Raw genomic sequence first — 72,089 nt, forward strand, 5'->3', positions numbered from 1 at the left:
GAAACTCCAAGATGTGACCATGGTTGTTGAAATTATCCATTGTTTCTCCAAGTATTTAAAGTTGTTGCAACTATCCACTATTGATGCAACTCCTCAATGTTGTTGCAACCCCTCATTGTTGTTGCAACTCTTCACTGTTATGCAACTCCTCATTGTTGTTGCCTTAGTGTTGTTGTAACCCCTCATTGTTGATGAAACTCTTCACTGTTATGCAACTCCTCATTGTTGTTGCAAATCTAGGGTTCATTTTTCACTATTGTGACTCATGTTATTCTTAACATCATTTTTGCAACTTGTGCTACCCCTATGTTGTGATTGTTGTAACTCTTTGTTTTTCTCGTTGTTGCAGCCTTGGTAATAGTGTTACAAATATGTGTCTATTATTCTAATGTGATATTCAACTATTGAACATGTTTTTTATAGAAAAATTCACAATGTTACATAGAAAATCCATCATGACTAGTAAGCCATTTGAAATCACAAGCCCACCCACATTTCTGGAGGCTTACTATGCTTGTAGCAATGAGGAGAAGAACCTCTTATGTGAGCTCTATCAACATAGTGTCTTGTTATTTCATGATTCTATTTGGAACCCCAATCGCTTTGTGGGGGATGTAAAGTTGAGAGCATTTATGTCTTAAATTAATAACCATGTTGATTGGGTAGAAACCCATATAATTACACAACATAGTTATTCTAGTAATTTTTAGGTTAGGGGGAATTAGTGCATATCTTTACAAGTCATTAACATTCATAAGAATTGGGCTTGCTCTACCTAACAGGCAGATTTTAAAGGTAAGAATAGACAAGTAACCATCACACATTGTAGGGCACATTTTTAGAGAATTTTTGTCTTTCCATATTAATAGTGGCATACAAGATTCAAGGACAACACAAGTAATACTCAACGTAGGATTTTGATATTAGTTGAAACTCCGCATAAGTGTCGCATTTCCTTGTAGGTGTTGTAAATCTCTCTACTTAGGCAAGGTTCAATGGTTGAAACTCCAAGATGTGACCACGGTTGTTGCAATTCTCCATTGTTTCTCCAAGTTTTTAAATTTGTTGCAACTATCCACTATTGTTGCAACTCTGCAATGTTGTTGCAATCCCTCATTGTTGTTGCAACTCTTCACTTTTATGAAACTCCTCATTGTTGTTGCCCCACTGTTGTTGAAACTCCTCATTGTTGATGCAACTATTCACTGTTATGAAACTCCTCATTGTTGTTTCAACTCTAGGGTGCATTTTTCACTATTGTGACTCATGCTATTCATAACATCATTTTTGCAACTTGTGCTAACCCTATGGTGTGATTGTTTCAACTCTTTGTTTTTCTCATTGTTGCAGCCTTGGTAATAGTGTTACAAATCTGTGTCTATTATGCTAATGTGATATTCAACTATTGAACTATTAATTTTGGACCATTCAGATGGGTTAAAAAACATTTTATAATGTAGGAAAATGATAAAAACAAGTGGATGGCCAAGAAAATGATCTAATTTATCCACCACCTATTGCACAGCTAAATTGAGTCAGTATATGTATGTTTTTACCATTTTCTAAAGAAATAAATATAATAAGATGAACAACCTAGTTTTCATGGATGTCCATCCACCTGTTTGGTTTATTTTAGATAGAAGCTATTTAGTATAAAAACCCCTATTATCCTTGATTTGTAGAGAACCTGTAAGCTTGAAATTAGTAGCTTGTAATCAGAACTAAGGATTTTGTTTCTACAATTCAATTTCTCTAGTTTGAGTAATGGTGTGTTGAGAAATTGCATTTTATTTATTTTCTAACCATTCCCTCTTCTAAGGATGTATGGCCCATCCTTAGTTAGGTACGATCTATATCCATAACGTGGTTGTAGTTCTAATTTCTATTCAATATTAATTTTTGTATGTACTTTATTTTTCATATTGTTGCAAATCTAATTGTTAATTGTTGCTGCTTTGATAAATTACTATTGTTTGCAACTTCGATAAATTACATTGTTGTAACTCTAAACTATAGGTGTGCTACTATAACTTAGGCATTAATGTTATATTTATTCACTCACTAATTGATTTCTTGAAGGAATTGTATCATCGCATGATTTATGGTTTTTTTCTGCAGCTCCCATAGTTGTAACTTTGTTGTAGTGTTAACGTTACTATATTTCTAGAATCTTAACAGTTCTATTTTGTTGTTGTAATTTTTTTTTTATTGTTAACATTATTTTGATTCCATAATATTAACATTTATGTTTTCTTTTTGGATTAGTTATTTTATGCACTTGGATTACAATTTCAATTTCTTTATAAGAATTGTGAGTTAATGGTTTGTAATTGAATGCATTTATGTTGCACATGAAATTACATATTAATTGCAAAAATAAAGATTATTCCCATCACTTGTGCAAGTCTCCTTTAGATGCTAGTGTGATATACTTTTCCTGCAAGAGTGATTTACTTTCTTGCAACATAGATCAGACAGTGTGCTTTACATTCATACAAGTGTGGATTGGATTGAAGGTGTGGCTTAGATTACTTGGCAAATTGTAAAAGCATCAGTATATATTGAACTATGATAATCATTTACTTACTAAAACTTCAAGAAACATACATGATTGTACTAGCATATACAATGCACAATGATTCACAAGTTCCCCTATGAACTCTAGGTTCACAATTAAATGAACAATCTTTTGGTTTTCTCTCCAAACAATTGAAAAGGTAATTAAAAGCCATTGTTACCTTCCACGATACCAATGTATGTATGTGAGTATGCATGCATGCATTGTTATCATGGAAGGACTAGTCTATTCCTGGTTTACACATTGGTGGATAGTATGGAGAAATACATTCAAGAGAAAGGTTCATAACTCATTGAGGATGGTTGTCATGTCCTAGATGATGAGCCTCATAAATGGGTAATTATATGGGCTCATTTTACCTCCTAACCTAGTCAAATCAACCATTCTCTTAGCTTATTGTATGATTTTCTGATTATATTTATGCTTATAGGGTGAGTTGAGTTAGTTATTATGCCATGTGTTCTAACATGTATTTAATGCAGATTATTGATGGATTTCGAGGTCAAAGTCAAGGATCTAGTCATCAAATGCAACAATAACTCAAAGTAGACAGAGGAGAGGACTTATAGGAGGGAATCCCCCTCATTTATTGCTCCTCACTTCGAATTCCCCTTCATTCAGCTCAAAGTACAAGCAGCCGAATCATGCACTAGAAGGCAGCTGAGCAAGTGGAAGATGATTGATAGTTATCTCGTGTTTTGGGAGCCAAGCCTCCTTTATTTTAAGGAAGCTGCTGGTAGCTTCAGATGTATAAGTAGAGAGGCCTATGGCCTCACTAGGGTTGACTTTTTTTCTTGCGTAAACTCTGCTCAAATTTCGAGCTTACTATTTTATGACAATTTTATGTAATCTTGCTTTTTTTTGATAATGAAGATGGAATCCTTTTTGAGCTAGCACTGAGTTACCTCAAAGGGCTGAAGCTCTTGGGTTAGGGCCCAATCCAAGTAGCCAAGCTTCTCTTTACTTGTATTATTATGCTTTAATTCAGTTTGTATATTAGCTTCCTGTTAGATGTATTTCTCTTATGGTTAAGAATAGGTTGCTTTTGATGATTTAGTAGCTTGCTTCCATTTGTGCTTTCTGTAGCAGGTTAAGTAGTGATCAAAGAAGATTCAAAAGGCTAGCAACAGTGCCTTGGCCTCTCTTCCTCCCTCTGGGACCATGATTTGAGGCAAAGACTCTCTTGCTGCCCCAAAAACACAGATTTTCCTAATTCCTAGGACTTCTAGTGTTTGCAGCTCTCTAGTAGGTTGATAGTCCAGTTTTTCTTTGCTTTAGATCTTCTTTTTCATGTTCACTTCTTTATTTACAATATTATTTTTGCATGCTTTCCTTTCTTATAGCATTTCCCAGCATTTCCTTCTATACATCATAGTTTAGGCCATTTTAATGCAAAACTTTGTTTTTCCTAGGATGCACTCATTTCATTGGTTGCTTGATTTTCTTGGTTGATTGTCAGTTTCTATACAGCAGATCTCTTCTAGCAGTAGGCTAGTTTACCAGCAATCACACCCTCCATTTGATCCATGCCCTATAGGTCTCCCAAACCTCACCTCAATTTTTCCCTAGTTTCCTTCATTTTTCATAAAACTTCTTCCTCTCTCCTTGCGCAAACCCAATCATCTTTCTCTCTCCTGGTGATTCATGGTAGACCTTAGGAACCCTAACACCTCATTCCAACCTTCATCTACCTTTTCCACCCACTCTCACACCCTCAAAACAATGAAAATTTCTCTCGGCCTCCTCCTATAGGCCTCCTGTAGTTTCCCTGTTTTCCTCCTGTAGTTTTCCTGTGTCCTCCTGTAGTTTTTCCTGTAGGCTTTTTTTTGAAGGCCGAATGTGGGAAAAGCCTCTAGAAGGCCACCTAAGACCTCCTAGGACCCATCCACACCATCCTAAATCCTCCCAAGCTCCAAAACCACCCTCTAACGCCACCTGTTCGCTGCCACACTCACACACAATAAATTAGATGCAAGATAAATTCACATAAAAACACATAAAAATCCAAAAATATGTTTTTTGCTTATTTACTTCCAGAAATAGCATGGTTAGATGTTGTTTACTTCCTTGAGTAGGTAATGGAATTTCTTTCATGGTTTTCATAGTGTTTTTGGCAAAAGTAGAATTAGCTTGTTAGTTAGGGTTTACTAGGTTTTGCTTTACATTCCAGTCTTTCTCCTTTCTATATTCAGAATAGCATTTGTAGAGTAATATTTCTTTCCTTTCATCACACATAGAGCTTCTTCTGAAATCTATAGAAGTTTGCTTAAGCTCCTAGTGATCTCACGTCGGTTGACCAAGTGACAACTTGTAGTGAGAACTAGTACTTGTGCATATAGCACCAACGCTTCCAAGTTTGTTACGAATTATCGAGTTGATAAAAGTAAAGTTGGTAGCCCAAGAGTTGCATAATTCTTGTTGCAATACTGGTGCTCACCACTTTTTGGCGCCGTTGCCGGGGAAGCGTCAGAGTATTCTCTGATTACTGCTTTCTTCTATTTCTTATTGCAACATTCTGCTAATAGTTTATTTCGGCAAAAGTAGACTAGTCATTTCTTTTCTTTCAGTTCTACATTTGCTTGCTTTCCTTTTCAATTCTACAAATTTCCATTTAGCAAGTTGATTTCAGCTAGTTGCAATTTGTTTTGTTCAATCAGAATTTCGGTTTCTGCAGGTACTTTTAGTGTGGGGAATAGGAAACAAAAAACCAACCAAAAATATTTCCTTTCATGCCTCGTAGGAGTAGAGATAACTTAGGAAATTTTTTTCCCAACACCCCCACTACTTCACACAGCCAACCTTATCTCTTCTTTAGTGCCTGCAATCAAGAAGAACCCTTAGATGAACATCCAGACATATTTGAAGAACCTATAGGGGGAGAAGAAGAAGAAAACATTCCTCTGGAGACAAAAGCAATCAAAGCAGCGACAGAGGAAAAAGTAGCTGAGTTTTTGAGGGAAAACATATTCTACAAGTTCGGGTATCCAAGAGAGTATGTCATAGACCAAGGCATTCAGTTCACTTACAACCTGATTGAAGACCTGCTCACACATCATAAGATCAAGCACAGGACTTCCACCCCTTACCATCCACAAGCCAATGGGCAAGTGGAGCTCACTAACAGAGCATTGGAAGGGATCCTAACCAAGGCAGTGAGTAGCAACATAAAAGACTGGGCGGATAGATTAGTTGAGGCCACTTGCGCCTACAACACAACATGGAAGACCACCACCGGGTTCACACCCTATGAATTGGTCTATATGGGAAGAAGGCTTTGTTGTCAATAGAGTTTGAATTCAATACCCTAAGGATGGCAGCTCAGCTGGACCTAGACCTTAGCCATGCACAGAAGGAGAGATTACTTCAGCTCAATGGATTGGATGAATACAGATTGCAAGCCCTTCTCCATACAGAGGTAGTTCAGCTTCAGAGAAAGATATGGCATGATAGAAATACCAAGGAAAAGCAATTCCAAGAGGGAGATTGGGCACTACTCTATGATTCAAGATACAAGGATTTCAAAGGAAAGCTGAGGACAAGATGGTTAGGGCCCTACACTATGGAGAAATCCAATGACAATGGTTCAATTCTGATCAGAACCATTGATGATGAATTCATCCCCATGCTTGTCAATGGACATCAGTTGAAAGTCTACAAGAAACCCCTCTCCAAGTGAGAGTTTATTGAAGATTTGAATAAAACAGTGATGGTAGTGGAGCATGTCTTAGCTTCCACTTCACCCACTCACTGAAGAAAAAAGAGAAAAAATAAGGACGCAAGTGAAAACCTCCATGAGGTGCTTGAGTCCCATCATTGGGTTGAAAACCTCTTCTGAGGTGGCCCATTGATGTTAAAAAAAGGGGGAAAAGAATAAGATCCCTGGTTGAAAACCTCCCTTGGAGGCGCCCAGGGTAGGCAATTAAGGTGAAAACCTCTCTGAGGCGCCCTAGTTGTTTTCACAAAAAGAGAGAGAGAGAGAGAGAAAGAAAAAATGAATTTTTATTGCATTGCAGGTTTGTAGGAGGACTACAGGGAGCAGAAGAAGGTGCCAAGGGGACCCTGACATTCATACTAGCATCCATCTCATCTTCTCCACACCTTCCTCCATCATTTTTGGCATCTCTTTCACCCCATTGTACCTCTTCTTCCAAAACTATGTTTTCTACAGGAGGCTCTATTTTTCTACAGGAGGCTCCTATAGGAATTACAGAGAACCAATAGTGTCTACAAGAGGTAGTTTGAGGGAAAAGAAAAGCTTCATGAGGAACCTATAATCCCTCTTACCATCTTCAAACCTCCTTGCCATCATTTCCAAGCCTGCATCACACTCCAAGCATCATTATTATTTTTTTTCCTTTCCAAGAAAAAACACAGAAAAACAGTTTTTCAGTTTTGAAAAAAAAAACAAAAATAAAAGGAGGAAAAGGCACCATTAACTTTACCTGAAGCTTACCTACTATCCCTCCATCATTCATCTCCACCTCTGGCATCATTCTTGAGCTCCAAGCACAGGGAAATAGCTGAAGTTTCAAGGGGAGAAGCAGCTACAAGAGCTCCTGTAGGAATTCCTGTAGTAGCTGATCCCATAGAAGTCCAGCACCAGCAGCAAGGGACAGCATATCTGAAGGTTGAAAAGGCACATGCAGCTCAGCTCCAGCAAAAGAAGAACCTGCAAAAACACACAACAACACATCAACAAGCAGAGACAACATGCATGAAGGAAAATGAAGGCATGCAGCAGAGAAAGCCACAACACCTCGCAGTTGATGGCAGCAAATACACTCGGATTACACGTAAGTGGCTAAGTCACTCCTATATCTACGTTTGTGTAATTAGGAATCATACAAAGGCAATGAGATGGTTGAAATCAAAAGAGGGAAAGGAGGCCAGTTAACTTGGCCACCTTCATTTAGTTGACTCCACTTAACCGAGATATCACCCACACGTGCACACAGTCAACTCAAGCAAAATATGCGAAGGACAGGTAGTGGGAGGAAGAGTTAACTCTGATGTAGTAATGAGGGGATGATTACAAAGGGGGTCATGATGACCAAGCAGGTGGGGACCAACGATACTAATCTGGGCAACGTACACCTTGCCAGCTCAACACTCATAACAAAAAACAACCATAAAAGGTAATGAGCACTCCTCCCCGCGCATTCTCACCACCTTTTCTTCAGTTTCTCCTCATAACTCAGCCACACAGCAATCTTCTTATGCCCCCATAGGCTCGTATCCACCATACTCCATCGATTTCCTCCATATTTTTGCTCTCGGCATCTTCTACAGGAGTCCTACATGTTTTCTACAGGAGCACCTATAGGAAATCTATAGGAGGGACAATGGGCTTCTACAGGAGGGGCAGTGAGTCATTTTCAAGGGAAGAAACGTGATTTTTGGCAGGAATTTCAGTCTGAAGAGGTAGGGTTCACGAATTCCCTCTATTGAATATCAAAATGTGAAAGAGTTGGTCTCAAATTGAAGATAAAATGAGTCTTTAAGAGGGTAGAAATACATATAAAAAAATTGTTTAAAAAAAAAAAAAAAAAAAACACAGTCCCCTCTGTTTTTCTATTTCACTCAAAATTCTTTGTCTCCACCTCCATATTTGGTTTTTCAAAAGAAGTAAAAGTAGTATGATAGGGGGGTTTACGAGAAAAGAGCCCACTAACTCCACTAGACTCCATGCACATCCTCAAGTGGTGGAAATATAACAATGTCAAGCTGGATGAATTTCTTTGAGAAGTTTAGAGGGTTTGATGATGAAATTGCCCATGAATTTGCTCTCTCTCTGGTCCCTCACACAAGAACTCGTGCTACTATAACCATTAGAGGCCTCTCCATTGAAATAAATCCTGAATTCATCAGTAGGGTCACTACCCTTCCTCTTGGGCTACCTTGGAGTAAAGATGAGAAAATAATTGACCAGGCTGCAAAGAGGAAATTTTTCCAAGATAATGAAACCCCTATTGAAGACAAAAATGGAATTAGGAGGGATAGTGTACCATATCCCTGGGATGAGGTTAGCTACCAAGTGATCAAATACATTTCTTGTGAGGGGAAGCACAACATTGTTTATGGATATCATTTCAGAATCCTCCAAGAATTGAGATATGGCATGGATACCCCAGCACATCAAAAGCTCAGTATTCCTTACTTTCTCCTTGAGTTCCTCATTGACTCCAGCACCAAGGTACAAGAAGGAAATTCATAGTAGCTAACTCACCATGGCCTAATCAAGATCCTAGTAGAAGAAGCCCTCCATACCCTTACAATCCCTATAGCATGGGAAGTTTTCAGAAATATGACAGCTGAGGATGACATCAAGGCATTAACCTATGATGTCAGTCCTGTTGTCAGTGAGGAGGGAGAACAACAAGGAGGAGAAGATGAAGCCAGTGGTGACATAGCAGAGCAAGAGAGGAAGGAGGAAAGAAAAGAAATAGAGGAGGGGAGAGTTGAAGAGACAGAACAGGAGGTAGAAAAAGAGACAGAGTAGGAGGAGGAAAAAGAAATAGAAGAGGGAGAAAAGGAGGCAGAGAGGGCAGAGCAAAGAGAAGAGTCCCCTGAAACTTTGGAAAGAGAAGCAACAACTGCCCTCACTGCCCTTAGTACACCAATCAAGCAGAAGAAAAAGAGGAAAAGAAAAACCTCCATGTATTTCAGGGCAAGGAAGAGTACTAGAATTAAAACAAGCAAACCTCAGCCCTCATCAAAGACTCCCATTAACATTGAAGATTCACCATCTGCCAAGGTGAAAGAATCTCCTTCCAAGACACCCATAACCTATGAAAGGAGGACTACAAGATCTTCTACATGGAAGGGAAAGGTAATTCTACAGGACCCCAAACCAGACCTACAGGAGGCTAAAACAGTCCTATAGGAGACACTGTTTAAACTACAGGAGACACAAAAACTTGAGGAAAAGATAGGTGGACAACCAGAGGTGAAAGAGGAAACACAAGAGCTACAACAACCTGACTCCCAGCCTAATCTTGACTCCTATTATAGACTACTTGAGGGAGGCAAGATAATCCCACAGAAATTTGCAATTCCACTGTTTTTCGAATTGGAAAAAGAGAGGGTGAGAACGCATAGGTGGATGCAAATAGCCAAGTCCAAAGGAGTTGAGGATATTGGCCACATGGAAGACAAACTCAGGGAAATGGGCAGGGAATTGAGTGCTCTCAGAGACAGAGAAGCCATTACAAGAAGCCACCTTGAGAATGAGAATCAATTACTGAGGAGGCAGCTGCAGGAGAAAGAGACTCATTTGGCGTACATGGCCAACTTATCCATAGAAGCATTACAATGCATAACACCAGCCAAATCTTATGGCCTCTATCTGAAGGATCAATGGCTTCAATTCCAAATAAAAACTTTGGCACGAAGAGGCATAATGCCTTGCCAAGACTACAAGTAGTTCATGGATTTGTGTGACCAAAGCACCTCTGAGGAAAAAACAAAGATGGCAGAGTTCTATCTACACAACATGGCCCTCACATACCTAAATATGTGGGACCCCAATCCCAAGCTAGGGGATCTCTAATTAATGGCCATGGCATCATGGATGAACCATGAAGAATTGAGGGCAGTAGAAATGAAAAGATTGTTAATAAAAGAGCAGAATGAACCATTGATGATAAGAGTTGAGCCATCAGATCCTATGGCACTCATCAACACACACAACTTGCTTGCCAATGACCCTCAGATTGCCCCTAAATATCTAGCCAATCAGGAACAAGCCATTGCACACTTTGAAGATATGCTTAGGCTACTTGGGGATGACTATGTGCATGCATACATGAGAAGATGGAATACCCTACCCCACAGCTTGTAGATCAGAGAATACCATTCCCCCATGAGGATGAAGGAGGCATTGAAAAGAGTGCCAATGTACAAGCGCTCCATGCAAAGGTTGAATGTCAACTAGATTGGCCTCAAATTGAGTCCACTCATATTTGGCATGTTGGAAGGCAGAAGAGAAGAAGAAGAGAATGAGTAGTGGAAGGACATAGACAGAAAGGAATGATTTTATGGAGAACATAAGCAGACAACATCAGAAGCCTGGAATGCTAGGGAGGCCACTAGGGCCATGAAAGACCAAGAGATTGACTAGGTTGCTCAGAGGATGAGCAACACCTTCAGTAGGGGGGTGATGATGAGCCTCATAAATGGGTAATTATATGGGCTCATTTTACCTCCTAACCTAGTCAAATCAACAATTCTCTTAGCTTATTGTATGATTTTATGATTATATTTATGCTTATAGGGTGAGTTGAGTTAGTTATTATGCCATGTTGTCTAACATGTATTTAATGCAGATTATTGATGGATTTCAAGGTCAAAGTCAAGGATCTAGTGGTCAAACTACAACAATAACTCGAAGTAGACAAAGGAGAGGACTTATAGGAGGGAATACCCCTCATTTATTTCTCCTCACTTTGAATTCCCCTTCATTCATCTCGAAGTACAAGCAGTCGAATCATGCACTAGAAGGCAGCCGAGCAAGTGGAAGATGATTGATAGTTATATCGAGTTTTGGGAGCCAAGCCTCCCTGATTTTAAGGAAGCTATTGGTAGCTTCAGATGTATAAGTAGAGAGGCCTAGGGCCTCACTAGGGTCGACTTTTTTGCTTGGGTAAACTCTGCTCAAATTTCGAGCTTACTATTTTATGACAGTTTTATGTAATCTTGCTATTTTTTGATAATGAAGATGGAATCCTTTTTGAGCTAGTAGTTACCGCAGAGGGCTGAAGCTCTTTGGTTAGGGCCCAATCCAAGAATCCAAGCTTCTCTTTACTTGTATTTGTATGCTTTACTTCAGTTCGTTGTTAGATGTATTTCTCTTATGGTTAAGAATAGGTTGCTTTTGATGATTTAGTAGCTTGCTTCCATTTTTGCTTTCTGTAGTAGGTTAAGCAGTGACCAGAGAAGATTCAAAAGGCTAGAAACAGTGCCTTGGCCTCTCTTCCTTCATCTGGGACCATGATTTGAGGCAAAGACTCTCTTGCTGCCCCAAAAACATGGATTTTCTTGATTCCTAGGACTTCTAGTGTTTGCAGCTCTCTAGTAGGTTGATAGTCCAGTTTTCCTTTGCTTATATCTTCTTTATCATGTTCACTTCCTGATTTGCAATAGTATTTTTGAATGCTTTCCTTTCTTACAGCATTTCCCAGCATTTCCTTCTATACATCATAGTTTAGGCCCTTTTAATGCAAAACTCTATTTTTCCTAGGATGCACTCATTTCATTGGTTTCTTGATTTTCTTGGTTGATTATCAGTTTCTATGCAGCATACCTCTTCCAGCAGTAGGCCAGCTTACCAGCAATCGCACCCTCCATCTAATCCATGCCTTATAGGTCTCCCAAACCTCACCTCAATTCTGCCCTAGTTTCCTTCATTTTTCATAGAACTTCTTCCTCTCTCCTTGAGAAAACCCAATTATCTTTCTCTCTCCTAGTGATTCATGGTAGACCTTAGGTGCCCTAACACCTCATTCCAACCTTCATCCACCTTTTCCACCCACTCTCACACCCTCAAAACAACGAAAATTGCTCTTGGCCTCCTCCTGTAGGCCTCCTATAGTTTCCTTGTTTTCCTCCTGTAGTTTTCCTGTGTCCTCCTGTAGTTTTTCCTGTAGGATTTCTTTTGAAGACCGAGTGTGGGAAAAGCCTCTAGAAGTCCACCTAAGACCTCCTAGGACTCATTCACACCATCCTACATCCTCCCAAGCTCCAAAACCAGCCTCTAACACCACCTGTTCGATGCCACACTCACACACAATAAATTAGATGCAAGATAAATTCACATAAAAACACATAAAAATCCAAAAATATGTTTTTTGCTTATTTACTTCCAGAAATAGCATGGTTAGATGTTGTTTACTTCCTTGAGTAGGTAATGGCATTTCTTTCATGGTTTTCATAGTGTTTTTGGCAAAAGTATAATTAGCTTGTTAATTAGGGTTTACTAGGTTTTGCTTTACATTCCAGTCTTTCTCCTTTCTACAGTCAGAATAACATATGTAGAGTAATCTTTCTTTCCTTTCATCACACATAGAGCTTCTTCTGAAATCTATAGAAGTTGGCTTAAGCTCCTAGTGATCTCGCGTCGGTTGACCAAGTGACAACCTGCAGTGAGAACTAGTACTTGTGCATATAACACTGACGCTTCCAAGTTTGTTACAAACTACCGGGTTGATAAAAGTAAAGTTGGTAGTCTAGGAGTTGCAACATTCTTTTTGCAATACTAGCGCTCACCACTAGAGCTTAGTAAACATTGGGAAAAGGAAAAACATTATAAAACTAAACTCAAATTTCACTCAAGTAAAAAGGAAAAAGTTGAAGGTGTTCTAACTTTCTTGTATCACATTCTTGACATGTGTAAATTCACTTGTAGGTCCAATTTCACCCTTGCATGAGAAGGGGAAAGGATAAGAGCCAAAACATGAGAAGATGTTACATTGGGAAAGAATATATAAGGAGTTTCTTGCCTTACATAAGGGGTTGTATGACTCTTGACAAAATGTTATGGGAATGTCTCATTGTTATGTGAGAAAGTGTGATTTGAAATTTTATACTCGGTAGAGCATATTATTAGTTATTATAATCTAGTTTTTGTGGAATAAGGGTTAGGAGTATACTTAACCAACTATGATTACTTATGCTCATATTATTCCTATCTCCTTGTGCCATTCTTTTGGGCCTGTTACAAGATGGCATTTTAAAGTGTGGTTCAATCACTAGGGTTTGGGTGTAATAGTAATATCCCTACACACTATAACCTCATGAGGTTGGGAGTGCTACAAGTTGAGGATCATCTTCACCACACTAAAACTAATTAGCTAATAATGTAATGTGTAATATTTCTTGTAAATTGTGTAGGTTATTTTTTGAGGGTGCCACTACTAAGTATGTTACATAACCAACCATGAGTATGCATGCAATGCTTGAATGGTAGCAAGATCCCTACACCCATAACAAATTATTATGGGAATAAGTTATTTATAGATATTTATTATATGCCCTTACCTCCCTTACCTCCCTTACCTCATAAGCTAAGATCCCTACTCAAGGGGTAACAATTGTGAAGGTATTTGCATGGGTTGCAAGGAAATCGACCCTTAGTGCGATCCATGGGGGATTCACTCAATGAACCTCTGACATATTACATGAGTTTGTGGCATACTAAACAATACCCTTAATTTGAGTACATATTAGAAAATACCTCTAAAAATCAAATTATTTAACCCCCTACCAATATGAACCCAATACTCCTTCCTAATTTAAAAAGCCCTTACTTTCACTAGATATTGTAGGTACCTATTTTTTCATTAACATTTTTTATACCCCTTTAAATTTTTTCAATAATTTTCAGCTTCATTTTTTATACCTTTCAATATAAAAACCATTTACCCCCTATTATATGCTCAATATATTATGTCATTTTTTCATCATTATATATCCCCCAATATGAATGCCCATGGTATAGTATTGTTGCCCTAGTGAATCCCTTGTGGTGTGATCCCTCAACCCCCAACATCCCCCAACCATTGGTAGATGATTGGTTAGTGGGAGTTGGAGCACCATTGGATTAGCTCTTGGAATCTAATTAGCTTAGAGTTACAAGTATTTTTCTTGTATGATTTATTTATGCATTGATGATTATCTTGATTTCATGGTGTATTTGTGTATGATTTATGGATTCATGGCATGCTCTCTTATATTGTATTCTTGGTGGATTTATTTATATATACTATGATGATTTTAGATTTGGTTACATTGTTGTATGCAATTATAAAAATAAAAAATGGTTAAGATGGTACCCTAATGAGTTTTCATATATCATTGAAGATGAAGAACCAATAATAACATCAAATCCTTACCAATTTCCTAATGTGAAAGAAAAAATGATCGTACCACTACCTACCAGCGTATAAAAGGTGTTTTCAGGCCATTGAGACCCCCTTCTTTTTTGTAGTTTTAGATGAATGGATGCAACATATTCTAACAATTGTATCTATAATAGGATAGTCTTACTTTCATATAACCTAATGACTAATTTAAAGGCCTCCACGGGATCATTAACACCACTATTATTAAAACCCTCTTGGATTATTGGACACCTAATCCTCAATGGGTTAGTGTGGAAGCTGAATGGACAAAAGGAGACCAAGAGACCTTGAGATGTGAAACCCAACGGTCACATAATGTACTATAAATGTATATCTCTTGTTAATAAAAATTGTACTCTCATGATTTATCATTCATATTGTTCTTGCTCCCATGTGTGTTTAACATGGTATCAGAGCGGGCGATTGCTGGTCCTGCTCCAATTTGAGCCACTTGTTTTGTGGTCTCTATATATATGTCAGTTCTGCGTTACCTGACCTCTGACTCTGTCTTATTCCCCTCAGACCTGAGATAACTTGCCTCTGCCAGCGCTGCACATCTGTCCATATCATATTAACGCTGTCCCATAACAGTTGAATGCGTTTGAATATTAATGCTGTGCGTTGAACTGGCCTGACATGCTGATAATTTAACGCTGGTATGAGCATTGTCTTAATGCTACTGTATATTAAATCATAGCACTTTCTTTTCCAGTTTTAGCGCTGAGGCTGACACGTCACCATCGATGAAGGTCCAGCTCCTGGTATGCGTTGTTGAATGGTATGCGTATGATTCAAGTTTGAATGTGTTATGAAGTTGAATGCGTTTTGGTATCAATGTTTGGTTATGTTCGAAGTTTGAATGCATATTTCATTGATTATGGCTGAATCATTTGAACGCATCATTATTCTCCTGCTCTGACGCTTCCACTGGCCTGAACGCTGCTCCTGTAGCTGCTCCACCTGCATACAAAACGCTGCTCTCTGCATACAAAACGCTCCTCTCTGTCTATTATTCACCTGTGATTCTCTATTATTCTCTGCTATTATTCTATGCATAACTGACCTCTCTAAGATCTCTGGTCTCTCTGCCTGATATTGGTGTAGGTTTGTCACTAAGATTCATAATATGCATGACGATTATGTAATCCTGCACTCAGGATTCACCTTAAGACAAGAAAATCTGGAGATTCATATTTGTTGATCTAATTCATAAGGGAGGGCCGACCTATCTTAAGGCTGACCTATATTTTGTTAGTGGAAGCATGCAGACATAAACCTGGAAGAAGAGATATTCAGGATCTATCAAGAATGGATTAGTGCACCTACGCTGAGGGAGAATAAAAGGGTTTTCAGATCATATGCTGTTATGAACCATTGTCAGACAGACGATCCTTTGTAGTTCCAGCGCATGTTTGAAAAGGGAATTTTGAGTAACACATCGATATTTGAGCAAGTTTTGATCTGGGAGGTGATATGACTGCTTAAAAACAGATTTGTGATCATGTTTCCAAACATCTTTAGTCCCTCAATGAAAATCTGTAACAACGCTTGCATTCACTTGGTATATGCATTGTTCAAATTTTATATGTCATGTGCTTGACATGGTATCTATGTTGAATGCGTTTGAATAATAACATTTGAATCGCTTCAAATCATAGATGTTCAAAGCTTGAAGCCGTTGAAGCCATATAAACCTACATCAATTTTGGATGCCTTGAATTGTGCACTAGAATTGTTTCATTATGTTGCGAGTTGTTTTTAAATGGTGGTGCATTGAATTGAAGAATACCTCAATACTAGTGTTGAATGGCCTGAATGACTTGCATATGCGTTGGTGATTTTTTAATGGTCGTATTGAAATACATGAATAATAAAAATTATGTGGTATATGAATGGTGACTGAAGTAGTAAGAGTGTTGAGAAGAGTCCATGCGTTTCGTGTTGAGAATATATGAATGGTGACGAGCACATTCCAAAGATTCTTGCAGAAAATGATCTTGAATGTGATGATTTGAGATCCATTTGTTTTTCCGATTCGGGAACTTGTTGCTGATGCAGCAACCCTTGATAAGTCGGCTGCCGATGCTGAGTTTCTTCTGAGTTTATGAAAGTTACTAAAATCTCCCGCTTCCTTTGATTTTGTTTCAACACTGCTGTTCTGTCTCCAAAGTAAACCTGATTCTTTGGGCTTGGAGTCCTCTCTTGAAGGAAGGATTGATAAATTTCCCAATAATTCAATCACACGATCCAGTGCAGATGTAGACATGGATTTTGAAAGAGTGTCTACACCTCCTCCATATTTGCTTTGCACCTTTTAATGAAAAGTCTGTAATATCCAGCAACAACGATTTAGCCTCAAAATAGTGTGCTAATGCCTTTGCAAGCATTTGTAGGTATGGTTCTGCAGGCCCTGACAACAAAATCACACGACTAGCTGGAGACAAGTTTCTTGTGTGTTTGGAAATTTCAGCTTGATTAAAATGAAGATAAGAAGCATTAGTCAATAGCACCCTTGTTTGATCACTAAGATAATATGGGAATTCATTGAAAGTAACATTACTGTCTTTGCTTTGAACGACCTGCTTGGCGAGCTCTTGTTGAATACATTCAGCCCAATTGACAGGCGGCACAACACTACCACCCCACTTATTCAATGTCTGCCCAAATCCAAGCCCAAGCTTCTGTTGGATTGTGGTACTAGACAGTGTATGCTCTGCATTTTTTAGAAGACTTCTTGGTATTATATGAAAAATAATATACATTGCAGGCCGATATATTATTAAAATCAAATGTTTTAAAAGCATCTTCAAATCAAGTTCTATCAGTTTGTGTTTGAGTTGTCCTTTGTGGGCAGATTTTATCACTGTCAAAGAGTCAAATCTCCTTAATAATTGGCTGCATATACATCTAAAGCAGGGGCGAGTATTCTCTAATCAACTGGAGGTTTTCCTGAAACTGTGCATAGTTGGAAGGCTATTGAAAGGTCATGGTAAAATACTATGGTATATATGACTAGCACTATACAGTTTGCTAAGTATTTGGACATGTAAGGAGGTCTATCACTGCTGTTTTAGCATACTAGAGATTCATTCCAATGCCCATGACACGGTGTTATAATTATTGAATTTTTGATAGCCATCATTTCTGATTTGAAAGTGAAGGAGTACTTGAAGGATCCAAGCAAGTTTGCAGTTGCTGCTGCCCCAATTGTGGCATTGTATTTAAAACCCATATAGTTTCTGTCTACATATATATGCATTGATTCCCTGATTCATTTGCTGCACATTTGTACAAGATATTGCTGTGTATTGTAAGTGGATATTACTTTTCTGCATTAAGTAATAATTGTGATCAATTTTTAAGGTGTAAATCTGACATTGAAGAAAAATGGCCAGAATTAGTGAAGTATTAGAGTTCATGAAAACTCTTATACAATCTACTGTTGATGACACATTACAAATCAGCATAGGATCTCTCTCAGAAATTCAGACATGTCTACAAAATGCAAAGGAAAAGATTGATTTTTTGCAGCTTGAATCTCAGCTACAGCAAGAAGAATTAAAACAGAGGAATCATCATTCTGAACCTGTTTCTGTTCAGAACAATGAAACAGACTCCCATAAACAGCAAGTCAATAATGTTACAGTTCATTCAGATAAAGCAACAGTTGTACATGCAGATGCAGAAACTCAGTCTTCACTTCCCAAGCCCATCATCAGACCTTGGAACAACTTGTCCACAACAAGCACATAACTGGTCTTGGATATGACAAGGACTTGTCATTTCATATTCCAGACTACGCCAAGCCCATTCAGTTTCAGAGTGCTGGATTCATTCATGACAGTTCACCTGCTCCTCATGACAGTTCACCTCCAGCTGTTCCAGACTCTGCCTCTCTTCCACAACAACAACAACAACAGATCGTGAAATGCCAACACTGTGACCGAGTTGGCCATTTGAAAGATCATTGTTTTGATCTTCATCCATGTAAGCACTGTCATAAAACCAGTCATTCTTCACACAGATGCTTTAGAAACAAACGTCCTGCAAGAACAAAGATTCATCTTGGATGGATCGCTTCTTGGCAATGGGCATCAACAGCCAAGAAGATATTCCAAACACATGTCAGAACTTGTTCCAGAATATTGAACAGTCTTGTAGTTGAGTTTTCTCCATCCTCTCACCTTGTATCTGCCAGGGGGGGAAATGATGGTCATCTACAAGCTTCAAAGCCACATCAAGCGAGCCTGAGCCACAACCTGCCACACCAGTTTCAGAGTTGTAGCCAGAGACAAAGATGCCCGTGAATAGGCCTTCGGTTGGCAATCTGGGACACTTCCTATAGTAGAAGACTTCAGCTTCTTGCCAGTTTCGGAAGAATTCCAGAAACAAAAATTGAGAACACTTCCTCTAGCAGAAGACTCTAGCTTCTTTCCAGTTTCGGAAGGGTTCCAGGAATTGCATTATGCATATCAGAGTTGTTGGTCACCCTTAAACCATCACAGGTTGAGACTTCCATTTTCAGGTTGAAGTTCTCCCTTTTATGAGGGGTGAGACCTCCCTTTATTGGTTGAAGGTTTCCCTCTTCAAAACAATAGGAGCACTTCCTCTAGCAGAAGACTTCAGCTTCTTGCCAGTTTTGGAAGAGTTCCGGGAACTGCACTAAGCGTTCCAGTGTTGGTGGTCATCCTTAAACCACCACCCTTTATACCAACATTTCAGAGAGCACATTCAGCCTTGTGCTGCCATGCATTTTTGCACATTTTGTATTACAGCTCTCTTCTTGGACTCATACATAACCCTTCAGATTAAGGGGGGGAATGTTGGACACCTAATCCTCAATGGGTTAGTGTGGAAGCCGAATGGACAAAAGGAGTCCAAGAGACCTTGGGATGTGAAACCCAATGGTCACATATTGTACTATAAATGTATATCTCTTGTTAATAAAAATTGTACTCTCATGATTTATCATTCATATTGTTCTTGCTCCCATGTGTGTTTAACAGGCCATTGAGACCCCCTTCTTTTTTGTAGTTTTAGCTGAATGGATGCAACATATTCTAACAATTGTATCTATAATAGGATAGTCTTACTTTCATATGACCTAATGACTAATTTAAAGGCCTCCACGGGATCATTAACACCACTATTATTAAAACCCTCTTGGATAAAGGCCACCCTAGTAGTTTTCTCGATGTCAAGCATTTCATCAAACACTTTGTATTCAAGAATTTCAATAAGCACTAAGTTTTCATCATTGTAACAAGTGAAGAGCACTAGGTGTGTATCCTTATCACAAAGAAGAGATCATATTTAAATTGTGTACAAGAAGCAATGACCATATTAAGCCTCCTCACTAACTCCTAGGCCTCAATAATATTTGATGTATTACATTCACTAATCTAGTTCTTACTCCACAAATGGGAAACGAAAATTGGAAGAGGAGAGGGGGAAACCCAATAAAATATATCCCACTTCAGATCTAGCTAATTCATCATTATTTTGTCTATCAAAAAGATAAAATACCTAATAAAGCACTCTAACATACTCAACTCCAAACACCATATGTCCCCTATGCACCCATCAAAGCATCCAGTGTAGATAGAAAAATCAAATCTCTCAAGGTTCATGTAATGACATGTAAACACAATTACATTACATTAAATCGATGAAATGTCAAAATCAGATAATTTACAATTTTTATTTCTTACTCCTAATTTACCAAACTATTGAAAAGAGAATCCAAAAACCTTTAATAATATCCCCTTGTCCAAATAGTATAAATAATTCTTCCATGAGTTTGATTTTAAATTCCTCACAATTCACATTAATCGCTTCAATGAATATAATGATAAGTGTGAGGAATGTGCACTAATGTGTTGCTATCATAGTTCATCATTCTCAAAACCTTTAAATCTTTAAGCAATTAAATTGCTTTAGTTATTCATAAACAAAACACAAATACAAATAAAAAAATTGAGATTATATGAATAATATAATTTTATTTCTTTTTTATATCCATTTATTTTATTAATTAATTTTTCAAGTGAATGAATTAGAATTAAATTTTGTTAATGTATGATACAATTATCTAATAGATGTATTTTATTAATCAAAATTCATTCTTTTTAATGTATGAAATAGTTCTTTAATAAAAACATTAAATGATCAAACTACTCATAATCAATAAAACTTGATTCTTTTTAGTAGATATACAAAAGTTAATTAATCATTAAAATTTGTATAAAACTATATTTATATAAAATATAGAAATTTTAAACAAAAGTAAATTTTATAATTAAAAATTATAAAATAGAGTTAGTCTCTTTTATTTATATATAAAATTCAAAATTTATAAAAAAACTATATATTTTATATTTTGTTTTCTTTCTTTTACTAATAAATTTTATAATATTCCTTTTAAATACTTTTCTACAAATACTCATTATTAAATACTTGTTATTAACTTAAATAATTCTAAATTTTATATATTTTAAAAATATTTTTGTAATATTAATATTTTTTAATATGGAAAAATAATTAATTAAAGATGTTTTAATCACAAAAAAAAGTTTCAAGTAGATTATAGTATTTATATAAAAAAATAATTAATTAAAAGATGTCTTAATCACAAAAAGAAATTTCAAGTAGATCATAATACTATAAGATAAACTAACAACAATCATCAACCTCTTTAAAATTTTTATCATTAATCGAACATTTTTTTTTAATTTAACTAAAACACCAAATAAAATATTATTCAGATGTCCATATCTTCTTAACCTCATTCATTAGCATTAAAAAAAAAAGAAAACCACAGAAAACAATCTCCAGTACATCATAATACTATAAGATAAACTAACAAAAATCATCAATCTCTTTAAAATCTCTCTCATCTATAAAACAATTTTTTTTTTAATTTAACTAAAACACCATAAATATTCAGGATGTCCATATCTTCTTAAACTCATTCATTCGCATTTAAAATAAAGAAAATATTCAAAAAGTGTGATACTTGTTCTAATAAGATAAACAACACAAAAAAGTAGAATAAACTTTCTAACACAGTTTTTAATAAAAATACATTTTTAATTAAAAAATAATATATGAAATGCTCATCTCATTTATTATTATTCATATATATAGAATAGATAATATATGAAATATTCATCTCATTTATTATTATTCTTTTATATATATATATAGATATAGATATAGCTATTCTATATGATTATTATTATTCTCTTATATATATGATTAAGAAGAAGGAATAGAATCCTTTGTACTTAACTTTAATTTTTACAAATAATATAAAATGATTGAGAAAACTTTAATTCTCACACATAATATGAAATGTTAATAATTTAATAATATTAACCATATAGATTAACAAAAAAGATATCATTTTTTTAACATATTTTTAATTCGATCAAAATATTAAATAAAATATTGATAAATTCTCTCTTTTCAACTTTTTTTTATTAATATTTTAAAAAATTAATATATTATAATATTTATGTTAATAAAGTTAGCAATTAAATTAATAATAATATTAATTTTTTCCAACTTTATTATTTTATAGATATTATTCTAGATATCATTTTTGGGATTCAACTGCGTTAAGTAAGTCATTCAAACGTATGACCATTTCCATGAGAGGTAGTCGTAACTGACTAATTTCTCATGATTTTTGAATAGTTCACTTAGCACTCATTGCATCGGGTGATGCTCACAGGGGTGAAGAAGTGGGATTGAAACTAGTGAAATGTGGAGAACGAATCACATAGCATCAATCATCACTTCCGGGGCTTGCACCCGGTAACCAGGACTTCCCAGAAGGTCACCTATCCCAAAAGCCAGCCTCTTCCGAACCTCATTCATTAGCACTTAAAATTGCGCGCTCGACACACTTCTCGTGTATCCCCGAAGCACCGGAAACACCTTAGGGTGTGGCGTGGAGATTCAGCAGTAGGAATATCGTACAATCAAAAGGACAGAACCAGGTTCGAAACTTAATTCAGAAGTAACAATGGATAAATTCCTATCAGGATTGTCCACTTGATATGTCTCTCTGCCCACTTTAATTGTTTTCCAGAGTTATTAATGAAATTTCACTTCTTATTATTTAAACTAAATTTTAAATATATAAATAAATGTTTATTTTAAAATTTTTGAAAAAATGGTATGGAGTATGTTTTAAAATTATTTTTTTTAATTAAGGGTTTGTGTTTTCTAAATATAATGTAATATGTTAATGGTCTAAGATCAGGGCCACTAGCAGGTTATTCCATGTGGCATGGTTTTTCTTGAATAAGAGTGATGAGTAAGCTTGCATTGGTGGATATTAGCAAGTGATCGTTGTGCCCACAAACCAACTAAGTTATGATAGGTTTCCCACTATCTAACAAACGCTGATTTCTTTTTTAAACATTGAAATCATATCATTCAAACATATATCTTAAGGGTCATTTCAGGTGGCATGATTTTTCTTAAATAAGAGTGATTAGTCATGTTATATTGGCCAATAACTAGTAATAGTTGTGAATAACTAGTAATAACTTTTTGGAAAGTTTTCCCTTTTATTTCCTACAATGCCGCAAGGATTTATTGAAATCATAAATTTAACGGGATTCTATCTAGAAATCAGTTAGAAACTCCAAAAAATCTCACTTAAAGACTACTCCTTAATAGTTGTCTTCACTGCTTTGACAACTAAATTATGGTAGTTTCCCACTGGAATATATATATATATATATATATATATATATATATATATATATATATATATATATATATACTTTCAATAAATTCTTATTTTCCTATTTAATTTTAAGTAAATTTGATATAAAATACACTTTCAATAAATTCCTATTTTCCTATTTAATTTCAAGTAAATTTGATATTAAATATATTCTAGCGAAAAAAGTACTATATACCTACCAAATAACTTTTATAATTTGGTGTAAGTCTTATTATTACAATCTTGTGGTGGTTGTGCCGTGTGTTAAGAGAACCAAACATATTAAATATCCAGTCAAAATGAAATCCCAAATAATAACTTCAACTAGTAATAACTAGTAATAACTTTTTGGAAAGTTTTCTCTTTTATTTCCTACAATGCCGCAAGGATTTATTGAAATCATAAATTTAATGGGATTCTATCTAGAAATCAGTTAGAAACTCCATAAAATCTCACTTAAAGACTACTCCTTAATAGTTGTCTTCACTGCTTTGACAACTAAATTATGGTAGTTTCCCACTGGAATATATATATATATATATATATATATATATATATATATATATATATATATATATATATATATATATATATATATATATATATATATATACTTTCAATAAATTCTTATTTTCCTATTTAATTTTAAGTAAATTTGATATAAAATACACTTTCAATAAATTCTTATTTTCCTATTTAATTTAAAGTAAATTTGATACTAAATATATTCTAGCGAAAAAAGTACTATATACCTACCAAATAACTTTTATAATTTGGTGTAAGTCTTATTATTACAATCTTGTGGTGGTTGTGCCGTGTGTTAAGAGAACCAAACATATTAAATATCCAGTCAAAATGAAATCCCAAATAATAACTTCAACATATTAAATGTCGCTCCTCAAACCACAAGTCAAATTTGGTAGATCACAGACAACTTGATAAACCAAAAAAAAAGCTGGGGTAACCTACTAAACTGATTTGCTGATCAGAAACAATATTCTTGTCACGGCGGGTCGTAAGGCTGCTAAGTCGATGCAATATAAATTTCCGTGAAGGCACGTTCGATTGTTCGATTTATATGCCGATCATTATGGGTAACGAATAACTGTAATAATTTGACGTGCCGATTGGAAACTTTATTCTGCTTTTGGTGGGCTTCTTCTTTAAATTCATGACTAATTGCAGTTTTAACATCGTCACAGATATCATCAGACAGCAGCATAGAAGCAGCAGAGAATTGCCATGGCAGCTGACCAGTCTGCAACTACGGCCAAGCCTAAGGCTGCTAATTCCATCACCATAAAACTGATGGTCAGTAAGAGAAGTGGCAAGATAATGTACGCAGAAGCAGGGAAGGATTTTGTTGATCTGCTATTCAGTTTTCTCGTACTGCCAACTGGGGCCATTGCCAAGCAGGCGCTGGTGTCCAAGGATAATAAGGAGAAGGATGACACAAAAGTTTGCTGCATCACAAATCTTTATAAGAGCGTGGAGAGTCTCTCTCCGTCGTTCATGAAAGGTGACAAAGCGGTTTTGTTAGACCCAAAGGTTTTCTCCGCAACCTACACCAGTGACACATTGAACATTAAATCTTCTACTCCAGCTCCAGCTTCCAAGTATTATGTGTGCCCCTCTACAACGAATTACGGCGGTACACACGGTCTCAGCACCCAAAGTGGGACTGTAAACTGTTCCTCCTGCGGCAATAGGATAAGCCGTGAAGTGAAGTTGGAGGACAACCCACTCGCAGCCACCAAAGATTCAGTACGTCCTACGGGATATGTGAAGAAGACTGTCCACTTTTTCATCACAGACGACTTAAGTGTAATTCCATCTGGTTCCACTGCCACAATAGTTCAGTTGTGGAATAAACTCGATGTGAAGGAGCCGACGGAACTGGAAGAGCAGAATGTCACAGTTGGCCCCAACGAGGTATTCAATTTTGTTATAGCACCTTTTCTCACTCATGGCACTCACAGATTGGTATTAGGTACCTTAAAACAAATAACCATTTTTGTGTTAATATTTGGGTACAGGTGACAGGCCTGCTAAAAGCTGCCATGGTTCACAACACAGCTCTAAATGCAGTCTTCAAAGCAGAGCGTAAAGTAAGTATATATCCCGTTAAATATTAAAAGCATCATGTAATAAATTAATTAATTAATAATTTATTATTATTATTTTTTAATCTTATAATTAATTATTAGTTATGTAGGGTCATGTAAATCTAATAATTAATTTACTAATTTTCTATTTTATTTACTAACATAGATTTATTTTAACTTTAGATCTATCAAGTTTTAAGAGGAATCAAGTCTATTTTCATAATAACTGAGATTTGTATTTCAAGATATTTGATCCCTCTCGATAGATCCTCGTAAAGATGGATATAAGCTTGTATTTATATTAATTTTTTAATATTAATATTAGATGTTTTTTTACATAGCATGATAACAAAATTATAGACATAAGCTTGTATTGATATTAATCTTCTAATGTTAATATTAGATTTTTCTTACATAGTTTTATAACAAAATTAATATTTTCAAATATTACAACTTTGACGTGGAAACATTTATGTCATTAAATATTTTTATACATCTATATTATATGGTTTTTCCTTTTAAAGATTTATTTTATAAATATTTAATAAAAAGAAATTAAAAGATTTTGGAGAAAGATTTTAAACTTTTTGTATTCAATTTTATTGTAGATTTTTTTATTTATATAGTTATTTTCATTTTTATTTTAAATAAGCATTAAATTTTATTATTTTAATAATTTTATTAAAAATACAAAGTACTTACACAACACCAACACCAACATACAAAACTGCAAAATACACCTCTAAACACAATTATCTATTAAAAATCACTTTAACCCATTACTAATTTACTACCATCATGTATTAAAAATCACTTTAACCCATTATTAATTTACTACCATCATGTCTATTATTAGTACACAGTCTTGTGATTTAAATTGAAAATCATCGCCAATTTATTTTTCTGCACTGTAACTGACTTTGGTTGCCTTTCCTTTGTATGAAGTCTTCGACTACCACGGACATGGGGACAACTGGAATATCGCTGCAGGAACTTGTAAAATTGCTGAATGAAGCCCAGAAGAATCGTAGCAGCGACAAGTGACCGATCAAAAATATATATATATATATATATATATATATTTATATATTTATATTTATATATAAATAAGCTTTGAAGAATGTTGGGTCAGTACCGATAGGAAGAAGTAGAATATATGTTGGCGACCAGTTTCTCTGGTGTTGTTTGCCATACGCTAGTATGAATTAAATAAATGAATCGATACTCTCTTGTCTACGATTCATAACCACTTTATATATCTCAGTATCACTGTACTCTTCTGAAAATTTAGGTGCATGTGATGCTCATATTACCTCGTAACACTGATGCCATAAAAATCGCAGTCATCTAGCAATGGCTTCTTAATTACATAGTTACCCAATTCGAATTTCATATAAAAAGTTTTGTAGATATTGTTTTGGATAATATACGGTAAACATTTTTTTCCATCTTTGCTTTATTTTTTCTGAATAATTAAAAACTTTCGCTATAAAATTCTCTCAAAAAAATCTACACTCATTTCTTCTTCTTAAAAATTATGTTATTTTTAAATTTAAATTTAAAATAATTTCAAAATGTTATTTTTAAATTTAAATCTAAAATAATTTCAAAATTTATTTATGTAAAATCTTTTCCTACTACATAAATGCACATATAGGAAATTGATATTTTATAAAAAGGAAAAATTGATATATAGGAAATTGATATTTTATAAAAAGAAAATTGATATATAGGAAATTGATATTTTATAAAAAGAAAAATTGATACATATAGAAAATTGATAATTTATAGAAAGAAAAATCAATAATTTTTATTAAAAATCAAGTCATTTTCATAAATTCTCTTCTTTTCTTCTTTCTGGTTGTTGTTTTTGTTTTTTTTTTTAGATATTTTGGCAAAAATAGAATTGAAAAAAAAAAATTCCAATTTCAGAATTATTTCTATTTCTTTTTCTTCTGCTTGCACCCAAGATTACGCTTCACCCATTTGGGTTATCTAAAAAAAATAAATGAGAAAGATAATAAGATTTAGTATTAGTATCAATGTTAATAACTCTGCATTATGACTTGCTTTTAAAATTGGGATCAATCATAACATAGCTCATCCAAACATCCAAAAAAGAATAGACTAGAAAGATTAAGATTTAGTATGAGCATCAATGCTAGTAACTCTACTTTAATATTTGCCTTTAAAATTGAGATGAATCATAACATGCATTTTCTCCGGGGAATATAAATTTTTTTATTATTCATATATCCACGAGTCTAATTTATATAATTTAAATAACCTCAAGGTCCAGTAAAGATGAATTTTTTCTCTTTTTTCTTTTTGCGTGTCCCTAGCTTATCCATCTGTGTTATTTTTATGCTGATTGTAAATTTGAAAGATATAATCTAACTAAAAAAATAAAATATTGTTTTTCTTAAAAATAAAATGATATTATTTTGAACGAGATTATCATTTTTTGTTATTTAAATTTAAACAAAATTAATAAAAAATATTTAAAAAAATCATTTTATTTATAAATTAAACTATGTTATTTCAAAATTTTATTAAACCTAATAACTTTAAACCACCCAAAGAAAATCATTTTATTTTCCACGCAGAGGGTTAGGCTTCGGCTCTCTGTTGAGATGCCTCTCAGGTGAATGACTTTGTCTGTTCATGCCTTCCCTCTGTGTCACGTTTATTTCTGGATCTTAGTTACTTTGCCATGGAGTCTGAGGGCCTTCCTCTGTTCCGTAGATCATCCATCGTTGATGTTCTTGCTTTCGGGTGCTGTTGGTGGGTTATTATCGCTCGGTCAGGTATGTGTTTCCGCTCCCTTAGCTAGCTACAGTTCTCTGCAATTCGTCTTCCTCTTTCCCTTTTTCCTTTAATTTTTAAGCTTAATACTTAATTTTTGTTGCTTTGCCTCTCTAGGTTTCGCCAGGGCTTTTCATGCTCATTTGTTGAAGCTTTTGGAGCCCTTGCCCAATCTACCGGACCCCACAATCTATAAGCAAGGAATCATCGGGTATGCATGAGCAGTTACGGAGGGATTTAGGTTAATTCTGGAAAAGGGTTTTTAGATTTATCCTCTGTTAAATGAATTCAGACTGTGTAATTTCAATAGCAGTTACTTGGACTGTGTAAATATTTAAGGGCCCAGAGCCAGATTTTTGTAACTAAGAGGTTGTGGCCCGCATTGTTTATGTTCTAGCTTGTAATTTCCTGCTTTTACTTATAAAGTGTTTAATGTAAGATTTGGGGGTTAGGCATTGTAAGTTTAATGACATATGAAGAAACCCTCGATTTGGAGGTTCTGGGTTGTGCTTGTGTTTTCGGATATAAACTTGATTGTTCATCAATTTTCATATATATATATATATAGTTATTTCCTTTCTGAATATTGACTACAACTATGCTTGTATGCTCAAGGTTTTCCTTTGCTTGGGATTCGTAACCGTATTCCACTATTGTTTTGGAATTCTAGAATTCTCTAACGACAATTTCGGTTTAGGACTTTTACTATGGCGTTTTTTTTTGTTGACTTGCAACATCCTAGCATCCAGTGTTATACATTGATATTTCTATACAAAGTTATTCACGTCTGTTCGATTTATGCACCGTGGATTGTTAAAGTAGAATTTCCATGCACCTTAGTTTACTTAGTTTAATGAGTATAATGTTCTGTAGAATGTTATTTCAGCTTTGCCCTATTATAGGGTGATTTAAATTCTTAATGTCTTCGAGCCTACCTGTTTCTTTTCTACAGGCTACCTTTCGAAGTTTACTCACGGTCTTTATTTTTCCCTACTGAGGTTTTTAAGATTCTTGTTCAGAAACAGAAAACAACTACTCACATCTTACCCAATCTTCAGGGTTACACATGGTCTATACTTATCTTCTAAGTTTATGAAATAACAGAAGTAACTATTCGCATTCATCCTATCTACAGGGTCACACACAGTCTTCTCTTTATCCACTGGGTCTATGAAATAACAACAAATAACAGTTTGCATTTACCCTATCTACAGGGTCACACACAGTCTTCTCTTTATCCACTGAGTCTATGAAATAACATCAAATAACTATTTGCATTTACCCTATATACAGGCTCACACACAGTCTTTTCTTTATCTACTGAGTCTATGAATAACAAAGATAATTTTACTTGAAACAAGGCCAAATGTTGGCTTGTATGGGCCTGACCCAGGTTTAGAGGTGATTTAGCTAAGCAAATCTCGGTACTACTGGCCCTTTCGGCAACAGTCCGCGGAACACGAACTGAGATCTCACCCGAAGTAGTATGGGAGGGTGCTAGAACCAGGTTTCTGCACCTTGGGGATGTCTGATGAGGTTCTGATAGTCCACGGTTTGACCTTACACGCACGTCGCTACGCGCATCTATTAGTCCCTCACAACCTGTGATGCTACCTTCGCGTAGCCCTACTCGGGGCATGATCCGTGTTAAACCCAAGTTCCTTACTATTTAATATGTTATTACCCGATTGCTTAACTTATCTGTGTAAGACTAATGATAATTAATAGTATATCCAGCAATCATATAAGTGCGCGCAATAAACAAAACAGTATAAATGTAAAAAATGCAATACACAAGCGGATGCATCGAATTTGGAATCAAATTCTTTTTATTATTCTTTGTTCAAGGTTACAGACTCGACACCGCCCTACACATTCAGCTGCAGGGGTCTGCGCACTCAGCTGCGGACTCTACTAGTCCTCTACGCACTCAGCTGTAGGGGTCTGCGCACTCAGCTGCGGACTCTACTAGGCCTCTACACACTCAGCTGCAGAGCCTCTTCCTACTACTACGACCCAATACACTTAGACTCTTCCTCTATGCTCGAACCATTCGTATTCCTCCATATCTTATTCCTTAACTATCTTTACAACTTAGAGCCTCACTCTATTTATACAATGCCATAGTCCGCGGACCATAGGTAGGCTGACATGACATCACAAAACTTAGAGCGGATAACCCTATGACTCAACCTATACTTCGCACTCTGCGCCCGCAATTCGCAGAGTCTTACAATACTTTTGACCAAAACCTGGGATTTGAGCCCTAAAACATGTTGTGGGAGGATCCGATGCCCAACAAGCCCCCAACACAAACATCGTGACTCGCCCTCGAGTCACTCTGTCGACACAGAGATCTTGGCATGGAGTCCCTCCAACTGGTCTCGCACTGCTCGGAGGTCCGCTACACATTGCTCTGCGGTTTGCTGGACCTGCTACATGTGCTCTTTCGATGCTTCTTTGTGAGGATCAAATCCCTGCCTTAGTGCGTAGAGATCCTGCATCCGTGCGAGCTTGCCATCGATATCTGCCGTAATGGTGAAGGCCTCCTCTATCCATGGCTGGATGCGCACTTTGAGAAGTGCCTCTTTCTGTCTTTCGGCATCCACCTGCTCTTTCAGTGCCCTTGCTTGCTGCATCTTTGCGAGCTGTTGAGTGAAGACGACTATTTGCGCAGTTCCTCGGTCACTATCGTACTACCCCTGAAGTTCGCACGCCTCTGTTTCCATGCATTGTATGTTGGGGTCCTCCTGCAAGGATGTGAGGATGCCAAAGGCTTGGTCCAACATACTGGTATACTCTTGCACTGCCCGTCTAATTTATTCCAACCCTATTTGGATAGTGCTAACACGTTGCTCTCGAACTTCCAGGGGAGTGGAAGGTTGCGCCTTCAGTCACAACTCGGTAATCTGGAGATTCGGCTCCAACTACACTCGCGTTGTTTCCTCGCACGTGTTTCAGACTTCACTTGCCAAACAGTGGATCCGCACTTCTGTTCACAGGTCCATGGCGATGGACAACTCTAGGAAATGTCAGCACACTTCATCCACTATCTGTACTAACTACTGGTTTTGTGACACCAGTTCGTCACGTTGTAGGCTGAGTTGTTCAATTTTGATATTTTGCTCACTCATCACTTGAATCGCATGGCCCTCCCTGGTGCGGAGCTCTATTGTTATTCCATCCTGCAGTTGGTATAGCGCGTCTCGTGAAGGGCAGCCAAATTGAGGCCAAGTCCCTTAATCCTGCCAACCGTGGCTCTGTCTATCTCATTCTCTACTGCTACCGCCCCTTTCGGTAGTACTATGGTATTGGCCATCCTTGCACGTAGCATCTGCTCTACTATTGATGTGTCTGTTGTGACATAGGTGGCTACGGATCTTTCCTGTGGGGGTCGCACCTGTAGTTCCTGCAGTTGCGCCCTTAGGGCCCCCAACACAGTCTGCTACTCCGACATGACTTCTTCGAGCGCTTCCTTGGTGACATCGCGAACCGTCTCGTCGATGTCATAGAGGTCAACTTCCATTAACGTGATCAGGTCGATGGTCAATTTGGAGGCCTTGACCTTTTTCCATGGACCCGATCTCTCTGTGACACGTGACCTTTCGAGTTGGGTGGAAGTTGTGCCTGTGTCTGTGCCTTCTTCAGAAAGGTCTCTGTCCTCTACCTCCTATCCTGTAGACAATTCCTGGCCCTCCTATTCCTACATTGTTATGGCCCCTATTGTCTGTGTTGCTGCTGCTACTTCGGCGGCCTTTGCCTGCTCCGCGGCTGCCTGTGATGCCTCGCGGACTGCCCTTACCTCTAATGCCGCTTGTTTACTGCGCCTCTTCTCGGCCAGTTGTGTGATGCATAGCTTGGCCTCATCCTTTCTTTTCTGTGCTATTGTTCTGTCCAACTCCGCCAAATCTGGTGCGTGCCACTCGGGAGGCCATGATTCTAACACTGTGAAAATTGCTTCATTAGTGGCGATGAAGGGGAGCTTGGTCCACTACTGCAGCGGATCCTTTCGTGCCTTGATGTAAACATTGTTCATGTCTGCCTTGAAGCCTGCAAAGCTCCGCAGACTGTTGTAAACTGTGGGGGACAGGCGCAACCTCCTATTAATCCACATCTAGACGCTCGCCTCCATGAGCACCCAGAAAATATTTGTATCGCAAATTTGCTTTGCGTCCTTGGTACCCTAGAGCGATGTGTACTTTGCGGCCTCTAATATGTCATGCTCAATGCTCAGGAACTGATTGTCCTCTGGCAGTTCTCCCGTTACCAGCAAAATGGATAAGAGCAACCACGCATAGTGGAAGGTCTTGCTCTACTCCTGGGCTTCTTTGCAGTTGTTCAAGAATTCCTCGCAGAGGAACTCAACCCAGTTGAATTGGACCCCCTCTGCGCATTGCTTGGCCAACGCAACTACCGACGCTGGTACTTCATCTCCATGACATTTTCTCATTACCTTCCCGGCCAAGAGTTGGGTGGCTACGCACACCCCTTTATCTTTGATACTGTTGATGGCGTAACCCCTCTTTTTCTTCTCGAGCTTATATTTTTTCTTCATGGCTTCCGTGTGAGCCAAATTGTCGCTTTTTCCTGTTATCATCGCAGGGTCCTTTCCCTTACAAGGAAGCCGAGAAATTCTGTGGATGAGATCCACCGTGATGGGAATAGGCTCCTCCAGCCATAAGTACCCATCATACACCAGGAAAAGTAGCTGCCTTATGACAAAAATGGTGATGGGCGTGCGGTGAAAGTGTGGTATCCACAGTAGATGCAGCAACCTGGCCTTCTCCACACCATGCAACCATTTTCGCAGCTGTAATGTGATCACCGACCCCTCCGTAGTCTGTTTCATTAGGCTCTCTCTCTCTCTAAGTGTGGGAACTTCTCATTGTCCATGAGGTCCCAATATTTGAATTTTAGGCTAGGTACACATCCTAGGAGCAGACCTTCAAAGATAATTCTGTCGAGGAGGAGCAGGGTTTGGATTGCACTCTTCGTTGCATCCAGATCCTTTGGTACCTTCACTTTCGCCTTTCGTGGAGGGACATACTCGAGCAATTTTGCTGTAGAGCGCATTGGTTGGATGTCTGCCTCCACTTCTTCTTCCTCTTCAACCTCGGCAATCAGAGCCTGTAAGTCCTCCTCCTCGTCATCTGACTCAATGGTGACATTCTTGCCCTTTTCTTCCATTGAGAGCTTACTGAACCACAGATTCCTAGGGGATATGCGGATTGGTCCCGCTACCTGCTTATACTTTTTGGGTCTCGGCGTCTGAGGTGATTTCGAGATTTCTGGAACGTCCCCAGTATCTTTGGGAACATTGTGTACCATGGGGTTCTACGTAGCCTCGTCGACAGTTCCTTCTACAATTCCCAAACCTCTCCTAGTAGCTGCCATCTTGTTTGAACTGTATGTAGTTGTTCACGAACTTCGAGGCTAAAATATCGCTCGATGCTCAACACTCTGGGCTCCAATCAACTGCTCAAATCTCACGTGAACAAATGTTGTCTTGTGGCTAGCCCCTGGAGTTTTATAGCGACTTATGAATTCAAATTCGATCGTTCCCCCTAATTCTGGGCCATCAATGCTTTCTTGGCGGCAGATTGTCCCAAATCTTGCCCTTAATTCGCATCTTAAATTCCCATCACCCACTACATTTGGCCTTAAATCAGACATCTCGTCATGAATAGTGACACCAACAGCCACTTCCTAACCTATCCATGCAGCAGTGCATCCCCCCGTGCACGGATGCGAGCCTTGTGACATGTTGATTCTGTGCGCACCTCCCTTATCGCACAGCTCCCAAACAGACTCTTTTATAGTCCCGCACTCTCTTTCAACTACCTGGAACGCTGAGACTATGCTTCCTACGGTTAGTCAGGTGGTCGCACCACCTGTGCGAAACTTCAACTTGCCTTCCAGTAAAGTCCACGGAAAAACTTGAATTGCCCTCGCGACAGCCCGCACTGCGCATTCTATCGTATGTAGTGCGCTCCCCTAATTGCTACATTTGGTGGGCAGCAGAGTCATAAATTCTCAGCGACAGTCTTCTAATTCAGTGGTATGATCTTCCGCACCTTGCCTTGTCAACCTTGGTTTATTGACGAGACATGCTTGCTTGATCTCGTTTTCCAGCCTTTTGACCTCTGCATCTATCAAAATGCTTTTATTCCTCAGTCGTACCGAGTCTTTTTCGAGTTCGTGAAGTCTAAGGTTCCCTCGTTGAATGGCTTCCTAAATCCTTATGTGTTTGACCTCGCGTAGCTGTGTGATTTCTTTGTCCTGGTCTTCGTGCATTGTCACATCTGCGGGAGCTATTACGTGTGGATTCCTCTTTGCATTCTCTTTAGAAATTATGGTCTCTACTCTGTTCCGCACCTTTGGAATCATTTCCGTGGTCAGGGTTTTGCACATGGTCTTATAGGCCCATCGAGCCATTGGTACACACAGGTCCCAATCAGTGTGTTTTGCCTAGTGAACCATGTTTAGTACTTCGCACACCCTATCGAATGCTTCTCCGTGAATAATTGGTATCGCACGTCACATTTCTTGTTGCTGCGTTTTGTTCTAATTCTCTATTATGGGAGTGGTGTGTACTTGTGCGGGATGTACAACATATGTCTGTATCCATCGAGAAAGGTGGGTGCGCAAGTTGTTCAATCTCTGGTGACTGGCTCTCGTTTTGAGTTGGGGTTCTCCAAAGCATAGGCGCATCATCCTTTTACATCCGCGCCAGTCCTCAAAACATCCTTGATGCGTACCCTACCATCGTGTGGGCGTTGCGTGCAGTGCCCACTTCAGAGCATTGAACCGCTATTGTTCTGGTACCGTGCTTTCAAATTCGTTCAAGAATTCATCCATCGCTATCAACCCATCATATGTAGGCAGATCCCTTGCCTCTGTTTTCACGCAGCGCAATGATCGAACCATCATGTTGCAATTAAGCGTTGTTACTTCATGCAGCCAATTCTGCCATCACTCTACTTCTTCGTCTGAATTTGAAGTGCAGGAGCTTTCACACTCCCACGAAATTATTCCATCTGTAGTCGGATTCATCCAATCCTGTTCTCACACAGTTATCTTGTAAATATAATCGAGATCGTCATCACTATCATCGCCATGTACCAGTTCAGTGTATCGCGCTCCTTCAGCTGGATCTAGTGGTACTACTATGCAAAGTGACTTTCTTTCAAAGATCTTTTTGCGCTTCTTCAGATTTATGACTCCATTCATATCGGTGGCCTAGTCTATCCCTAGTAGCATGGGATAGGGATTATTGTCATCGACAATCTCTATCACTTCAAAATCCACCTACGTGCTTGCACCTTCAATATCTACTGCTACCCCTTGCAATCTTCCCATGGGCAAGATCTTCTGTTGGTTTGCCACTCATAACTAAATAGGAGACCACTAGAGCGCGGGTCTGCCCATGTGTTCCCATGTTTGTTTTGGTAGTACATTAATGTGGGATCCGAGATCCAGGATTACCTGATCCATTTCATACTAGCTAATTTGCGCAGTCAACCTCATTTCCCTTCTTGTCCGTAATGCATGCTTTCCAAGTTTCCAGACCACGCGCGGTTCTCCTAACCTCGCACACCTAGTCATAAGTTTTTGTAGTCCTTTTACTACCTTGTTGTCGTGTAGAATTTTCATGCATGTCTCTAGAAAGGTAGTGAGCACTGAAGGATCCATCCCTGGTTCTAGTTGATCCTTACTACTTGAAGTGGAGGCCTTCGTGAAGCTCTTTTTAGCTTCCATGAATGTCTCCTTCGCGTGTTCTAAATCAAATTCAGGTTCCTATGTAGGAGCCTTACGAACCCACGCACTTTCTTCTGACTACTTCCCTTTATCATCGCCAATGGTCATACCGCTCTTGAGCATCATGTTTACATTCGAGTCTTCTTCGCGTGGCTCAGACCTCATCATCTACAAATTCTGAGTCGGAGGGGGCTGGAGTATCCCTTTTCCGCGCATCCTTGTTGGGTTTGTACAATCGCGGGCATAGTGCTCTAGCCCTATGCAATTGTAACAAATTAGTTGTCCATGACCCCTTCCTGGTCCCATTCCACCTCGACCTCAACCGCACCCCTGAAATCCAACGCACGCCATTCCTCCATTTGGGTCGAGGGTTCGCGTTTCGGTCTGCATCCTCTAGGCAGGAGTCTGATCCATCATTAGTTCGTAGCTTCTGCAGGTGCGTTCATCATGGCCTACCGACCTGCAGAAATTACAAAACAATTGTTGGGACGTCTACGTATACTTTTATAATAAATGACAATTATCTGTAGTGTGCTTTCCTCCTATCTAACAGATTGTGCACCATAATGCAGGAGCTGCGCTTGGTCCTGCCTGTGCCTTAGGTCTTAACGGCATCGGCCCTCCTCTTGCCAAGTAATTTGCGAACACTGGACAGTGGTCCTTGTCATGCTCTTGGCCTTTTCATTTTATGCGCCATACCTCCTCGCGTGCCTCCGGCCGAGGTGTCCTGTCTTGTTTCAAACTCTGCATCTCCAAACACAGATTTTGCAGTTGCGCGTGGACTTGTTGGACTCCCAGTCCAGGGTCTTGTATAGGGGTATCATGCAATCTCATTGCCATCTCCAAATCTTCGGCCTAGGTGGAAAGTTTTTGTTGTGATAGCGCCGTCCTTAAGTGCGGCGTTAGTGTTGCTACAAACCATGCGCAATGTTGTCCATCCATCAAAGTCATATTGGCTTCGCGCATCATACACTTCATTCTTTGGTCCAGATCCCAGGGAGTCTCGCCTGGGAGCATCGCGATCTCCTTAAACCCAATAATTGATTGTGTCTCTGACTTTGGCCTGCTAAATTCCCTGTTCAGCGTGGTCTGGATTTCTGCGATTCCTGCATTTCGATGATCATTATAATGCTTGATGTACCATGTTAACACGCAATCCTACATCACGCTAACCAACGTAGCCTTTTTGATATTGTCATCCACGACTCCTTGTGCTTCCCATACCACCCTTACTATGAACCAGAACTGGTGCGGATCTTCATTCCCTACTCCTCTCAACACCGATATTTTGATCGCACTCGCCATACTAAATTGTGGTGGTGGAAAAGGTGGGGTGGGTGGAGATGGAGGTGATGGGGGTGAGATGAGTGGTGGTGTAGTTGGAGGTTGTAAGTGCGGAATTCGTTGCCTTATCAAACTGACCGCGCTTCTCGGAGAAACTTTTGCGAGCTCTTCCTCGCTTTCCCGCGAGGCTGAAATTAAAGGACTGGTTTCTAATTCTTCACTACCTCTGCTTCTGTATATCTTCCCACTTTGCGTCGCTCCAAACATTAATTTATTCGCATCACCCACTTTTCACACAATAGCATCTTAATCCAAGTGTTCAAAGATTTAATATACTTACCTCTTGGTTCTTTGAGGAAGCGTCGCTCCGCATCACTGTAGCTGACGGTCATATCTACTGCAAACTCAGTGATAAATCCTCCTATAATTTGGTCGAGCCAATGGGCCATAGCTCACGTGATCTTATCTCCTGATGCTTCTAGTCTGTGCACTAATTCTGGAGTCCACACGATTGGTTTGTTGAGCCTACACCTTTCCTGACTATCTGCTAGCTTCGTGATCCACTCATACAACTCAAAAGGAAAGGATGCAAAGAAAATTCCGTGGATTTCCATATACAAGTAGCGCTCCAATCACTGTTCCTTAGATACTCGCAAATTTCTGTTTTCCTGCGCCGTGAACTCATGAATCTTCTTGTCCAACCACTCTTCAATTTCTTTCTTTGTTGGATTCCAGTGGCACGACATCAGACATCTCTTATGTAGATCTCGGTCCCAACAACGGAACCATTTGTTGGCTTGTATGGGCTTGACCTAGGTTCAGAGGTGATTTAGCCAAACAAATCCTAATACTACTAGCCCTTTCTGCAATAGTCCATGGAGCGCGGACTGAGGTCTAAGCCAAAGTAGTATGGGAGGGTGTTAGAACTAGGTTTCCACACCCTAGGGATGTCTGATGAGGTTCTGGCGGTCCATAGTTTTACCCTGCGCGCACGTCGCTACATGCATCTATTAGTCCCTCGCAACCTATGATGCTGCCTTCACGCAACCCTACTCGGGGCACGATCTGTGTTACACCCAAGTTCCTTACTATTTAATATGTTATTACCCGATTTCTTAACTTATCTATGTAAGACTAGTGATAATTAATAGTATATCTAGCAATCATATAAGTGCGCGCGATAAACAAAATAGTATAAATGTAAAGAATGAAATACACAAGCAGATGCACCGAATTTGGAATCAACTTCTCTTTATTATTCTTTGTTCAAGGTTACAGACTCAACACTGCCTTGTGCACTCAGCTATAGGGGTCTACGGACTCTACTAGACCTCTCCACACTCAGCTGTAGAGCCTCTTCCTACTACTATGACCCAATACACTTAGACTCTTCCTCTATACTCGAACCATTCGTATTCCTCTATCTCTTATTCCTTAGCTATATTTACAACTTAGAGCCTCACTCTATTTATACAATCCCATGGTCTATCTTTACAACTTAGAGCCTCACTCTATTTATACAATCCCATGGTCCGCGAACCATGGGTAGGCTGACATGACATTACATTACATTACAAAACTTAGGGTGGACAACTCTATGACTCAACCTATACTTCGTGCTCTGCGCCCGCAATTCGCAGAGTCTTATAATATTTTTAACCAAAACCTGGGCTTTGAGCGCCAAAACATGTTGTGGGGGAATCCGATGCCCAACACAAAACAACCATTCTGTTTGACAAGATAAATCTTATGATTGTTCTTCTAGTAATTCCAGAGTATACTTATATGTCTATCGCTAATGTCATACCCATGTAGCATGACTCACACAACAAGCTAACTAGCAATTGCACGAAGAGGTGCAAAGGAAAGAAGATAGGAGTAGGGGAATTTGGAATGAAAGTTGAAGAAAGCAAACATTTTGATCATTAAGCATTAGGAACCACTTCAGTGCTTGCCATCAAAGAAATTGTTTTTAATTTTTTTTCCAAGACTAATTGGCCAATCAATTTTAAAAATAATTCTATTTTTACAGTTAATGAAACTGTATTTAGATTCACAATAAAAATGGCAATAAAAATATTAGCGATTAAAAAAAATTTCGTTAAACAAAATAATAAAACAATTAAAATTAAAATAAAAAATCAATAACTTGCAATTTTGATTAATTTTATTTTATTATTAATTACAACACAAATTTTGAATTAATAGTAAAAATTAAAATACATCCAAATTAAAATCACAACAACTGAAATTATATCAAAATCACTCTCCAAATAAATTTAATAAAAGAACTTTACAAAAGCAGTGACAAATCTCAGTATATTGAAAATGATACTCTTAAATGGAATGGTTGAAAACACCACAGTTGGATTTACATTAAAGTAGGACCCAAAATAATAAAACAATGAAAACCCTTGCAACACAAACATGCCAATAACTTAATTTCGAGAGATTTTAAATCTCATAATTTTGGTGTATCTTTTGCTAGATAATATCTATATATATATACACACACACTAAATTCAGCCCAAAAGAAGTGAACTCACCCACACATGCAGATCCAATATGATCAGCCTTAATGAAAAATCACAATTCAATTTGTGGAGTTACCTCTTAGCCTTACACTAATAAAGAGTTGTATATAGTTCCCTGTTTGATACATAGAAAAGAAGGGATTAATTCATGTACATTATGAAAGATTAATCCATTTACATCAGAGAGCTAATAACAAAAAAAAATATCCTTACAAGTACAAAATTCCCCACCTTATGCATGAACAAGGCCAAGAAAAAATCACGTAAACAGAAATAGGCATATCAAGAGCTCTACAGAGCACACAAATGATAAGAATAGGCATTATCAATTTGGTTCTAATGAAAAAAATAGGATATGGCATAATCTTACAATATGCACTTAAGTAGATTTGATTGCAACCCCATCCATATAATGAAGTGTCTTTAATAGTTTAGCTAACTACAATTTGTAAAATAGTAAAAACATGTTAATTGAAAAAGTGCAGTGCAATTTTGCATCAAAAAAGATAAGGGACAAGTGAAAAAAAACAAATTGCCCCTTTCCTTAGGAGGATTGTTTTCTAAATTTCAATCCATTTGTATATTTTCCTAAGGCCTTTGATGCAAACTGAGGCACAAATAAATTCTTATGAATTCATTGATTGCTTATATACTATTAGCAATCTGATATGAGTTTCTACAAAAAACAACAGCAAAAGGTCATGTACGGGCATATCATTATCAATGAGGTAAAGGAGATGCAAGAATCCATTCTCTAAGGCCAAAAGTTCCCAAGGACACAACTCTCATATGAAGGAAATCCTGGCAACACGTAACATAAGTAAAAAATCCAAACTACAATTGATTGAAAGAAACAAATGGATTATGGAGTAGAATATTGTTAATATAACACATAAACCATGTATGCCCTATGATTGTTTAGAACCAAAGAGAAATACATTAGAATCAAGCATTTTGGCTATAAAAAAAAGACATTTTTAGCAATGTTAAATTCATTGGGGAATTCCCTCTCATATGAAGTGGGCTACTTAAAAGAGAAACTATATAAAGAACAAGAAGAAAGCATGATATACTACCTCAGAAGGAAAATTGGGTAAGCAATAAAAATAGAAATGTTAATAAGCTTGAAATAGAGCATATCTAATCCTAACAAAAGTTAGCTAAAATAAAAAAGGAAATAGCAAAACTAAGAGTGACTTAACATAAGTTAGCAGTTTATTTTCACCAAGACGTACACATACCTTAGATTTTATGAATACGCTTCGGCATGATAGAATAGATTAATTTCACCAACACAGAGGAATGAGTTTTGCTACTCTCTCAAAGGAACATATTAAAGTGACTTAGGATTTCATTTACAAAGTTTTTATCGAAAATGCTCAGAGCATCACATTAAAATTTAAATTCATTTACGTCATATCATTTAAAATTTAAAATTTAAGTTCAAGATTAACAGAAAAGTCCATCATTTGCTCTCAAATTTAATGTAATGAATCCTAAGGATTTCTGAACTCAGGCATCTAGGGAGAGAAGAACAAAGAAGTGTAGCAAGGGAAGAGTTTGCAACAACAATGCAGGAACAACATATCCTGTTGCGAACTTCGTAAGAAATTCCGTGGATGACCCAAAGGCTAATTAAAGCGACTTAGGATTTCATTTACAAAGTTTTTATTGAAAATGCTCTGAGCATCGCATTAAAATTTAAATTCATTTACATCGTATCATTTAAAATTTAAAATTTAAGTTCAAGATTAACAGTAAAGTCCATCATTTGCTTTCAAATTTAATGGAATGAATCCTAAGGAATTTCTGAACTCAGGCATCTAGGGAGAGCAAAACAAAGAAGTGCAACAAGGGAAAAGTTTGCATCAACAATGCAGGAACAACATATCCTGTTGCGAACTTCGTAAGAAATTCCGCGGATGACTCGAACGCTAAGGGAGGAGCACTTCAGGTCCAAGATTAAGTTGATTTCCAAGTTAAGTTTGGTTGTAAAATTATTGAAGTTGAAATAGCTGTGTGGGCATAAGGACATAAATAATTGAGATGTTAAGAAATATTTCCGTATCTTTTGAATTAAATAGATAAAAGTCATTTAATTATATTATATTGTATTGTTGAAGTTTGAGTGTTAGGTTTGACTGTAACATTTTAAATTATTGAAGTTGAAGTAGTTATGCAGGTATAAGACCTTAAATAATTCAAATTGTTAAGAAACATTTTCATATAGTTTGAATTAAATAGGTTAAAATAATTGGACTATTTTTTTTTTTTTAAATTTAATTCAAATATAAATTGTTTATTATTTAATTACAATAAAAAATTTATATAGTAAAATTAAGTGAAATAAAAAATATATAAAAAGTTAAAAATTAAAATATTTGTTTGTAAATATAATAAATTTTAATTTAAATTTCAATTGGTTTAAAGCATTTTTGCTATTGAGAGGTTATGGGTTCAATTCTCTACACTTTTAGGTGAGGCGTCATGGTTGAGCATGTAAAAATTGATCCCTTGAGTGGATCTAGATGATACAAATATTTCATGGATATAGCAATGACAAATCTCCGGAGTCTATTAACCACTTAAAAAAACAAAAAACCCAAAATACAAAAATTATATATATAATTTTAAAAATAAAAATATGAATATAATAGCTCTTCATGTAAATGAAAATAAAATACTTTTATCTGTTTATATACATACATGCTTACCCTTATTCTCTATGTAAATAACGTTATTTGTGTGAAACCAAGGATCTGCTTACAATATCCATTTCACATTTGTATCATGTTTCTTGAGGATTGAGAACATACAAAGTCAAGTCATATTGGGCCACTAGAAATAAACCATCACAGCCGGCTTTGATGCCTAGGGTTTTCATTCCCAAATTTTCCCAATCATAAGGGACTTTGATTGGAAACCAGCTTTTTGATATCAAGCTAAAACCCCACATATCTAAATTATGGTTGTTAATCACAATGTAGGCCTCGGTTCTATTACACTTCCCTTGAAAATATTTGGAATTATAAATAGTAGCCTAGTCATCACATACCAATCGAGAAGTTGACTAGTTCTTCCATCCAACACCTAATCTAGGCATCCCTGGTCTAAGTTTATCTTAAATATGAAAGAAATAAGTAAAAATGCCTTTGAGTGAGGGGGAGGGACATAAAAGTTCCATTGAGAATTCTGTCATGATTTGACCGATTTGCTGAATTGTTGGACAACGTCATTGTTCTACTATTCTGATTGCCCTCCTCCCTACCATCTCACTATCTTCCACTAGAAATTTTCAACACTTCCGTCCATTACCTGCTTCTTTGATCTTTCTGGAAATCGACGCTGCATAATGCATACTACTCTGAGTCACATCATAGCCATTCAATGGTTTTCGATTGTTCAGTCTCCTTAAATTCTTACAATTGTTGATTTTTTTTTTTTTAAATCGTATTTTTTTCCAGCGTTCTCTGGATACACTCCTATTTTGTCTTCTTATGGTGACCCTGTGGACAAAGATATGTACTTGCCATGCACAAATTAAAATTTCTTTACAAGGGAGATCATTTTTGACACTAGAGATAACAAATCTCGGGTTTGTAGTGCGGCTAAAGGCAGAAGGGAGATAAACATTGACGTTTGCAAGCTCTTTAACTCGCCTTCAATTTGAACAATCCCCCTAATCCCAATTTTTTATCATATTACATGTAAAGGCCCTAGTCCAACATGTAACCTTTGCAAGATCCATACATAAATTCTTGTGATATTTCACTATAGGGTTTCAAATTCTAAAATGATTTTCAAAATTGCTCTCAAAACGCCATTAAATAAACATTGGGAAAGTGCAAATATGTAAGTATTGCAAACTTGAAACAAATCAAATCAGAGCCTAAAGTACAGGGATTCAACTTCTGAAATGATTTTCAAAATTACTTCCATTGAATAAACATTAGGAAAGTGCGAATCTGTAGCTATTGTAACCTTGAATCAAATAAAATCAGAGTCGAAAGTACATAGATTCTAGCAATCCATCTTTTATAGCCTTAAATTTGTGTGTTGGTTCTGCTCAGTCCCATCTTCTATTTCGAGTTGATCACATTAATAAGATAATTGCAGGAGGTTCGAATAACTCTGTGTTAAATCCCCTGGCAGTAAGTTGGAGAGGGACATAAAGGATTGCCTGGGAGGTTTCCCACCCCTTTGAAGGGAGACCAGGTTCAGAGCCACGGTGACTTTGCATTCGGGCATTAAATTAGAAAGGGCTTTTGGCCAGGTTCAGAGCCACGGTGGCTCTACATTCGAGCATTAAATTAGAAAGGGTTTTAGCTTACATCAACTGCACTCATCTCAAATGCCCTAACTTCTACACCATGGCCTGTTATTTCTCCAGAGTATGCCACAGTAAACACACTATTATTTTTCAAATTTAATAAAAGATATTACTATCTTTACCAACAAAAAAACAAAGATCTTCCACAAAATATTTTCACGAATAACCTAATTTAAAATGAAGCTCTTCCCTTAACGTGCCCGACCGCAGACAAAAACAACATCAAGAGGCCCTTTCACGAGCTATAGAGTGGCGACGGGCTCAGGGTCCATTCTCCAACATTCTCAGGATACACTCCCATTTCATCTTCTTATGGTGACCATGTGGTCAAAGATACATACTTTCCATGCGCAACTTCAAATTTCTTTGCAAGGGAGATCATTTTTGACACTAGAGATAACAAATCTAGGGTTTGTAGTGCGGCTAAAGGTAGAAGGGAGGTAAACATTGATGTTCGCAGGCTCTTTAACTCGCCTTCAATTTGAACAATCCTCGTAATCCCAGTTCTTTATCATATTACATGTGAAGGCCCTAGTCCAACATGCAACCTTTGCAAGATCCATACATAAATGCTTGTGATATTTCACTATAGGGTTTCAATTTCTAAAATGATTTTCAAAATTACTCTCAAAACGCCATTAAATAAACATTGGGAAAGTGAAAATCTATAGGTATTGCAACCTTGAAACGAATCAAATCAGAGTCTAAAGTACAAGGATTCAACTTTTGAAATGATATTCAAAATTTCTTACTTTGAATAAACACTGGGAAAGTGCGAATCTGTAGCTATTGTAACCTTGAATCAAATGAAATCAGAGTCGATAGTACATAGATTCTAGCAATCCATCTTTAATAGCCTTAAATTTGTGTGTTGGTTTTGCTCAGTCCTATCCTCCATTTCGAGTTGCTCACATAAATAAGATTATTGTAGGAGGTTCTAACAACTATGTTAAATCCCTTGGCAGCAAGTTGGAGAGGGACATAAAGGATTCCCTGGGAGGTTTCCCACCCCTTTGAAGGGAGACCAGGTTCAGAGCCACGGTGACTCTGCATTCGGGCATTAAATTAGAAAGGGGTTTTGGCCAGGTTCAGAGCCACAGTGGCTTTGCATTCGGGCATTAAATTAGAAAGGGGTTTTAGATTGCATCAACTACACTCATCTCAAATGCCCTAACTTCTACACCATAGCCTGTTATTTCTCCAGAGTATGCCACAGTAAACACACTATTATTTTTCAAATTTAATAAAAGATATTATTGTCTTTACGAGCAAAAAAACAAAGATCTTCCACAAAATATTTTCCTGACTAACCTAATTTAAAATGAAGCTCTTCCCTTGACATGCCCGATCGCAGACAAAAACAACATCGAGAGGCCCTTTCCCGAGCTGTAGAGTGGCGACGGGCTCAGGGTCCATTATCCAAAATTCTTAGGATACACTCCTATTTCATCTTCTTATGGTGACCTTGTGGACAAAGATACATACTTGCCATGCGCAGCTTCAAATTTCTTTGCAAGGGAGATCATTTTTGACACTAGAGATAACAAATCTCGAGTTTGTAGTGCGGCTAAAGGCAGAAGGGAGGTAAACATTGACGTTCGTAGGCTCTTTAACTCACCTTCCATTTGAACAATCCTCATAATCCCAATTCTTTATCATATTACATGTAAAGGCCCTAATATAACATGCAACCTTTGCAAGATCCATACATAAATGCTTGTGACATTTCACTACAGGGTTTCAATTTCTAAAATGAGTTTCAAAAATTCTCTCAAAACACCATTAAATAAACATTGGGAAAGTGAAAATCTGTAGGTATTGCAACCTTGAATCGAATCAAATAAGAGCCTAAAGTACAAGGATTCAACTTCCGAAATGATTTTCAAAATTACTTCCATTGAATAAACACTGGGAAAGTTCGAATCCGTAGCTATTGTAACCTTGAATCAAATGAAATCAGAGTCGAAAGTACATAGATTCTAGCAATCCATTTTTTATAGCCTTAAATTTGTGCGTTGGTCCTGCTCAGTCCCATCTTCCATTTCGAGTTGCTCACATTAATAAGATGATTGCAGGAGGTTCAAACAACTCTGTGCTAAATCCCTAGGAAGTAAGTTGGAGCGGGACATAAAGGATTCCCCCAGAGGTTTCACACCCCTTTGAAGGGACTAGGTTCAGAGTCATAGTGACTCTGCATTCAGGCGTTAAATTAGAAAGGGGTTTTGGCCAGGTTGAGAGCCACGGTGGCTCTGCATTCAGGCATTAAATTAGGAAAGGGTTTTAGCTTGCATCAACTACACTCATCTCAAATGACCTAACTTCTACACCATAGCCTATTATTTCTTCAGAGTATGCCACAGTAAACCCACTATTATTTTTCATATTTAATGAAAGATATTACTATGTCTTTACCAAAAAAAACAAAGATCTTCCACAAAATATTTTCACGACTAACATAGTTTAAAATGAAGCTCTTCCCTTGACGTGCCCGACCGTAGACATAAACAACACCGAGAGGCCCTTTCACAAGCTGTAGAGTGGTGACGGCCTCGGGGTACATTCTAAACTTGCCCCCTTATCATTGCAGTAGACTAGCCTCAAGGCATGGCGGGCTAGTTGGAGCCGCGACAGTGGGAGTTGTTGGATTTGCTGGAGAGAGATCCACTTATTTCTACTTACTCGACCTTGTCGGGGTTCAAAAACCTAACATCTGCATCATCTTAGCTGGATATAACACAGAGGAAGTGGCACACTCGCTCGCCGGGATTTGAATGCGAGACTGGTTGAGAATGGTATGAATATAAAAGGTTCAATGGGAGCGGCGTGTTTCAGTGGCTGAGATTATATGAAATCTATTGCATGACTTGGAGTTTTCCTAGAGTTGAGAGGCTCGGGGTTAATTGCAGAAGCTAAGGGTTTCCACACAAAGAGGATCAGAGGGAAAATGCGTTCATGAATTTGGCACTCTGAGGAAACATGTGAAAGTTTTTAAAAGCGGAGACACATCCATATTAAAGCAAAAGATAAATAAATGTTTTTCCCTGCTTGGAATTTTATTTTAATTTTTTATATATTAAAAATATAAAGTTAAAACTTATTATAATATCTTAATAGTAAAGAATATATATATATATATATATATATATATGTACATCTCGTGTTAAAGAAAAAGATAAATAGATGCTTTTTCCCTCTATGTGGTATGTAAATTTAAAGAACTTTGGACTTTTTCTAACTTGGAATGAATATATATATATATATATATATATATATATATATATAAAGTTAAAGTTTATTATAATATCTTTAATAGTAAAGAATATATATATATATTTAAATAAATTAAGAAATAATGAAGTTTCTAATATTTTCGAGAAATATTTTATTATTATTAAAAAGAGAGAAAAAAAAGGGGTTGTAACAAAAATTGAAAGAGTATTGGTTTAAATATTTAAATGGAAAAGTTTTATATTCAATTTATATTCATTTTAAAGTTAAATTTATTAAATATTTAGAGTGATCATATTTGTAAAGGTATAAATTATTTTTTGAGTGTAAAATTTGAGAAAATATTTTAATTAGAGATTTGATTCTTTTGCATGTTTCATATATCTAAGATTAAAATGGATCTAAGTTAATTTCTATTAAACTAGTGAAGATCCATTTTAGTTATAAATATACCAAGTATCAAAAGAAATCAAATCACTAAAGATGTAAACCTCTTCTTCTTGAGTATATAACTTAAGAAATGTTTACACATGTAGAAATTTGATCCCTTCTTTTTGAATATATAACTTGAGAAATATTTACACATGTATAAATTTGACCCCTCAACACTTTGTGGATTTAGAGTTAAGATAGATATATGATAAATCTTTGTAATATTATTTATAATACATATAAATTTAACATCTCACTATATATATATATATATATATATATATATATATATATATATATATATATATATATATATATATATATATATATATATAATTTTATTAAAACATTTATAATACATAAAGTTATATATATAATAAAAATGATATTTTCTTTGATATATTTTATAATTTATTTTAATTTATTTTTTTAATTCAATATGTACAACAAAAATTATATATACAAGCTCTATGTTGGATATATGTCCAAGGCCCATTGTGTTGACTTGGAGGAACTGCAAGGTTGGTATCGAACACATTGCAAAAAGGTTGGACTGATTTTTAGTTCAACCAAATCTCATGGACAGGATGGGGTACATGTGATCCTCGGTCTCCACGATAGCTCTCTTTGACAACAGTCTGATCATTTTACAGTGGAAGGTAAATAGGATGTGGAAAGGATTTCTCTTCAAGTTCTACAAAACCTGATTGGCCGATGAGGATTTTTACAAGATAATTCGTGAATCATGGTCCCAGTTATCTGTGGATGATGGATTGTCTTTGATGGAGGAAGTTTCCTTGAATCTTCACATCCTCAAGAGGGCGGTAAATATATGGGAGCAAGAAAAAATGGTTGCATGTCAAAAAGAGCTTGAGGAGATTGAGGCAAAGATGGGTCACATAAATCAATTTATTCGATGTCGGATTTCTTTCACAGGCACAAATTGATGATTTACAGGAGTTAGAGGCTTGTAAATGATACATCCTTAGATTACATGAGGAGACATGGTGACTAAAAATCCATGTTATTTGGTTAAAGGCGGGGATAAAAATACTCATCTTTTCTAGAGGTATGCTATGATGTGCAAGGACAAACACACTGTTGGGGAGGTTTTACTAGTTTGGGACGTTCTCTACATTTGAAATCCATCAAGCCTGGGAACTCTTTATCATCCAAGGGAAGAACAAGCATATAGAAGATGTATGGTTGGCTTAATGAAGGTTCTTCTAGAGATGCATTTCACTATGAGGATCCATTTGGGCATGTTTTAAATGTAATTGGAGGAATGGTTACATGTATTACATTCTATTTTGTCATGACATTGATGGATATCCTTGTTCTTAGGTTAAAACTAGGGCCTATGACCATGTGGATGAATGATCTGAGAAAAAAGGGAGTTTTACAAGATGAACACCAACTTGAGATCATGTCATGTAGCACTAAGCTACACATGGTTTTGGTCAAAGGCACACTTGAGTCTTGAGGTTGGACACCCTCTTCAAGGAGGTGGTTGGGGGATGTTGTAGGTAAGAAGGGGTGAGAAATAATCGTAATGGAAGAACTTCCATGTATTTAAAGGTGTGTTCCCCCTCAAGTAGAAATGTTTGGGGGTAAGGACACATTTTCACATATTTGGAGGCATATTTCACCTTTTGAGGTATTTGGGGTTAAGTACATTACAAAAATTCAACCCTAGGTGACTATTATCCATATGATCCTAGTTAAATAGATAAATTGCTAAATTTAATATAATGTAGAAATTACTTTCAAATCATAGCATCAATCACACAATAACTGAAAATTTAAGTAGTGGAAGAATAAAAGAGTTTTGTAGATACATAAGTAATTTCTTCTCAAAATCAGCTTTGCATACCTCAAGGAAACCTCTACAAGCTACTAAAATAACAACTGCATGGTCATCATAATCATCTCAAAATGAGGTATATGATCTACACAAAAAAGAAAGGAAGAAGTTGTACAACTGTTGTATTGCTCCATATGGCCATACATATCCATATGATTGTATTGATTCTTTGTACAATTTCCTTTCAACCTATTGAAAACCTATAAGTTCATCCTTATTATGCATTTCTTTCTCTTAGTTGTTCAATGTGGGCAATACCTCTTTATCTTGTCTTATTTACGCTTTTCTAAAACATGTACAAGTTCTTTCTTGCACTACATTTCTCAATGTACATATTGTTTGAGACCTTTTATTCATATCTAGAAGAAATTTTGCATGAGGAGATACCATGTGGTTGTTGACATAATCAAACCTTTAGATGAATATTAAATTCATGCTTTAAAAGGATTTCATCAAATAGAAAGTGGTAAGTGGGAATAGGGACCCATTTTATTCATTCAAAATACAAAAGGAAGTGCTCCACTTGAGGAGGATTAGGTCCTTGAAAATAACCATGAAGAAAATGGCACAAGGCCACCAATAGAGCCGCCATAGAATAAGTTAGAGAAGATTTGATAGGAACCAAAATGATTGTGAAGCCCCAACCATGGCCACCCCAATGCAAGCCAACAACCCGCACTAGTAGATAAGTAGAGAAAAAGGACTATAGGTCCCATGGAATCATGACATCCTTCACACCGACAAACCTCATCCCTAATTATCTCTATCATATTGTGCCCCAGTACCAGCTAACCAACACGAAAACCCATTGAGGAGAAAATTTCATCGACGATGGTGTCGAAAGGCACAAATTCATTTGTGAGTGCCCCCTTGTTGTGTATAGCTCCCACAAAAGAAGAGGAGTCTAACATACTCTTCCTCAGCAAAGAACAATTTTCATTGTCCTCACAGCCACCAGAATGCACCTCGTAACCTTTGGAATCTTAACCACAACAAAACCTACAACTGAATCCACCTCATCTGACCACATTGCGTTGGAAAATGCCTCCTCATGCCACCATTTTTATAAACTATCAAAGCCTAGAAACCCTTGACCCTCACAAAAAAACTTCGCAAAGTCCGCTCCATTCACATATGATTTGAAACACTATAAAAAGGTATTGGTAGTGTATAATCTTCTCCCTCATGTGGCTATTTGAACTCGTAACATCCTTTCAAGTGGTGAGATAAACAACCATCAGTGTGTTCACGATTTAGATTACAATTTTCTTTTTATTACTAAATAGTCAATACTACTCCATGCCTATTTTAGTGGATATCCCCTAGTTTTACCAAATACTCATTTTAATACCTCCAAAACCTATAACCCTCTACCAAAAATCCCCACCCCCAATATCTATAATATGTTGGCTCTATTTTTCACAATTTTAAAACCTCCTTTATGAATGAACATGATAATTAATTAAGTGAAGCCCCTATGGCAAGTCGTCCCTTGAAGCGATGATGCCATTTCAGCCTTTGGTATTGGTCAATCCCATATTCTTTGATGATATGTCACATTATCCCCATCCCTATATGGACTACACGAATGAATTCAGCCTTGAGGGTCCTGTTGTTCAAACTTAACCTGTAGCTGGGTTATCATTCTGGCCTTTGGATATGGTCTCGTCCCCTCGTACATTTTCCCCCGACAAGGAATTAAAGGATATTTTGTCCTCATCTAAGAATATGGCTCCCCTTTCTATTAAAAGATCCCTTTTCCATAATCCTGTGGATTCTAGAGGTCAATCATATAAAGATGTCACACATAGGAAGAAGAAACCCCCTAAATATAAAAGGGTTTAAGCCTGTAACAATATCGAATTGGGTTATGCTGAGGAGTTTGCATCTCCCAATAACTAGTTTGGTATTGATTCTTATTTTACTATTGGGAATGTCTCTATTTATAATTTTGATGAAGTTTGGGTCCTTAGAGGGTATGTAGTTGTGCACGTGGTGCCTCCATGATTATTATTTCCATTAACATATGGGGTTTGGGAGCGACCCCAAAATTAAGCTCCCTCAGAGGTATTGTTCGGGTTCATAAACCCTCTCTAATCATTGACTAAGAAACGATAGTTTGCAAAGATAAGGTGTGGGAGGAAATGTTGTCTATGTGCCCTACATGACATGTAGTTACAACTAATGCTATTGGATTATCTCGTGGTCTTGGGGTTAAGTGGGATCCAAAAATTATTGAGATGCATGCATTTATGTCGTGTGCGAGGAAACTGTCAACAGGTCTGAATTGTCAATTCATATGCTCCATATGTGGGGCGTAGACTATTTTGGGACTAGGTTCCACAATCTAGAATCCTTCGATTAAGTTCCCTGATCATTGTGGGGGATCTTAATTTTTCGATGGGGAGGGAAAAGATTTGGGGACAAAAGTCTAGAATTGATAGTATGGCTACTTATTTCAGAGGTTTGATGGAGGATTTTTCCCTATTGGATGTGATGCCAGATCCTCTTGGCCCCAATCGGAGGAATGGGAGAACTAGTGAGGAGGGTATCTAAAAAAGAATGGAAAAGTTTCTGGTTAATCAAATTATGGTTAATCATCTGATAGATATAAGATCTTATATTATTCCAACATTTATTTCTAATCACTTTCCCATTATGCTGACATGGGATGAAGGGGAACAAAAGAGATCATAACCCTTCAAATTCAACCTGAAATGGCTTAAAATGGATGAATTTGGGGATCTGGTCTGAAATGTTTGGTCTCGGTCATTGCTTCCTCCTCCATAGAATCACATGACATCCATATGCCGAAATCTTAGAGAGTTGAAAATGTCCACTCAGGAATGGATTAGGGGGATGAATGAGGGCGAAACTAAACCTCTTAGGGAGATTGACATTTGCCTATGTTATTTCAATGATCCCTAGGACTCATTATTCTTCTCAGAGGAATACCAACACAATATCATTGAATTGGAGTGTAAGAGAAGGTACATTCTTCGTTCACAGGAAGAATACATCCACATGAAGAGAAAGGCGACATGGATAAAAGTTGGAGATAAAAATACTAGATATTTCCATGCACATTTCAATGTCAGGAAACAGATCAATACCATAAAGAGGATAAGAGATGATGTTGGAAACATATTCAGTTCACCAAGATCTATTGAATAGGTCATGGTCAAACATTTCAAAGGCAAATTCTCAGCACAAGAGACATTTTTATGGTCACAAATGAATTTCATAGAACAAGTTCCAAACATGTTCACATCCGAGGATAATGACATATTGGGACAACCAGCCATAAGGGAGGAATTGACAAAGATATTGAAGGAATGTGCAAAGGAGAAAAGTTTGGGCCCCGATGGGTGGGTGGTTGAATTTTCTATCCACTTCATTGATTTGATGATCCTAGATTTGTTGGCAGTAGCTGAAGAATCTAGGATTCATGGGTTCATCTTGGGGGCCATAAATGCGACTTTCATAGAATTAATCCCCAAAAGGGTGGAATCAGGAACCTTTGCATATTATTGTCCTATATCTCTTTGCAACTTGGTGTACAAAATGTTATCAAAATTGATTGTGAGTAGGTTGAAGACAGTATTGTCAAAGCATATTATAGAGGAATAGTTGGTAGACAAATACAAGATGTAATTGGTATTGTCTAGGAGATTATGCACTATATTAAATCACAGAAACAAAGAGATTTCCTTATGAAGGTAGACTTGAACAAGGCATATGATTACATTGACTGGGAATTCCTCTTCTTAGTCCTGTTAAAATATGGTATGCCTCTATTTAACATTAAATGGATTTTGGCATGTTGCAAAATTACACATTTTGTTATCATTATTAATGGCTCACCTTCACATTTTTTCAATGCATATAGAGGAATTAGGTAGGGTTGTTCCATGTATCCATTTCTCTTTCTCTTAGTTATTGATTGTTTAAGTAGAAAAATGGTGGTGTCAAAGGATAATGGAATTATTAAATGGATCGGAGTAACCAGAAATATTTCCATCTGCAATTTTGTAACTTTGAACCAATTGATGTACCCCATTGACCTATCATCTTACTAATATGTAATGATTTCCTATATTTTATTCTATAATCAGAGGAGTTTTCCCTTTTTAATGACACTTGTTAGAGAGGACATTCAAGTTACTAACAATGTTTAGCAACACCCATAATGCACTCTAATATGTAATTATGAATTTTTCATATATTTTGATCCGAGCCTATTAAATTTGAAATCTTTGTAGATCACATTGAGAGTTTCAATGGTGTACAAGGGCATTTCTATGTCGGTACAAGGTCCACTCTATGATTATGATCTTGTTCTCAGTGAGAAATATGTTGAACCAACATGTTTTATGATATGTTTTTGGGGATCCAAAAGAAGAGTAGAAAGGAAAACAAAAGGTATGATGGCAATAAACAAGAGAAATTGATTCCTACCTCACCACCTCACTCGAAGAGAATAGATCCTACCCCTTGATCTCGATTTCTTTGATTTCTTATAGCTAGAGGTAGCAATACATGTTCTTTCAGTACTGAAATTTGGGTTTGTAGTTGTTCGATTAAGGAGTGGTTTAGAAAATAAAAAGTGAAATACAAGGCCTCTTTTAGGAGCACTTAGCAGGTCTAGGAAATGGGGCATGCCTGTAAGAGGGAAAGATTAATTATAAAGTGGATCACTTTTAACTAGCTAATAATCTATGCTAGGCCATATTACTTGTAACACTCTAAGGATATGGAGACATTGAGTTTCTAAGATAAGGATCCTTAGAGACATTGAGTTTCTAAGATAAGGATAATAGCTAGTATTAATCTCATAAGGATCTAATTCTAACGTCTTTATACTTATCATTCTTCCTCTAAGACTATTTTCTATCTACAAGTCCTTTATTTATCACAAGGAGACAATAATGATATATCTAATACTTCTACTTGACATAAAATAAGAATGGACACGTTCCTTAACTTTCCTCAACCTCACGAAGTTTAGTTGAGCCCCTGTGTTCCTCTGCTTTTTGTTTATAAGACACATGGGAGGAGTAAGCTATCTATGAATGTCAACTAAGGCTCATGACTTCAATACATTTGAATGTCTCCATCACACCCTGGCAAGCTATTTATGAACTTTAACTAAGGCTCATGACTTTAATGCACTTGAATGTCTCCATGGCACCCTTGCATTATGCCTTCACCATTCATTATGCCATGACTACTTCCAACAAGATTGGTTGTGAATCCTTCAATCAAGGCAAATTTATTTTTGAAGTGAAAGGATTAAAACTATGAGATTTGAATGATTACGATTGAGTTGAGAGGTGAAATGAAGATAGTAAGGAAAGATAAGGATGAAGCCAAATCTTCAACATGTGAATGTTTTTGTGTGTCCTTGGGTGCTCTAATTCATATAGACATCACACTTGCAAACCCTTCATACCCAACCATATACCTAATGAGAAGAAAATATAATTGGAAGGTTAGGGCATTAAATAATTAAAAGAACAGTAAGACAAAAACACTCAGTGAATGAAAGGAAACCTCAATACCAATGCCTTCAGCTATGCAAGGAAAATACCTCTGGAAAATACATCAAATTGAAAGGAAAATACCTCTAGAAAATAAACCCTTTGTTTTGTTCCTTGAAACACCTAGCTCAGCTTCCAGTTCCTTTGCAAAATCAAAATGAAAGCCCCAACATATAAAAACTAAAACAATTTGGTGCCAAAATGATTTTCGGCTTCTACACCAAAAAAAATTTAGTGGTTTCAGCTAGCTTGTTTCCATCTTCAACTGGCCTAACCCGCTGTTTCCTATTGTTTCCCACTTAGGCAGCGCCCCTCTCTGCCACTTTTCCTATGAATAAGGGTCTCTTAATATCTATCTCCTGCCACCCACCAATAAGGGATTGTGTGCTTTGTTTCCCTGAATGCTCATAAGGGGTATAATCGTTGGGCCTGCTGTCTTGAATGCTTGATAGAGAAACCCTCGTCTCGTGGTTCTCAAACCCTCATCTTGTGGCTCTCAAAGCCTAAGCAGCTATCAAACCCTCGTCTCGTGGCTCTCAAACATTGGTGTTGGTCTCTCCATTTTCTCGACAAACCCTCCATTGCAATGGGGAAAATGAGACCCTCCTTTCGCTTATAAATTATGATACTCCTCTAGCATTGATGTTGTAATCCTTGTCGGGTGGAGTTGTGGGTATAGCTATTGTCCCCGTTTCCTGAAGTCATGTGCAGGACATTCGATAAATTTTCCTCAGAATTTATGCTATTAGAGTGGAAGGCTCCATACAGAAATTTCCCAGGATTAGGAACCTTTGATAACTTCAAATCCCTCATCATATTTATCATATTTCTGTTGGGAAACCTCTCCATGGTTCCAAATGCCTTTGCGATAATTGGCAGCGAAGACTAGCGCAATGGGCGACAGATATACATAGTACTCTGATCTCCTCTGCACTGGATGTGTGAAGAAAATATAATGTGATCCTCAATTTAACAAACCAGGAAAACTTACGACATTAGCTGTGGGAAACCTATTCATGGTTCCAAACTCCATTGTGATAATTGGTAGCAAAGACTAGCGTAGTGGGCGATAGATATACACAATACTCTAATCTGCTCTGCACTGGATGTGTAAAGAAAATATGATGTGATCCTTAGTTTAACAGACTAGGAAAACTTAAGATATTGTTGTGGTTAATTTGAGCCATTGGATTTTAGTCACAATTAAAAAATACTAAAGCAATTACTTGTAAAATAATAAAGGAGGAAAAATAAAGTTGTTGAGAATTTGACTAATGAATTAAGGAATTAATTTGAATTATTTATAATAAAAAATCTGAATGTGACTACGGTATATATACTCTTCAAGAGTAAGAACCAATTTAAATTAGACTGGAATTCCAAGAGTATGCACCCAATTATCTATAAATGCGCTTTCCCTAATTGGAATGTAAGTCAACATTGAATTGGTAGACCCAAGGTTAACAAAATATCTAATAATTGAGTGAATTGGAAATAGGTGGAGATAGGAATTAGTTAAAATTTATTAGTAGTTATCACATGTTAAAAAAATCAATTAAACATAGTTAAATGCCAAAATAGGTGTAAAAGTCAACTAACAAGGGAAGGAAAAAGAAAAATGGTGCCCAACTGCTAGAGGAATTACACATTCACAATAGGAAGGCCTATGTGTGAGGGAATTAATATTAATTGAGTACAATTATCCATTTCATCCTCCAACCAATGTCATTCAATGTTACATGTCATCCTAGGTGGCTCCCCTTGATAAAAATAGATCCACTGATAATATAAAACCTTGAAAATCGAAAATGTCCAAATGATATGGAATGTCTAGTACTATATGAAAAGTTTTTATATGTGCTCCTAATAATGTATTGGAAGATGGTATAATAATGGCTAAAGTGCAAGACCTCCTAAGGTCCTAATGAACTACTAAGTTCAATGTTCCCCAACACCCCCTTGAAGCTCAACCAGGAAGTATGATAGTGAATAAGTCTCGATAATTCTTGGTCATGTTAGGTACTCATGAAACAACTTATGCAAGACACAATATGAGAAGAGCGAGGTAAAGTGGGAAAACCCACTGGGAAGAAAACTATAAGGTACCTAACCCCCCAATTTCTAATTAGGGCTTCAGGGTGACTAAAATTGACCTCCGCCACTTTATGGTAGTGGATTTATCTAAATTTCATATTTCTTTAATCACCCCAATTTTTTTTGTCAAATCAACATTTCCTTCTACTCATTGAGATATTTTCAACGATATAGATTTGACTTTAATTCCTACCTATTCGCACAAAGTTTTTCCCACTTGAATACTATCCCTAAAGGCCACATCAATATACTTATAGATCCATGTGGAAAAACCCATTCATGTGTCGCCATCACATTGGTCCATGCCATATCAACTACAATAATGGCCTACCTAGGAAGCTTGGTGTTCTATTAGCTATTAGCCCTCCAAGCAATACTTCACCAAATTTTCCTAATCCATTTCCAATTAACCAATCCAGATATTGGACATTAGTTGAAAAAAATCATCCTTTCATCACCTACCACTCTATCAACTGAGTCCCCAAGCCTCTGGGACACACTACAATTCCATTTTTTGTTCCTCCCAACACTTGATAACCTGATCTGATATTGGATTATCACTAGATGGAGACTCCACTTCTCGTCATTCATCATTTTGTGTATTGGGCCCCTAGGCCACCAACCACTAGGCATAACTCATTGTTTCAATTATGAGAATCTATCGATAACTGATACCTGACATGTTGATAGGTTGATATCTCAAGATTTCAATAGGTCAATAGCTTGACATGTTGATATATCAATAGTTTTCCATCAGGATACCATGGCCCTGTGAAATGTAAGGAAATCCCCAACTACCGATGCCTAATACTCTGACATCCTAACATCCATGTCACTAATACCTTGGGTGCCACCTAGTTACCATCTTAACACCATTGTGCATTATGATCCACAATGTCCCACAACATTGGCTACCACACCATTAAAAATCTAATCTTGTGCCACATCATCATGACTAGTTACCTTAGCATATCAGCTACTACCTAGTGTGCTATATTACCAAGTCTAATATTCCAGCATGCCATGTCCTCTAGCCCATGTATGCACTTTATTTGGCTTCATCAGTATTGAGAAAAAATCCCAATGGTTGGGTCATGGTCTCCCAATAGCAAACACTTGATGACCAATATTCAATCTCCATCTATCATCTATAATAAACCACTCCCATCTAATAACATATTAGGTTCTATATATTGAGGTTTCCTTCGAATCTTGCATTTTTTCTCAAATGAAATCCTAATAAATGGAGAGTCAAAAGGGTGATAAGTGACCCTTCATTGCCCCAAAGTCGATACATGATCACCCAATACCATACCTTTCCTATCAGTATGATGACTTGTTGTCGAGATATGATGTCGTAGAAAGATAATGGAAATGTCCCTAACATTCGATGGTTATCATTGGGATCTATTAGTATCAGGTTATTCTCATTGGTATTTGTTATACCATGTCCTAATCTCTGATACCAAATACTTTGGTAAACTATATGTCGGCCAATTGATACACTATGTTGGAGTTCGCTTGTAATAGAGGTATTAATTATGTCGTTAGCCCAATACCTGACAAATGATATTATGTCCTTTGGTTCTTAATACCCATTTTGGATAGCTCTTGGTCATAACCTCCTTATTGGAAATATTACCAAGCATTTAGGCTAGGACCCCCAAACACCGAATTTCCAAATAGTCCAAAAATCTAAAGGGGAACCAATCTCTAAATTTCTCCAAGGCAAATAGCCATATAGAATGGATTTCCTCATGTTGTCTCCAAAGATGGAAGATATTTTTAGAGGGCGTGGGTCTACCAAAATGACTTCCAAAACTACAAACTTCCTTGTTATCCTTGAATGTATCCATACTCCTTCATCTCACTACCATATTCTAGGTCTTTCCTTTAGTTTCTTTAGTATAGTTTACCAACTCGAGAGTTCTTTAGTGAAAACTTTAATACTTTCCACCAGATGTTATGAGAATACTCTTTCCCTTAAGTATCATTTGATGAGATCAAGGCTTATATTTTTGTCTGAAAGTCGATATCATCCACATGACTCTTTGATAAGTTCAATAAACTTAGAGAATTTTTGGCCCCTCTACGAATTGACTATGAACACTATTAATAATTGTGACTAGTAGTCCATTAATCACATGCTTAAGTGAACAATTACATCCCTATTCATAGTCATGAAAAGAACATCATAAATGCACATTAAAGATTGGTTAAAATGCATATGAATGCTATACAACCATTGCATCCAACTCTATTTTTCACATTATAAATAGACATCACATATGCCATAATATCCATTTAACATATTAGTGCATATATATACTTATTTCATCAATCATAATTTGTTTTTTATTAACATGGTTTACATTCCAAAGTTGAATTCCACAAGGGTACTTATGTAATGAATATTTTGTGTTGTCTACAACTCATGAAGGGTGAGCTATGTTCTACCTCACCATAGTCTTAGCTACACTGCATTCATTCTTGCATCTGGCCACCCCCACACTAAACCATGAAGCCATGGAGGAATTTTTCACTTAAAATTATAGGGTGGGTTCAGGAAGGTCATTCCCCTTCATGATGCTAACTCATTAGTTCCATTAAAGTCTCGTTAAACCTAGAGTATGCCCAATCATTATGGGTGATGTCTCAACTACGATACATAACAAGCAACCAGAAAAGGGAAAATATCTTATAGGATATCAATGGTGTAGGTATGAAGGCCAATATCCTTCACCCATATAGAATTTAATATCATATATTTCATACCATTGATCCAAGGATGGTTCTCATCGAAAGTGTGGCCACAATGGACCCACACAACACAAAGAGAGGCATTCTAAATGATTCCTTTCTACACTTCTCATGTGTGGTTTCAATAATATTTATAAAAATATGGACATTCTAGGAATGCACAACTCAAAGGGATTCTTTCACTCATCGAGTATTCCTTTGATGCTTCACTGAATGCTTTTATGCATATGTTTTAGCTGCTACAACCACCCTCCAAAATTTTGAATTCATATAATTTTTGGAGCCCTTATTGATAATATTCTTGATATGCCTAAGTGGTCAAGGTCACTCTAAACTTGTTTGAAATCCCCTTAGTGTTTGAATTCATTCAAGTTTTCTATGAAAATCCCTAAGTGTAAACACACTTTTCACTCACAAGCTTCGTGCTCTTTCCCTTCATAGTGCACCTTTGTTTGGAAATCTAGTTCACTTGTCAAAACCAACACCAATCATGATCAGTGCAAGCACATCTATAAACATTAGTCGACCCCCCTAGTCACAAGAATATGTGTTGGGTGCACTTCAAAAGCCCAACGAGCTCACACATGTGAGCTAGCTATAAATATAAGCCCTCCCCTACAATGCATTTTACAGTTTGTTTTGTTGCTTGGAGGTTCACACACTTTCTGAGTATATAGCAAGGTTTCCATTTGTGATTGCATTGCATACTCCTTATGGGTAAGGTCTCCTTTTCTGCACTAAAAAAATGCACTTATGACTTTGTCATATCAGTCCCTTGCTTTTTTCATATGCGCTTATTCGTGTACCTTGAATTTTTTCTTTCCTTGAATAGTTGAATGCATATATTTGTGTGTGTGTGTGTGTGTCATTTGTTGAATTTTAGTTTTGATTGGTTTGCTATGTTCTTGCATTTTTTATGTCTATACTTAGTTAAATATTTGCATTCATTATTTACCTGTCCATATCTTGCTATTAGAAAAAAGACTCCCTATGAAATGTGGTATGGACACATTCCTTCGGTGAGGCATCTTAGGGTTTTTGGTTCCTCCTCTTATGCCTTCATACCTAAGGAACAGATAAAAAAAATTAGTGCAAGGAGTCACAAATGTATCTTCTTTGGGTAATCATACCTCCAAAGCATACCATCTCTCTGATGAAGTGAATAAGAATTTTATAATATCTAGAGATGTGATCTTTCTTGAGTCTTCCAAGATTGACAATGTTGTTGAGTGGCAGCTTAATCGTTTGGATAGATTCGAACATGCAAAGTATTTTCAAGAGTTTGATAGTGATATTCCACATCTCCTTCTCTTAGCTCTATACTTTCTATGAAGAGCCTTGAAGAAATCAGGTTGAAGGAAATTCCTTCCCCTGCTTTGTCAAGAAAGAGCTAAGAGACAATTGGCAGCAGGTAGCCAAATCTAATAAGCAGTGAGGGTACATGAAAGATACAAAGCAAGGATTAATGCAAAGGAGTAATGAAAAGGTGTGTACTGACTATATACATATCATCAAAAATATTTCATCCCACTTAGGATGCCTTGCATCGTGCCTAGTTAGTCATAAGATCATGTTGGTCATAACCTCCGTAGCTTAAATAAACAAGTGGTATTGCTCTTCATCTTCTAAGCTATGTAATAAACAAGTGAAAGGGAGAAATACACGTAGATGAAACACATGGAATGAATTTCATTTCTTGCAACCATGCATGTCATTGAAGACATAATGATACGACAATGATAAGAAAACTTTTAAGCTACAATAAGAGGTGTATTTCAAAAGATGTGCTTTATTTTCCATACCTAGCCTCCAAAGGGTTATGCATTAGATGGAGTCTTCATGTGGTCCCGATATTCTATCATACCTTGGGTTCCTTGGTCTACTTATTTTTCTCCTCAGCTCCTTGAGAGTCATCTATCATGTCATCTTTCTTCGTGGCCCTTGAGATACATAATTGTGTAGTTTTAGTGAGCAGTAACTGTTGCGGGATGAGGCCCTGGGAGGACACATTTACACAGTTTTAGCTGGATGAAGGCACTATTATGGGATGCGGCCCTAGGAGGACACATCTGCACAATTTCAGGATGCAAGGCAGACTGGCTAGTAAAGGGACAAAACTACACAATTTCTGGAGACATTGGGTTCTGGCTGAAGGAACGACATTGGAAGAAACCACTGGGTAGTTTTGAATGCTAAGGGAGGTTGGGATTTTTGTGCATTGCACAGTTCCAATAGGCAAGGGAAAAGCTTGAGGGTTACATATGTGAAGTGCGTAGTTCAGGAAAGTTGGATGCGGCTAGGTTGATAAGGAAACTCCAAAATTTGGCTAAGTGTGGGATCAATGGAACTGATGTGAACAATGATAAAACTTGACTACGATCACACACTTGAAAAATTAGTGATACAACATAGACCATCCAGAACATATAACACATACTTCGCTTAATGCAACAACCTTTGTGGCAGCTTACGGCAAGTGCCACTTCGATGATAGATTTTGGGAGGATAAAGGAAACACTTGTGTAAGACTATGTGAAATGAGTGTGAAACATGTCTATGTGGTGAGGACAACCCATTTTCATAAAGATTTCCCCTTGAAACAAAACAAACCTCCCTTTGCATGACAAGCGATAACCCCCATGCCCAAAGATGACACATTCTATGTAAAGATAAAAGCATGAATGACTCTTAATATCGAAAAGGGGAGCTTGAGATCATCAAATTACCAATAAGTGACTAAGGAACGATCGATCACAATATCCATAGTAGGATCCGAAATTTAAGTGTAGGCCATAAATTTGGATGTTGTTGCAGTCGCTACAACAAAGCCTTCACCTTCTTGCTAGCTTCTTTTTCAACAAGTGTCTTGAATTCTACGAACTTGGAGAATGTCTCATCTTTCTTCCACATGAATAAGATTCAACACTTCCATGATAAGTCATCAATAGAAATGACAAAATATTTGTGTCTGACAATGTAGGTCGTCGAGAAAGGTCCATAAACATCATAATGGATCCTTTCTAGGACTACATGTTCTTTGTTGTCCCGATCATGGAATGTGGATTTTATGTACTTCCACAACATACATCCTACTGGTTAAGTTCTCCTTTAGGGAGGCTAGTGGTTTTTTGTTGTATAATATTTGAGGTACCATGATGCAAATGACCAAGTATTTTGTGCCAAAGTTCATCGGCATTGTGACCTGCACTTTCTCCGCCTTAGTGCTTAATGCAACACACTTCCACATCTAGCTTATATAGGTTCTTCACACGAACCCCGATCTGATTCACTTGTCCCATGGGTATGTGTCTCAAGAATGCTTTTCCTTTGTTGAATATCACTTCACAACCATGGTAAACCAACCACTTGGTGAATGCTAGTAGACGGACCCCTAATCATTTACCTTTACCTTTTTTTACTAGTGCCTTGTATTGAAAATTTGAAGACAAAATATTTCTTTTCTCTTAAAAAAATTGTCTTAAAATCCCCCTCTGTGTAGCAGTGCCAAATGCAACGATAGACAAGTTGTCTCTAATCGTATCAGTAGATATGAAAAGGACAGAAGAGGAATTGATGTTCGAGAAATCTTGTCAGTAAATGTTGTCGCGTTCTTCTTAGTCGACTACCCACACAAAACAAAGAGACCAACAAATCATTGTCTTTATATAAGATAACGTGAATGGTAAGTAAAATAACAAACTCGGTATAGGCGCAAGGAAGTAGTTTCCTGCAAGTTGGCGGACTTAGGGCGCACTGTTAGAGTCAATTTTGCCGTTGTTAGATAATATTGCCTTAAATTGATATGTTTGTGTCTTAATTGTTAATTGTATTATATAGGTTTCATCTAAAGTGGCCGTTATCTTAAATATAAAGTTTTGTCTTAAAATATTTTTGTCTCAAATTGTTTTTGTCTTAAATATAAAGTTTTGTCTTAAAATAATTTTGTTTTAAATTGTTTTTGTATTAAATATAAAGTTTTGTCTTTAAATGTTTGTCTCAAAATACTTTTGTCTTAAATATAAAGTTTTGTCTCAAAATATTTTCGTCTTAAATTATTTTTGTTTTAAATATAAAGTTTTGTCTTAAAATATTTTTGTCTCAAACTGCTTTTGTCTTAAATATAAAGTTTTGTCTTAAATTATTTTTGTCTCAAACTATTTTTGTCTTAAAGTTTATATTTAAGACAATTCAATTGATATTAAATTTTAATGTAAAATAACTAAAATAAAAAGTTATTTTTTAAGACAAAAGATTTCTTTTGTCTTAAAAAAATGTCTTAAAAGCACCCTTGGTGTAGTAGTGGGAAATCCATGGGGATGTCATTGTGGCATGATGGCATATTAAGATGTTGCAACCTCTCCATCTGTCGTAGAATCTCTATTTAGTGTCGAATGTCTAGAATTAATCTGAAGCCTCAACTCCTTTAATTGAACTGGCTATGTCAGACTCTCCCAATTCTAGGTAGCTTGATGTACAACTAGATCGATTGTTCAAATCGCAAATTGCAGAAGACCTCAAGAACAAATTTCAATCTTCATCTTTTAAGCTCCAGTGATATAATCTTGAGGAACCTTATAAAGCAACTCTTGTGCATGCCTCATCTCATTATATACGATTCTCCAAATGCAAGGCTGTAGTTACAAAGAGTAGCTCAACTCCCACATGATGCCAATTCCAACGCAATGTGCTCTTCTTTTCTAGCAATCAGAGTTTTAAAATATACTCCCGTACACACTAGTTTGTAATCTCCTATGGATGCAACTGTTTCAACGATCACAACATACCACAATCAAGTTTCTCTCTGTGATTTGCAATTGTTCTCAGCTCTTGCACTTGGTAGCATTAATCGACATGTAACTGCTCCACATGAATTTCAACACCAGTTTGTAGTAGTTCTAAATTCGTCCAATAGTTTAGTTCTTCCAGCAACCAACAAAATTTGTAGTTTTGACTCCATAACAAATACATTCACTCTATCACAACTCACAATCACCAAGATCTGATACCAATTAAAGAGAATTTTTTTTTTTTTTTTTTTTTAAATTAAGAGACATAGAGACATGGTGGAAAAGTCATTAAGCCTCAATGTATTGTATTCATTAATAATGATACTGATACAATATATATACATCAAGATTACGTATCAAGATAGTTCACCTATATTAGACACAATATCTCTTTGGTTGAGTGAATATCTCAACCACACATAAATCTAGGAGCCTAACTAGTTGGAGAGAAATTCTCAACTAACTAGACCTCAACCAACTCTAACTAATAGGAACAAAATCATTCTAGAATAAATGACAAGTAGGAATTATTCCAAGTTGAATAATTATTATTTTGGACTTATTTATTGTTTTATGTGAGGATGAGGCTAACAAAACACAAGAGGAAAAGAGCTCGTATTAACATATGAAAATCCAACCAAGTCAGGGACTTCCATGTACCACCCTACCATAGATTAGACTGAACCAAATATTTCTTTCAACGAATTACCCACGTGCCATATTCCAAGCATGAATGTGATATCTCATGGAATAAACCAAGAAAATCAAACCAAGGATTTCATAGGCCAAACCACCTCAACTCTTTACCAGTGATTCCACCTCACACTCAGACATCACCAACATCACTAGATTGGTCTCTATCCAAGATTTCCATGGCTCCAGGGTGTTCAGTCCAACCTAGCTTCTAGGGCTAGTAACTCAACCCACAACGACCGTCAGGCTCCATATCGTTTGTCCAACCAAGGATTCCAAGACTAGTAACTCAACCCAAGCTATTATAGGGTTTCCAGAGAATTTTTCCAACCAAGGCTCTAGGAAGTAATAACTCAACCCACAACCATAAGGAACATGGGAACCAACCATAAATAAAAGGTAAAACCCACAACACCATGGCTATCTAGGAAATGACAAGGTTAGGGAAAACCACTGTTAATCCAGGAAATCCTCACATGCTAATGATAGATCATAACCAAATAAACACATGCATATGCCATGCATGATCTGAAATGGTCATATGTTAAATTGAAGTAGAAATTATTAATGTCCACAGTGAACTAAATGTTAACTTAAAGTGCTTTAACTGTGAGAATCGATTGAAAAGGGATGACTTTACGACATATGAGAAACATAAGAAAGATGTAAAAAAAAGTGAAAAGTAGTAAAAACACAGCGATACCAGACAACAAGATTGATTACAGAGTTCGTCCCTAATGGACTATGTCTTCGGGTCTGCTTTCAAGATGGGCGTTCACTTTATTAGGATTGAATCCAAGGAGGTCGATTACATAGAAAATTAACTAGACAGATTGTGCACATAGGCACTTCTGGTCATTGTCACAAGAAAGCTCTCTGAAATAGCTTTCCAACTCCTGTCACGGTTCCCAATTTTGATTCCAGATTCTCCTGTTACACTGAAAACAAAAATTGCCTATAACATCTAGAATCTACACACAAAACTTCAAAACCATTAATGCCTTCTTCATGAACACAATGGTGAATTTATAGGGTTTCAGGTTTTGTTTCGAGCTCCCATAGCCAAACATAGCATTTAGTTTAATCATTAACCATTTTAGGTTTCAGTCTAATCCACTAGGGACACCTTAGGCCTAGTCACATGGTGGTTGCATTAGTTCTAGACCAAAAACAACAAATACAAAACGAAAAGAAAACTTTGGATAAACATATCCCGTTGACGGTCAGTAAACAACGTGGAAGTTGAGCAGTTTCCATGTGAATAGTAGCGGTCTAACCACAGGCTGCCACCCAGTGTTTGATCCCTGACAGTTCCGGTTATCGACGTGGTTGTCTACCCCGCATGTGACAACTTGCTTTGTGGTTAGTCTAACCGCCTCCCACTTTTCAGTCCTGACGATGTTTAAACATTTGTTCACATGTCAGATCTAACCCCGATAATTATCCCCCGCCCGACCATGACTGTCCATCCAAACGACGGAGATGACACCCTTGACTGTGGTCTTCTGCCCTGTTCACATGACCTTTTCCACGTAGTTTAGCTCCAAGGTTAAGTCCTCATGGTTTAGGACTGTTTTGCAATGTTTTCAAAGGGCCAAGAGAGTTTTAGACTTAGGAAACAACATTTTTAATGCATTTGATTTTTATTGTAAGGGTTAATGTGTTAGGTTTGTATTGTATTGTTTATACAATGTTTTGATAGGGTTTAGACTTAGGTTTAGGCTTTAATGTTTGCATGAGGTTTTAGGTATAGGTTAGGGTTATGAAATTTTAATACATGATGTATTAGGTTTTAGGACTTAGACTTTTATGCTCTTTGTTCTAAAAACCCTTTTACAACATGTCTTCGTCACAATGCAACATTTGCGACAAACATCACATGACGACACACCCATGTTGGCACCAAACCCTGCACAACGGATGATAAACCTATGTCGACGACCAAGTACAAAACCATATCATCATGAAAACCAACACTATATAGGCATAACATTACTATCGAAGTTGAAGATACCGGACACTGAATGCTGACGACGAAACTAGCGAAGTTGATAAAGTTCAAGACCTCATCGATCATGATCATTTTACGATCACTCCGATTTTGAACCACTGAAGATTCTGCTCATGCTGGACTAACAAGATCCTCCTAAATCAATCCTCTCCACTTGAAAGCTTTTGGACCACAAAAGTTTGACTTAAATAGATAGTAAATGAGGGTAGAGCTCCCTCACTCTCCACCTTACCCTGATGATGTACCAATACATTTGATCAACCATCTGGAAGTGATGACCTTGATGACACTGATCATGGCACATTTTGAATCTGTGATCTGTTCCATCCATTTGTAGTATTCATAACTTGAGAAGATGGTCAAACAACCTGTTATGAACATGGCAATTGAATTCTTTCCATAAAGTACCATGAATTAGTGATTCATAAACATCTTTGAAAACAGTCTCTATAGGATATTGTTCAATACCATTGATATGTACTAACAATCTATATTGTAGAATGATAGAGACATTCAAAGACATTCTTGACATCATACCAGCTACTTGACTTGATATACTTTCCTAATTCTTGAGTACTAAGTGAACTTGCTGCAATAAACCCATCAAACTGTAATGTGAAGAGTGCTGCAACTTAGTTTGACTTTGAAAGTATTGAAATGTCAGATGATTTATTTGAATCGCTGTTTCTTCATTCATTAAATGATGTTTCCATTGATTAGCACTTTCCCCCGATGCATAAGTTTCCCTTAGATGTATTGGATACTTTGACACTTCTTTAGAAAAGGATTTGATATGAAAATAAATGGGCTTCCTCTCCACTTGAAAAGAGGCTTCCAAATTGTTTGAAACATGAAATGGTGACACAATACAAGAGAAATTTAGCATTGACTTTCCCAATACTATCCTGCATCCCTGTAACTGGTAACTTCCAAACTTGGGCTGAATTGATTCATTCTGACATTAGGAAGAGGAGATTTGGACATCAACTGTAACTCATGTTGTATTCCCTGCTTATGAGTAAGATTTTTGGTTTCTTTAAATAGAACTAAAAAAGTTTCTATCTCTTCGATCAAACTATCTTTAAATTGAGACTTACAACCTGAAAAAACATCATGTGTTCTTTTACACACATGAGTACAAATCTCTTATTTGAACTTATTAATCGCTTCATCTGATTAGCAACAACTAAATTCAAGTGATTTTTACTTTGATGTGCCGATCTTTCTTAAGGTGATATTTATGCTCTCTTTTATAAAACACTGCATCACGATCATAAAGATAAGGACTTCCTAAGACAACTCCACATATTTCTACTGGAACCACATGTAATTCCACTTCATCAATGTAATTAGTTGTAATGGAAAATCTTAATCGAAACTATTTTGTGACTTTTATCTGAGTTGATTTATTTAGCCATCCTAATGGGTAAGGTCTTGGATGATTCTATGTCTCCAAACCCAAGTTCTTAACTAAATATGCAGATATTAAATTTTCCTGTGATCCACTGTCAAACATTGTATCTATCTTTGTGTGCTTAGAATTTATCCTTATGTTAAATAATTCAACTCTTTTATCCTCATTTGAAGGATTTATGTTTGATGAAGATGAAATAGTATTCGAACTTGAACCAGTGTCAAAAGTTTTACCTGTCGAAACAATGGCAGTTATCCTCCTATCATCACCTAAATCGAAACCTAGATCTTGCTGGACTACTACAATTGCTTTCTTTTCATCCTTCTGTTTAAGGAACTTTTTGGGCTTAAGTTCGGGATGAAGTTTCCAACACCTAGATTCATCATGACTGATTCTCTAGAAATGAGAACAAGTAGGTCTTTCCTTCTGAGTTGTCGCTGATTTCTTTCTCTTCGAATTGTTCTTCCCTTTACTGTCATTGGAATCCTTCATTTCCAACTCTTTGGATGATTGCGGTGAAAACTTGAATGGTCTATCACCTGATTCAATATGTATGACTTGAACACACACTTCATCAAAATCATCAGGATTGAACATCAATAATGTATGCTGCAAATATGAATGTAAACTGCTGATGTATTTTAATAAAGTTTCACGTGTATCCAATGAAATACCAAGTGCCAATGCTTTCTTTCTAAACTCCTCAGTAAACTCCTAAGTAAACTCCTGAACGTTCTTCCCTTTACCTTGCCTCAAATGATACCAATCAATAACAACTTGCTGCATGTATCCTAAAGGATAGAATTGTTTCCTAAGAGCTTTTAAAAACTTAGACCATGAAGAGATGACTTTACCTTTTGCATTTTACATCTATCTGAGTTTTACTTTCCCACTAGATTAAATTTTTTCCCCCCATTCTATGTGTAGCTAATTGGATTTTTGTTTTATCGTCAGAAATGTTTTGAATACAACAATACACTTCTAACTGCTTAATCCTGTTATCTAACTTTTCAGGATTCATTTCGCCATCATAAATAGGTAACTCAAATTTTACATAAAGTTTCAAAAAAGATGTTTTCTTAGGATTCTTTTCTGTTTCAGATACTGCACTGGAAGAAGAAGAAGAAGAAGATGATGATGGAGATGATGGAGGTTTATTAGCCTTGCCTTTACCTTTGTCCTTCTTCGATGTCTTTGAAGAAGAAGTTGCATCTCTCACCTTCTTATCTTCGTAAAGTTCTCCCAACATCTGCTGCATGCTCAAGAATTCTTGCTGAAACTGTTCCTCGCTCATCTTAGTTTCAGGATTTTCACCTGCATCAGATCCTGCCATGGTCGACTTATGAATGACTCTTCGCTTTCCAATCTCTGGATCAATCTCCTCGAGGGTTCCTTCTCCACGTTGTGACTTTGACCTGGTTAACATTCACTGACAAATTATACAAATGCAACCTGCTCTGATACCAAATTATATGATCTAAAATGATCATATGTTAAACTGAAGTAGAATTTATTAATGCCAATAGTGAATTGAATGTTAACTTAAAGTGCTTTAACTGTGAGAATTGATTGAAAAGGGATGAATTTACGACAGATGAGAAACATAAGCAAGATGTAAATAGAAGTGAGAAGTAGCAAAAACACAGCGATACCAGACAACAAGATTGATTACAGAGTTCGTCCCTGATCGACTATGTATTCGGGTCCACTTTCAAGATGGGCATTTGCTTTATTAAGATTGAATCCGAGGAGGTCAATTACACATAAAATTAACCAGATTGATTATGCATGTAGGCACTTGTGGTCACTGTCACAAGAAATATCTCTGAAATAGCTTTCCAACGCCTATCACGGTTCCCAATTCTGACTCTAGATGCTCTTGTTACACTAAAAACAAAAACTGCCTATAACCTCCAGAATCTACACACAAAACTTCAAAACCACTAATGCCTTCTTCATGTACAAAATGGTGAATTTATAGGGTTTCAAGTTCTTTTTCAAGCTCCCATGGCTAAACATAACATCTGGTTTAAGCATTAACCATTTTAGGTTTCGGTCTAATCCACTAGGGACATCTTAGGCCTAGTCACATGGTGTTTACATTAATTCTAGATTGAAAACAACAAATAAAAACCCAAAATAAAAATTTGGATAAACATATCCCGCTGAAGGTCAATAAATGGCGTGGAAGTTGAGCGGTTTCCATGTGAACAACCATGGTCTAACCGCAAGCTTCCACTTGGCAACTGATCCCCGACGGTTCTAGTTACTGATGCTGTTGTCTACCCCACATGTGATAGCTTGCTCTGTGGTTAGTCTAACTGCCTCCCCACTTCGTGGTCTCAACGATGTTTAAACATTTGTTCACATGTCAGATCTAATCCTGACGGTTATACCCCGCATGACCGTATTGTCCATCCAAACAATGGAGATAACACCCCTGACTGTGGTCTTTTGCCCTATTCACATGACCTTCTCCGCATGGTTTAGCTCCAAGGTTAAGTCCTCATGATTTAGGACTGTTTTGCAATGTTTTAGAAGGGCCGAGAGGGTTTTAGACTTAGGAAACAACATTTTTAATGCATTTGGTTTGTATTGTAAGTGTTAATGTGTTAGGTTTGTATTGTATTGTTTATATAATGTACCGATATGGTTTAGACTTAGGTTTAGGCTTTAATGTTTGCATGAGGTTTTAGGTATAGGTTAGGGTTATGAAATTTTAATACATGATGTATTAGGTTTTTGGACTTAGACTTTTACACTCTTTGTTCTAAAAACCCTTTTACAACATGTCTTCATCACAATGTGACATTTGCGACAAACATCACATGACGACAAACCCATGTTGACACCAAAACCTACACAACAAATGACAAACCCATGTCGACGACCAAGTACAAAACCATATCATCATGAAAACCAACACTGGACAACCATAACATTACTGTCGAAGCTGAAGATACTAGACACTGAATGCTAACGATGGAACTTGCGAAGCTGATAAAGTTCAAGACCTCATCGACCATGATCATTTGACGATCACTCTACCTTTGAACCACTGAAGACTCTGCTCATGTTGGACTGACAAGATCCTCTTGGATTAATGCATATCAAAACTAGCAAGGAAATCATACATGAAACTCAGTACTTGTAAGAATAACTTGTTGTAGCTGCTGATACCAATGTTTCCTTGCACTTTCTTGCTCTTCCTTTTCCTTCTTGCTCCAAGTCCAAT

At 36.9% G+C, this 72,089-nt stretch overlaps 1 protein-coding gene and 1 long non-coding RNA gene across 3 annotated transcripts; both read left to right on the plus strand.

The window, feature by feature from the left end:
- Positions 1–24,405: 24,405 nt before the first annotated feature.
- LOC149220977 (uncharacterized) lies at positions 24,406–26,397 on the plus strand. The gene is made up of 3 exons (XM_089382881.1): positions 24,406–25,147; positions 25,252–25,323; positions 26,266–26,397. The coding sequence occupies exons 1-3, from the start codon at positions 24,458–24,460 to the stop codon at positions 26,362–26,364; spliced, it is 861 nt and encodes a 286-aa protein (XP_089239007.1). The 5' UTR covers positions 24,406–24,457; the 3' UTR covers positions 26,365–26,397.
- Positions 26,398–27,915: 1,518 nt separating this feature from the next.
- Positions 27,916–28,641, plus strand: LOC149220978 (uncharacterized). 2 transcript variants are annotated; one of them, XR_016248801.1, is made up of 3 exons: positions 27,916–27,964; positions 28,066–28,127; positions 28,243–28,641. It is a non-coding gene; the product is annotated as an uncharacterized LOC149220978 (long non-coding RNA). The 2 variants fall into 2 exon arrangements; XR_016248800.1 differs by having other exon boundaries at positions 27,916–28,127.
- Positions 28,642–72,089: the final 43,448 nt, after the last annotated feature.

This window comes from Pinus tabuliformis, chromosome Q (assembly GCF_031772625.1).
Source record: "Pinus tabuliformis cultivar Carrire ecotype Pingquan chromosome Q, CPIR1, whole genome shotgun sequence".
NCBI lineage: Eukaryota > Viridiplantae > Streptophyta > Pinopsida > Pinales > Pinaceae > Pinus > Pinus tabuliformis.

What these genes read in the sequence shown, in the direction of transcription:
- LOC149220977 (XM_089382881.1), top strand. Translation starts at nt 24,458, where the DNA reads ATGGCAGCTGACCAGTCTGCAACTACGGCCAAGCCTAAGGCTGCTAAT. An exon ending in TCACAGTTGGCCCCAACGAG is followed by an intron (nt 25,148 to 25,251) that starts GTATTCAATTTT and finishes ATTTGGGTACAG; the next exon opens with GTGACAGGCCTGCTAAAAGC. An exon ending in TCTTCAAAGCAGAGCGTAAA is followed by an intron (nt 25,324 to 26,265) that starts GTAAGTATATAT and finishes CTTTGTATGAAG; the next exon opens with TCTTCGACTACCACGGACAT.